The following is a 72,089-nucleotide window of genomic DNA, read 5'->3' on the forward strand; positions in this document are numbered from 1 at the left end:
CCTGTTACTTCCGATAATCTGCAAAAACAAAAACCAAACGCCCACAGCGCACCATTAATATGACTACCAGTGATGATTAGAACTATGGACTGTAAGGATGTGATTTTGCAAAGCAGAGTTTTTAAAAAAAAAATTAAAACTCATATATAATATAAAGATTTGTTATAATCTCTCAAATGATTGTTTGGCTGACAACACATGCAATAATATAATACATTACAAGCATTAATGCTGTTGACATATTGACTGTTGACAGCATCACCATCCACAAACTGAGTACTTCCCATCAATGGGCTGCCTCCTAGCCCCAGCCTCAGTGTAGGATTGCCAGATCATCCCTTTAATTCAGGACGCATGTGAATTACACAGATTCTGTGGCTGACTACAACCAGGTGAAATGGAGACATGAAGTGCAAATAATAATATAATACCAAGGTAATTTACAAGTGGCACCTTATATACTGTGTCTCTATATTGGAAATGGATTGTGTATGCGATCCCGGGCGCTGATAATGCCGGCGGTCAGAAATCCGACAGCATAATCCTGATAGTAATCCTGATGCATACAGGTACGTATTCTATCCCTAACCCTCCCCCGAACTCTAACCCACTTTTTCCACAGCCTGACCCTAACTTCCCCCCCCCTCGCATCTTAACCCCAACTGTCCCATCCCGCAGCCTAACCCCAAATGTCCCCTCCCACACCCTAACCCTCCCTTTCCGCAGTCTAACCCTAACCCTCCCCCCTTCAGCCTAGCCCCAACCATCCCCTTTCTGCAGCCTAACCCTAACCCTCTCCCCCTTCAGCCTATCCCCAACCGTCCCCTTCCACAGCCTAACCCTAACCCTCCCCCCTTCTGCCTATCCCCAACCGTCCCCTTCCACAGCCTAACCCTCCCCCCTTCAGCCTACCCCCAACCGTCACCTTCCACAGCCTAACCCTCCCCCCTCCAGCCTATCCCCAACCGTCCCCTTCCGCAGCCTAACCCTAACCCTCCCCCCTTCAGCCTATCCCCAACCGTCCCCTTCCGCAGCCTAACCCTAACCCACTTTTTCCACAGCCTGACCCTAACTTTCCCCCCCTCGCATCCTAACCCCAACTGTCCCATCCCACAGCCTAACCCCAAATATCCCCTCCCACACCCTAACCCTCCCCTTCTGCAGCCTAACCCTAACCCTCCCCCCATCAGCCTATCTCACTAGAAAATGTATATGATAAAAGTAATTTATTTCTTCATTCCATAGGCATCCTGGTACTACCATCTTTCCATGTGGATGTTTACATTCAGGTTTAACTCACTCCTCCTCCTCTCTGTTGTCGCTGGGAGTTGTAGTTCTACCATAGCTGGAGAGCCGCATGTTGCCAGATGTCCAGCGCTGAGGTTAACACGTCCTGCGCACAGTCCTCCGTGCGTTCCACGGACTGCAACATTTGCACCCATATCAGGTAAATTAGTAAATACGGTGCAAGACCCTAAAGGACCCAATGCCCAATAACCATTTATCCAAAATCCATCAGATCATTGTCAGACACGTTGATAGTGCGCTAGCGTGCGCCGGAATGTGCCAGCCCCGAGGCGCCCACTGTGAATGCACGGGTTATGGATTGAAGATGTACAGTAAAAAGGTAGACAATGTCTAGATAGACACCAGATGTTAGACAGGCAATAGTTCGACAGGGACAAAAGGTCGACAGGGACAAAAGGTCGACACACTAAAGGTCGACGTGTAAGAATGTCGACAGGTACAAATGGTCAATAGGGTGAAAATGTCAACATGCATATTGTCGACATGAAAATGGGCTACGCATTTTTTTTTTCTAACCCTAATCTTCACCCTAACCCTCCCCTTGGTGCCTAACCCTAACTGTTGGGGTAATGCCTAACTGTTGGGATAAGTGCCTAACCCTAAACAAGCCAAAAAATGTATGTGTCGACCATTTTCATGTCGACCATTTGACCCTGTCGACCATTTGTACCTGTCGACCTTCTTACATGTCAACCTTTAGTGTGTCAACCTTTTGTCCCTGTCAACCTTTTGTCCCTGTCGACCTATTGCCTGTCTAATATCTGGTGTCTATCAAGACATTGTCTACCTTGTTACTGTAGATCTATAGACCGGATACCGAATGCCGGTACACGCTACAACTGCGCAGGTGGTTCTGCACACTCCACCGTCGGCACACCATCGCATTCACCATCCTATGGCAGGTACAGTGTCTCCTCCCAAACTATCGAGTCTAAACATGGCCTCTGTGGCTGCGGCTCTGCATCAGGGAACGCAGCAGCTTTCACCGACACGCCCGCGACTCTCCCATAACACGCCCGCGCAACAGAGTAGTCCACAAACCATCGGGCTTACGTACTAATCAGGCCCATAGTGTACACAATAAAAAAGTCAAAAAGATTTTTGAGTCTCAACCCTTTGCACCATAGACCCAGAAATACATCCCTATATTTCCAGTTACCAAGTATTTTACTCCATATTATTAGTTTATTACCACCACGGGTTTCTTTTAAATAATAAAACACAATCTTTGATAACGGACATTTTCATTCAACTGTCAGTCAGACTTCTCCCTGGATTAATATCCTAGAACTTGGATCTTTTCCGCTATAAAAATAGGCATTCGGCAACTTTTCTGCCGCAAAGATCCCTTCCCAACCCATTAGATGGCTGCAACCTTACTGTAATTTTTAACAACGAGCGGCTGTCCTCCTGCTGCAGTAGTGAACAGGTTCATTGAATGTTTTTGTGATTCACAAAAAAAAACTTTATAGCCCCAAATAAATATACCAACAATTCAGGATATTGCTGTAAAAAAAAATATTTGAGAGAAGTTTTTTTTTTTTTTGCAAGTAAATTTTATTGAAAAATGTGAAATGCATAAACAAATATAAAACAACAGTACACCAAAGCAATAAAAAAAAGAATCAGATTCAAGAGTACATACAGGCACTAATGTGTACATTGAAAGACATTATAACACAAAAAAAAAATGATAGAGACCATTGCAAGTTATATTTTAACGTTTTTGTTCTATCTTTCAGTCCAACAGTGACTCAATGGCAAACTCAAATCAAGAAAACAAGTCCTCTGTGTCCGTCTTCCTGATTGCTGGATTTTCTGGATCTGAAGAACCTCAACTTCTCCTCTTCCTCATCTTCCTCTGCATCTACCTGTTCACTGTGATTGGTAACATAGTGATTCTAGCTTTGATTTCCTCGGACCAGCGTCTCCACACGCCAATGTACTTCTTCTTGGCCAATCTTTCCATCAATGACGTCGTACTTTCCTCTATAACTATTCCCAAGTTCCTCTTCATCCTCTTCACTGCCCAGAAGTCCATCCTCTACTCCGAGTGTGTCACCCAACTCTTGTTTTTCCAGTTCTTTGTGGTGGTGGAGTGCTACCTTCTGGCAGTGATGGCCTATGATAGATACGTGGCTATCTGCTTCCCGCTCAACTACACGCTTATTATGAGCAGAGCGGTCAGGTTCAGACTGATCTTAGCTTGCTTAGCGTGTGGTCTTGGGAACTCTATTGTCCAAGCTTTTTCCATCTCCCATCTTGATTTCTGTGGCCCCAACACCGTGGACCATTTCTTCTGTGACGTTACTCCGCTCTTCAACTTGTCTTGTTCTGGCAAACGGTTTGGGGAGATCATGTTTTTCTTAGTTGTAATGGTCACTGGGGTGGTGCTACTGATTTTGATAGTGGCAAGCTATGGCCGGATCATCGCTGAGATTACAAAGATTAGCTCCAGCCGAGGACGTTTTAAGACCTTCTCCACCTGCTCCTCTCATTTCACAGTGGTGACTCTGTACTTCACTAGTGGGACTATCTGCTACATCTGGCCTTTAGCCAGTAATGCCATGGACAAAGACGTCAAAGTGGTGGCTGTACTGTATGCTATTTTGACTCCCATGTTCAACCCCATTATTTACAGCCTGAGGAACAAAGAGGTAAAGCAGGTGTTAAGGAAGGCGTTGGGGTGCAAGGGAGTAAATTAAAATAATATGTTTAACGCGTTCCATGTGCTGACAGTGGATGATGTGTTAAGCATATTATTTAGCACGGATATCCTTAAAACCTGAACTGTTAGGGGGCCTTGAGGACCAAGTTTGGAAACACAGCCCAGAGGAATCGAACTTGTAAAAGCAATGTGCGTCCCCTCCCTGCCTAAGAAATAAAAAAGAAAATCCAATGACTTGGAAATCCGTCATAAATCCGGTAAATTGGCTGGAACCCTCCTGTTACTTACAACAGGGAGCAATTGTATAACAAATGTAATTTGTAGGTTGAACTTTTCAAGCTCCGCCAAGGTTATGGGAATTTCTTCATGTATAAAACAATACTGTAATGTCTCTGTTTACTGTATATTTCTAAATAATACTAGTTGCTCTTTTATATAAAAGGGGGGAGGGTTAGTGTACTTTCGGAGCCCCAGGCAGCATGCTGGTGACTGGGATGCCGTTGTCAATCTTTTGACCGGCAGCATGCCGTATCACACCCCCGGAATTGGTATGATTTACCGCCAGACGCATGTCCCAACAGCGGCTGCCCGGCATGGGTGAAAATCCAGATCGACCGTAAGGTAAGTATTGACTAACCTAATTCCCTCCCCTAACCCTAACCCTCCCTTAGGGGTGCCTAAACCTAACCTCCCCCCAGTGCCTAACCCTAATCCCCCCTCTAAGTGCCTAAACCTAAGTCCCCCGGGGGGGTGCCTAACCCTAAGTCCCCCCCGGGGGTGCCTAACCCTAACCCCCCCTTCACCCTTGCCTAACCCTAACCTCCCGGGTGGTGCCTAACCCTAAGTCCCTCCCGGGAACCCTAAACCTAACCCTCCCCCCCCCGGCGGCTAGCCGCGCTCGGCGCCCGGTATCCCTTCAATTGGGATGCCGGGCGCTGGTCTTCCGGCGTCGGTAAAATGACAGGCGTCATTTAACCCTCGCCTGTCATTTAACCCTTGCCGGGATTAAGCAGTCGGGAAGCCGGCTGTCGGGATTAGGTCCGCTGGCTTCCCGACTGCATACCCACACTCCCTACAAGTACACTGAAAAAAAGACGAGAAAAACAGAACAATAATACACACACACAGCACAATGTACTTGCCGTCTGCTCTGCGCCATTACTGCCCTATGCCGGCCTGCCATGTTCTTTTTCGTAGACCGGACCCTTTAAATCTCACCGTTAGAGGCTGGACCGCGTGCCTGCCAGGTGAAAAGATGACAAAAAACAGAAATTTAGACCTACAAACATATTCAACTCACCACAAACTCCCAGGCCCTAGCTCCATTCCATTTGGCCCCTTTCCTACATGTACACTGGAAAAAAATACAATAAAAACAGAACAATATTACACACATACAGTACACACACAAGCAATCATCACAATACACTTGCCGTCTGCTCTGCACCATTACTGCCCTATGCCGGCCTGCCATGTTCTTTCTCACAAACTGGACCCTTTAAATCCGCCGTTAGGCTGGACCGTGAGCTCAAGTGTGATCTCAAAAACTTGCAAGGGCCAACTATCCCTTTCAAAGCAAGTGATGCGGCCTCCGACACCCATGCCAATGCAACCTTCATCCTGCTCGGTCGAGAGGTGCCGCTGACCCCAATAGGGTGAAATCAGCCTAACCAATGCATTGAAAGGGTGCGCACCGCTCATACTGCCGCAAGATGGACGCTTCAATAATACCGGCCTTTCCCTGCTATGAAATAAAGCCGACACAATAGAGGAGGGAGGGTGGGAGATCAAATTCAAAGATGCCCCCTAACCTCTCATCCTATCAACACACCCTCTCACATAAAAAATGGGGTGCAAGAAAAAATGTAACAACAACATTTTATTATAAATATAGGCTTTAACCAACCGCACAGACATCAGGCACCGCAGATACTGTAGGTGAGGACCATGGATTAAAGCCTATTGTCTATAGTAACATTTTGTGGTCATATATACAGTATGTCACCCTGACAGGCAGAAAGGGAAAGATCAGCATTGAAAATCTATGGATGACATCTCGCCATCTTAAACTTAATATATCCAAAATAGAATTAATTATATTTCCACCAGCCAATAGTAGTTACCTACCTGATATCTCTATTACTGTTGACAACTCGACAATCAACCCCACCCCACAAGCTCGCTGCCTGGGTGTCATCCTTGACTCTGAACTGTCTTCTGTCTCTAAATCCTGTTACATACATCTAATAAACATAGCCAAAATTCAACTATGTCTTACACAAGACACTGCAAAAACTCTAATCCATGCACTCGTTATTTCACGCATTGACTATTGCAATAGTCTCCTTACTGGTCTTCCCAAAAACAGACTCTTGCCGCTTCAATCCATTTTGGATGCAGCTGCGAGGTTGATCTTAATCACCAAACGTTCAGTGTCTGCTGATCCACTCTGTCAGTCCCTCCATTGGCTGCCGGTCTTCTACCGTATTCAATATAAAATACTTACACTCACACATAAAGCTATTAACCAAACCATGCCAACATACATCTCTTCACTCATCTCAAAATATCTTCCAACCAGACATCTCCGCTCTACACAAGATCTGCGGCTCTCCTCCCCGCGCATTACTTGTTCCCATACAAGATTACAGGACTTTATTTGAGCTGCACCCACCCTGTGGAATGCCCTCCCACGCACAATAAGACTTTCCACTAGTCTCCAAACATTCAAGCGTTCTCTGAAACTCACCTCTTCAGACAAGCTTATCAAATTCTAGAACCACCCACAAACCCCTTATAGTTCCATATCTAATTACATATTTTCTAACAGTCCACACATACCCTTTATAGCTTTCTTATCTAACTCCCTTCTTATAGTTTATACATATCACATTTTCTTTCTCTTCAATTTCACATCCTCCTGACCCTAGGCCAACTTTCAGTGTGACTGGATCATAGAGCTCACCAAGAACCTCTGCAGTCTGGCTGGACCAATTTGCAATATGTTGCACCTATCCTTGTGTATCAACACCTATTTCCCTATAGATTGTAAAGCTTGCGAGCAGGGCCCTCTTGCCTTTATGTTTGTCTTTTACAACCCAGTCTTGTTCTATTAATGTTGATTCAAATTGTAAAGCGCAACATAATATGCTGCGCTATATAAGAAACTGTTAATAAATTATAAATTAAATAATAATAATGTGAGTAAAACTTCATTAAAGGTAATTACATAGCATAATGGTCCTGATGCGCGTTTCAGTCCAGCTAGAGGAATTTCATCAGGGGATGTACTATTTTATATATTTTTTTTATGACTTTTCCATGAGATTATTTAGATTACATTTAACTGTAAAAGCTGATTATAAAGTGTTGAAATGTCCAAAAATCAAAATAAATTTTTTGGAGAGCTATATTGGACCTAGAAATAAATTGCCAGGAGCATTATTGGTTATGATAGAACATGTGGTCAGAAGATGACCCCCATATTCCGGGTGAATGGTCATCAATTTGGTCACGCTCGTAGCGGCTGGATTCCTTACGCCTGTAGCACACAGTGGTGACCTATGAATTTACCAAATAATCCCATCGATTTAGACTGCACATGATGCAATATTTGGCCAATTGCCCAAATCCGGCTGCCATATTGCAGCATGATCATTTGCAATCCGCTCACATCTTAAGAGTTCTACAAATGCTGTTATAAAAAAAAAGACCATGGCCCTCTTTCAGAGGCGGTCGCAAGAAGCGAGCGCTCGTTCTGAATGAGGGCGGCCGCTTGTATATTTTAGCGCGGCCTCCTGGTCACTAGCTAAGCTGTGGGTTACCACCCACAGCTTTAGCGACCGACCAGCTTGATGGTCGCGATGGTCAAGACCATCGTGACCATCGGGGCTTGCGAGGAGACCCTAAGGTTGGGTCTCGGCAACCCCAAGCCCCCTGCTGATGTCAGTGTGGCCGCCCACAAAACGGCAGGCGCTCCGTCAGGAACGCCTCCGTTTGTGTAGCCACCCCCCCGCCCCGCCTACAAAATGGGGCGAGCTGTCGATCAACATCGACAGCTGCCCCTTTTGTAGTGAGCTCCTGAGCGAGAGAATTTCTCTCTCGCTCTGGGGCTTGCGCACGCGCAGTGCAGCCGCTGCGCGTGCGCAGGGCCTTAACATCGACCCAGGTGCGAGCGCTCAGCACTTGCGACCAGGTCTGAATGAGGGCCCATGTCCCCTTCTTTATCAAACTCTGCATGAATTGTTTTTGTTTTCTTTTGTTTTGCTTTTTTATTTGTAATGAGGACACAAGTACAGGTCATAGATACCATCAGAGAAATACAAGGTCCAAGGAGCTTATTCAGACCTGGTCGTTAGCTCTACGAGCTCGCAACCAGGTCGATGTTGCTCTAGTGCGCATGCGCACGACGGAGCCGGCCCCGTCGTGCGCATGCGCGAGACCTGGGTAACGACGGGTGATCCGTCGTTAGGGGTCTCGTAGCAGACGGGGCAAGGTGTCGATGTTGAGTGATAGCTCGCTCCGTTTGCTGGGCGGGCCGGGGGCGTGTCCAGCCAAACGGAGGCGTTCCTGCCGGAACGCTTGCCATTTGGGGGCAGCCCCACTGACATCATCAGTGATGTCAGTGGGGAGCCTCCTGCTCAAACAGAACAGGAAGCTCCCTGGGGCTTAAGGTTGACGAGACCCTACCTTAGGGTCTCGTCGTAAGCCCCAATGGTCGCGATGGTCTTGACCATCACGACCTTAACCCTTAGCGGTCGTTAGAGCTGTGGGTGTTTACCCACAGGCTAATGAACGACATGGAGGCGGCCGTTCAGGATGCAAGCGGCCGCCCTGTTTCAGAACGACCGCTTGCCTCCTATGACCACCTCTGAATGAGGCCCCAAGTCTTTATTTGAAAAGAGAATGAGCAGCAACATTACCTAATATAGGTCTCTGAATACATGGATTTGTGTGCTGAACCTCAGGCGATATCTGCATGGGATGGTGGGTGGTACTCGTAGCAGGGCCGTATCTAGTGTTGTGCGAACTGTGCCACCACAGAGGAGCTCATTCAGACCCGCTCGCTAAGATGCATACACTCGCTGCTGCCGATGGTATGCAGTGCGTATGCATTGCAGTGTGCGTGCGCATACCTTAGCGAAAGTTCACAATGCGTTCGCTCGCTGCGCATAGACAGCCCAGCAGAGTGAGGGACAGGAGAAGCCGTCTGTAGGTGGTAACAGGGGCTGGCCATTAAAAATGGGGGAGTGGAGGTGCAAACGCAGGCGTGCCTGAGCTTCTCAATTGCGTTTTAGAGATGTGTATAATTATAGGACAGCGTCATAGTACATGTCACCTGGCTGGTTTTTACACTGAAGTGCTCGCAGTGCTTGCGGCAGGGTATGGTCAACCTCAAGCGCTGCGATAGCATCCGATGTTACCCGATGAACCAATGGTTGCATACACTTCCTGGACATGACAGGCACAAGTGGGTGTCTTAAGACAGGCTGGTGGGTGTCTGCATACACTATGTGATCGCTCTCTAAGAAATACTGGGCGTGCTAATGCATTGCTGTGCCTACACAATTTGCAAACACATCGTGCGAGCGATCGCATCTAGCGAGCGACTCTGAATCAGCTCCAGAGCGCAAGGTTTTGTAAGTGGCACCGTCACTGCCCCACAACCATTTGCACGTGGCTTGCAGGGGGCCTGTAACAGCACGCTGTAGCGACTAGAGCACTGCAGAGACGCTTGGACACTCTGGGCAGTTATCAACTTACCAGAGGAGGTGGCCCCGCCCCCTAGGCGTGACATCATAAGTTTAGGGTGTGTTTAGGGTGCGTTACCAGCACAGGACAGGATAGTCCTGTTACGACACTGGTGGGTGGACCTGGGTGGGTGGTGGCCACTCCTGTGAGATACGGTGGTAATGGGATTTCAATCTTTCTAACTATGTGGACATTATAACTTTAAACATACTTTACCATCAGGTTTAAAATTCTAATGCCTACACGGTTTCTGTACTGTAAATGACACTGCTACTGTTCCGGCATGCCGCCTTGTTCCACACTCCGATGTCCACAAAACATCACGTGCCCCTGGAGGGGCGTATCTATAATGGATGCAGTGCACACAGGTTCCCGGGTCCAGGGGGGGTCCGCACCGCACACCCTGCACCCATATCCTGCACCCATATTATCTAAAACTTACGCCTCCGAGGTCCCGCGTTGGGTCTCTCAGCGCTGCTCAAAATACTTGAAAATGGCTGGCGCGGCCATTTTTCCGGCGTTTTGTGCATGCGCTGTAAGGCAATCGTCTGGAAAATGGCCAGCCGCGTCAGTCGGCTGCTGGCAGCCGGGGTAAGAGGAGGGGCCCTGTGATGGGGGATGCACACGAGCCCCCTCCTCTCTAAAGACACCCCTGTGCCCCTGGAATACCCCTGCCCCTTACCAACTTACAAACCTGATGCACTGGTACTGCCCTCACCTCTATGATATATAAATTTTGTCTTTCTGTCATAGTTTATTTTCCGTTGAAATGGTAAAACATGAATGTATTTGTTATTAATAATACCGTCCGGGCATGTACTGCATAGTTGCCTACCTTTGCTGTCTCTTCCCCGGGAGAAGCCCTGGGAGGAGAGGCAGGTGGGTGGCAATGGGGGTGGGGCCTGACAATTCGCGTCATTAAGCCCCACCCCCTCATGGTAAAATGCCCGCGATTGGCATAAATTTAAATAGGGGGTGGAGCCAAATGATGCGAAATGCGTAATTAAGTCCCGCCCCCTGCACCGACACCCGCGATAGCCGCGGAAATTCTCCTAATTGCGGGAGAAATGCCTACCCTTCTGGGGGTGCGGGGGGTTACCTGAAAAATCAGGAGCCTCCCACGAAAACCGGGAGGGTAGGCATGTATGATTACTGTATTGAGTATGAATTGCATATTGTAATTTTAGCATTTACTACTGTTCTCTCTGAGAGTAAAGGAGACGCATCTACTACCCTGACGTGGACGGCCGGCTCTGGAAGCTATGATACTCCTTTTTTCCGGGGCGCATTTTGATACGATACAGCTACAAACAGCGCCCAACCTAACATGAGCCCCGAAGTTTCTGAGTCTGATTGTGAGTCACAGGCAGTGCTTAACGTGGTCCTTGAGAAGTGGTGGAATTCACCGCCTACCCCCCCCCTCCCCTCGGTGCTTTTTCAATGAAGGGATAGCCAAAAATGGGCATGGTCTCAAAAGAAAGGGGCGTAATCACACAATAGTATTTCCAATTCAAATTAAGCCACACAGTAGCGCAATCTTGATTCACATTACATTATTATTATTTGCAGTTATTTATATAGCGCACACATATTCCGCAGCGCTTTACAGAGGATATCTTACCAATCATATCTGTCCCTGCCCCAGTGGAGCTTACAATCTATATTCCCTACCACATGCTCACACACATACACACTATGGTCAATTTTGTGGGGAGCCAATTACCCTACCAGTATATTTTTGGAGAGTGTGGGGGAAAACCGGAGCACCCGGAGGAAACCCACGCAAGCACAGGGAGAATATACAAACTCCACACAGTTAAAGCCGTAGTGGGAATCGAACCCATAACCTGCGGTGAGGCAGTAACGCTAACCATTACAGTAGTGGTAGTGCCCCTTATGCAGAGCCCACAGTAGTGGAAGTGCCCCTTATGCACTGCCCTCAGTAGTGGTAGTGCCGCTGATGCAGTGCCCTCAGTAGTGATAGTGCCCCTTATGCAGTGCCCTCAGTAGTGGTAGTGCCGCTTATGCAGTGCCCACAGTGGTAGTGCCCCTTATGCAGAGCCCACAGTAGTGGAAGTGCCCCTTATGCAATGCCCGCAATAGTGGTAATGCCCCTTATGCAGAGCCCACAGTAGTGATAGTGCCCCTTATGCAGTGCCCCCCAGGAGTGGTGCCACTTATGCAGTGCCCCCTATTCAATGCCCCTATTAGTAATCCCCCTGTAATAGTGCCCCAATAGTAGTGCCCCTTATGTAGTGCCCTCAGCAGTGGTGCCTCTTATGCAGTGCCCCCAGTAATGGTAGTGCCCCTGCAGTGCCCACAGTCATAGTGCCCCTTATGCAGTGCCTACAGTGGTAGTGCTTCTTATGCAGAGCTCACAGTAGTGGTGCCCCTTATGCAGAGCCCCCCTAATACAGTGCCCCCAGGAGTGGTGCCACTAATGTGACCCCAGTAGTAGTGCCCCCGAGTAATGCCCACAATAGTAAGCCCCCTGAGTAATGCCCCCAGTAGTAGTGCCCCCTGAGTAATGCCCCCAGTAGTAGTGCCCCCTGAGTGATGCCCCCAATAGTAATGCCCTCAGTAGTAGTGCCCCTGAGTAATGCCCCAATAGTAATGTCCCCTGAGTAATGCCCTCAGTAGTAGTGCCCCCTGAGTAATGCCCCCAGTAGTAGTGCCCCCTGAATAATGCCCCCAATAGTAATGTCCCCTGAGTAATTCCCCCAGTAGTAGTGCCCCCTGAGTAATGCCCCCAATAGAATGCCCCCAATAGTAGTGCCCCCTGAGTAATGCCCCCAATAGTAATGCCCCCAGTAGTAGTGCCCTCTGAGTAATGTCCCCTGAGTAATGCCCCGTTCCGGCCCACTTTAAGCCCTGGGCGCAGGTAATGTGGACGCATTTCTGAAAGAGACCGAGATGCGTACCACTCAGGATCGCATGTAAGTGCTTTATGGTGCGTCTGTAGCCTACGACACACACGCATTTTGCTAACAATTTTTCGCTCTGTCCGCATTCCGAGTTGCGGGCAAGAATCAGGGCCACTATGTGTTAAAGATTTGCTCAGTGTTAAAAAGCTGTTTTTGTACAAATCCCAAATTTATTATAAAGCCATGTGGGACCTGCTCCGGAGGGCTTTATAAATGTATATAGGAGAACAGAAGGTAGAGCGGACACCAAGAGACTGCAGAAGAGTAAGTATGGCACCGTATATACATCACACTGTCAGTAATGATAGGTATATGATATAAGAAGGAATATGTTATACTTATTCATATAATGCCTGTATTTCATTTTTGTTTCATTCAAGGGGGAATTTCATAGGTTGCAAACTTTTGGTGAGTTAAAATTTGCTGGAAATATAGGCCAGATTCCACTGACTTTCCACTCAAAGTCGCCAGATGTAATAAAAGGTGATTTTGAGGTACAGCATGAAAATTAACAATGATTTTCAGTGATGTGCGGGAGGTGAGAATGTGCAGACTCGGCAGAAACTCGCTAAAAGTTCACCAGAAAATGTCTCAGGCCAGAGAGACTTCAGGCTACATGCATTGTGAGCTATCTGTCTGGACAGAAAATAACAGCACCACACTAAACATATGTATTACTGTGTCACTAATTAATACTTAATTCAGGGCCCCCAAAAGTAATAAAAATATTGATGAGCCATTATTATTTAAATATTTTATTATTGCCAATAAAGTTTAAAAATAATAACATTTAAAATTATGCAAATAACAATATTTTCAGTTAAATGGGGACATATTAATTCATTAATTAATTAGTGGTAGAAGCACCAATTATATTACTACAATTGCCACAAGTTAAAATTTCACACGTTAATTATTAAGGCCTCAAATAACACAAAAATATTATTGTCGTCATAATTTAAAATGTTCTTATTTTTTTACATTATTCCTCAAAAATAAATTGGTTAAATAATTATGGCCCATCAAGATATTTATTATTTTTGGGGTCCCTTAATTGAGCATTAAGTAGTGACAAAGTAATGCGTACATTTAATGTTTGTTATATTCTGCCTGGACAGATACCATAAAATGCATGCGATTTTTTGCCAATTTCCCGGCAAGTTTACAAGTTGCAGGCAATTATATCTGACGACTTGTATGTTTGATATTAAAAAAAATCAGGACGGCAACTTTTATCTAGTGGAGAGTGATTCTGGTGGATTTTTGGCAAATTTGTAATCGCATTCTATGATACATTGCAACTTTTGCACCAACTTTTAAACATCGAGGGCAACTACATTCCCCCATTTGTCTCCTTCTGCTATTTTATTTACAGTACTGAATTAATAAATAAGTCTGGTGCAATATATGTGTATCTCAGGTAATAGCATATTTCACAGGTTCTTAAACTGGGTCCTTAGGACTCCAAACAGTGCATATTTTCCAGGTCTCCTCACAGAATCACAAGTAGAATAATTAGCTCCACCTATGGATCTTTTAAAATGTGTCAGTGAGTAAACGTGACCTGTGTGGGGTCCTGAGGACCGAGTTTGAAAACCACTGTCATATTTCATGTAAAAAAAATAATATAAATATATATATATATATGTCTTGATGAAAGATGTGATTAAACGTCTGAAACGTTGCAAGTAGACTGCAAGCCTACTTTTCTTATTGAATCTGTGGAGTGCTGCCTGTTGTTAATTTGGTATATATAATATATTATATATATTTTCTATATTAAAAAAATTCTGTTAGTGTTTTGCATTTAAATCTTATTGATCATAAAGGTAGACATTGCACACCCAATACAATCGGCAAATCTATAGATGTTTAAACATAATTATTTGAGGGGAAATATGTAAATTAGACAACATCCTTTCTGTTAGACTTCTCTTTCAAAAATGAACTACAAACATTATGCATGCGTAACTGAAATATAATGTCATAGATTATTAAAATACATTATCTAAGATAATTAAGAAATTAATAATAAAATTATTTTTTTTAAGCAATATGATCAATTGCTAGTTCTCAACTTTTGTTTTAGTTGCTATGTGTGTGTAATGTTTTTGACTTTCTTCTTATCAAACTGGGAAATATATAAAATGTGATCAAAATGCTATGTAGATACATACTGACTGGCTCCAATACTGTACTTATTATTAACCTTTAGGAATAATCTCAGCTGCAGCCAAAGAGAATAGAACCCACAGTGATTTCTAAGAGGAATGAGAAACAAAAAGTGTATACACTGTAGCCTGATAAGTGAATTTCAGGTTGGAAAAACAACTCTTGTAACTCATCCACAATACTTAGAGGTATACGTAGTGAAATTACATTCTCATACTCAACAGCGCCAGAAAATACACTTTGTGTTTCTCAAATAATTACACTCGGCCTGAATCAGAGTAAAAAAAAAGATCAATTTGCACCTGCACATAGCGGATAAAATCATCTGTCCATGGTTGCAACATTCACTACCAAGCTCCAAACTCCCTCAGGATGCAACATCGGCACAAGAGCTGTTTGTTGGGAGCTTCACGGATTGGGTTCCCATGACCGAGCAGACGCACACAAAGCTCAGATCGCCATGCGCAGATCACAAATAGGCTGGAGTGGTGTGACCAATAATTTGTTCTCAGTCCTTTAGTTCCGGTGACTGTAAATCTTAATGATGCAGAATACAATGACATTCTTCAGAATAGTGTGCGTCCTACTTTGTGGCAGCAGTTTGGTGAAGGCCTTTCCTGTTTTAGCATGGCAATGCCCTTGTGCACAAAAAGAGCACTATCAAGAAATGTTTCTGAGTTTGGAATAGAGGAACATGGTAGACCTGCACAGAGCCCTGATCTCATCCCTATAAAAATCTGGGGATAACACCAGAACACCGACTGGGAGCCAGGTCTTGCTGCCCAACACCAGTGCCCTGACCTTACTTGGGGCTCTATTTACTACAATCCGCATTTTGAATGCAGATTGTAGTGTGATATTACCGAGTGAATTGGCATTGCGAATTCAGCCAATATCACAGGGATTTACTAAAAATCTCTTGCAGGGACAGAGCTTGCGATAAAGATCCGTCCCTGCGAATCCCCTCCACACGCTTATCACGGTATTTTCACAAAAAATACAGTGACAAGTGCCCGCGCATGTGCCGACCCGGCCGCTGCTACCCCCCGCCACTAAGCTCTGCCCCACGCCGCTAAGCCCCCCCCCACGATCGCGCCCCCCCTCCCTTAATTATACTTATCTCCGGTGGTCGGTGCTCCGGTGATGTCCTCTGTGGCTCCGGTCAGCTGACATCCTATCCTGCACTGGGACCCGGTCAGGTGACGACCAGGCCCCAGTGCAGGATGGGAGACGAGCTGACCGGAGGCAGGAGATCACCGGAGCACCGATCTTTGGTCCCTGGACTCTGGTAAGTTGTTTTCTTTTACTAATTTTTTTTTTTTTTGCAGTGTTTAGACCACACAGCTGATCACTGGGGCCGGCTCCGGGATCTCCTCTGCCTTTTAGAGCAGAGCAGGAGTCCGGTAACTGGGGAAGACCCTGGATAACGCCACCTCCAGGTGGCATTATTATCACAGGGCTTTCCCCTGTGTCTTTTCACAATTTATTTTTATTAACTTTGACCAGATCGCATTTCCCATTACAAATATGGGAAATGCAATCTGCTTACTAAAAATAAGTGATAATTAGGGGTTGGAGTAGAATTTTATGAATTCTTCTCCAATTGCCCTTTAGTAACTTTAGGTGATACTAAATAATGTGAAAAAGGTGTGAAAACACCCCTTTTCACTTTATATGAGTAAAAATAATGTTAATAAATAGAGCCCTAATTCTCTTGTGGCTGCAAGAATTCGAATCCCCAGAGCCATGTTCCAAAATCTAGTGGAAAGTCTTCCAAGAAGAGTGGAGGTTGTTATAACAGGAAAGGGACTCCATATTAATAATACCCATTGTTTTGGAAGAGATGTTCAGTGTTCAGGAATCCAAGATTTTTTAAATTTCCTCTTTTTATCTTTATAAACTGAACTTTATTGTTTTAAGTAGACCTGTAAGAGAATGAATGGGCATAGTAAGAATGATATTGAAAAGTTTCAAAGTATCTATTACATTGTTAGGATTTCACTAATCTTTGCTGCATAATAAATATTGAATGTGGTCTATGTATTACAAATGCTTAATCTGCTGTAATTAATATGTGCTGAAATATTAATATACAGTATTCTAGGCATAGTAATGATGTACCTTTATATATTCATGAATGTATTCTCCTTTCCAGATTGATTTATAAATCACTTATACAAAAATACACTGTATATAATAAAGTTTGCATATGGTATAACTCAATATTAAGTTTTCCAAAAGACTGTTCTTCTAATCACTACAGTGTCTACTCAGTAAGCTGCGATATGTTGCACTGTATTTATATTTTAAATGTTGCTACTCTATTATAAATTCAACTTTGAGTCAGAGAGCTACATCTTTAGATTTCCTTTGTATTATAATTTAATATGATTGAGAACGACTATGAACAATGTACCTCAGAATTAATCCAGTTGGACTGGTTGGAAATACAGCCCAATTAGACCCAAGGCAATTTTACCTATGGTAAAACTATGGGCTATAAACTTATCTCTGATCAAATCTGTCAGGTCCAGTGATGAAATGCGTCAGCAATATGTTTAATGAAAGTCTACATATGGATATATATTGCTCTCTAACTGGCTGGGGGATATAGAATTGTAGAGCAGGTAATTTTTTACTGGTATTTTTTATTTTAAGATTTTAACTGTAATGAGTTTTTAGTAAATACTATATTTTTGGTAACTATCTAATAAATATATTTTATGGATTTTGTATATTTTTTTTTTATATAATTAATCGTTAAGGGGCCCATTTACCATTAACTTTTTGCAGCATATTCCCTGAAAACACCTGTTTTCAGGGAATAAACATAAATAATTAGTATCCCCCAGATGTATTATGGAAGGACCGCGGCATTTCCGACAGCAGCCAAAATCCCCATAAGTTTCTATGGGGGGATGCAATGCTGTCGGATTTACCAAGATCCAGAATGTAAAGCATTCCTTGGACCCCACAGCCAATGCTATCTAAAGATGCTGCTGTAGCCTACGGGCTACACTTTGTAAAATTTACCGGGAGATGGTTCTTCTGAAACCCTCCCCGGCAATGGCCACCGCCCATGCATAGTCTGTAGACCATGCATGCACAGGAATCCAGGCACAGGAGTGAAGAGACTGCTGAAGTTGTCACTTCACTCCAAGCACTTTTGGACCCCGTTTCCCCGTGGGTGCTTTTTCATACATTCGGCCAATATGATTACACACAGCAAAGTGGTCATGAGTGCTAATATTGTGCCCAGATCACATCTCTAAAAAATTATTATAATCTAAAATGGCTTGTTTTATTATGTTTTTGCTCCCGATTGTAAAAAAGCAATGGCATATGATGTTGCTATTTATAAATGATGTTATAATAATAATAATAATAATTATTATTATTATTATCATTATTATATAATACAATTATATTATTATTATTATTATTATTATTATTATCATTATTATATAATACAATTATATTATTATTATTATTATTATTATTAATAATAATAATAATAATAATGATAATAATAATAATAGCCATCATAAATGATAAAATTGCAGGGTGTGTGCTCCTAAGATGACCACAATACCCGATAATGATTCCTCTGAAATTGATCAGCTCATTATTGGTTCATATCTACTGTATCTACTCTCCCCAGTGGCAAACGCAGAATTTCTAGAGGGGAGTTTCCAAATGATTGATTTTAGAGCGAGTGTGGCCAGTCCAAGTAGAGGGCATAATTAGCACTTAAGCAGATTTAATATGCGTCATACAAAGTGTATTATGCGTCATAATTCCAGCATATACAAGACCAACGATCACAGTAACCCATTATCTGTGTCATACATAGTGTATTGTGTGTCATAATTCCAGCGTATACAGGACCAGCGATCACAGTATGCCATTATATGCAGAAGTAGGGCCATCCTGTCTGAGATGAATTTTTTCATTTCAGTGCAAACCCGGGAGTCTGGGGGAGCAGCAGAAGAACCTAGCACTGCCCTGGACATACAGTATATGTACATATTGATCTTGTTATGCTTGATAGTGTATTATTATATGGTAATAATAATTATCCATATTGAAGGTCTATAGCAGTGCACCCCTAACTGTGCATGTTTTCCAGATCTCCTAGTTGGAGCACAGGTGTATTTATTACTGACTGACACATGTTAAAAGATCCAGAGGAGGTGCTAATTAATTCATTTGTGATACTGAGAAGAACATGCAGCACTAGTAAAATTCTATTGTATTCCTATTTCTATTGTTGTCAGGGTGTGGGCTGGGGAGGGGGGTTTCCAGGCAACCGTACCCCCTACCCCTCGTGCTTGCCTATGCTCCCAGATTGTTCAGAAACTCCTACATTTCCAGCAGCTCTCCTAGTTCCCTGGAGAGTAGGTAAATTTCCTAAGAGCTTAATGACACAGTTCATGGTGAAATGCGTCATCGTGGTCCACTCCCTTATGAACATGGGAAGCAAATTGAGTAATTGTACAGTGGGGGTTAGAGCCATGAAGACACGAAACAATGGCACTATGCAGGGGCATTTCTAGAGAGGAGGGGGCCTGTGTGCAGTCTCTGACATGGGCCCCCTCCTCTCTGTCCAGGGGCCGGCAGCGCACTGAGCTGTGCACACCCAGTGCCGCAGTTATAGACTCTGGGCACTAGAGTGCGCCAGGAGTCTATAGACTATGCGCAGGTCACCGGGAAAATGGCTGTGGCGGCCATTTTTCCTATACTGGGCATGCGCAAACAACGGGAAAATTGCAGCGGCGGCCATTTTCCAGTCATTTTTACAGCGACGGACCCCCGTGCCAACGTGGGACACTGGAGAGGTAAGTAATAGTTGGCAAGTATCTGTTGGACATGGTGATGAATACAGTTGGAAGATGATCTTTCTCTTTGGTTCTTCTTACCCCACTCATAGATCCCGGTAACTGAGAGGGATCTCGGCAGCACTGATCCTACCGTAGCCTGAGCAGCAGAAATGTCAATGACCGTGCAGAAAATTTCTGTAATTGAAATATGTAATCACAATACATTCCAAGGATCAAACACATGTGAGTAAGCAGAATCAAACCTTCTGAAGAGCTTGCCATCTAAACCACATAAATTAACATTTATTTTATGATTCAGAAAAGTAAAAATGTTTGATACATGGGAGACTAGCTTAAGGGGGGATGTATTCGGCATCCCGGCATGCGGTATGCCGACGGTCTAAATGCCAGCACCAAAATCCCAACAGGTTGGGATCCCGGCACCAGTATCCCAACTGCTGGCATCCCAAAGGTAAGTATCAGGGTGTTAGGGGGAGGTTAACATTATGTAGCGGGGTTAGGGTTAGGCATTAGAGGGAAGGTTAGGGTTAGGCACTGGGGAGGGAGTGTTAGGATTAGGGTGCGGGGAGGGGAAGGTTAGGTTTAGGCAGTAGGGGGAGAAGGTTAGGTTTAGGCACCGGGGAGGGGGTGTTAGGTTTGGGGTGCGGAGCTGGGGAGGTTAGGTTTAGGCTCTAAGGAGGAGGGGTTAGGTTTAGGCACCAGGGAGGGAGGAATAGGGTAGGGGTACAGAAAATACTTAACAGCCGTTCTTATATATTGTGAACAGCACCATCCCGACAGCCGGGATTTCATACCCAAACCGCTTAAGTGTATGCAAAAAAAACACATTGCACTTACCAGTGACAACTGCTTCAGTAGTGTTGTGTTTCTGTGAAACCAACAGTTTAAGGGGTCTACGTACTAAGCCTTGGAGAGAGATAAAGTTGACAGAGATAAAGTACCAACCAATCAGCTCCTAACCATTACTTTACAGGCTGTGCTTTGAAAAATGACAGTTAGGAGCTGATTGATTGGTACTTTATCTCTCTCTAATGCTGCATACACACGGAACAACCTGCACAACCAAAGATACAGCTGATAGATTTCCCTCCAACTTTCTGTAGTGCCGGGCAAACGATTTTGGGTGTACACACTGATGGATATATATGATAGACATTGGGTGTACACACTGATAGATATCTGTGATAGACATTGGGTGTACACTCTGATAGATATCTATGATAGACATTGGGTGTACACTCTGATAGATATATATGTTAGACATTGGGTGTACACACTGATAGATATATATGATAGACATTGGGTGTACACACTGATATATATATGATAGACATTGGGTGTACACACTGATACATATATATGATAGACATAGGGTGTACACACTGATAGATATATATGATAGACATAGGGTGTACACACTGATAGATATATATGATAGACATTGGGTGTACACACTGATAGATATCTGTGATAGACATTGGGTGTACACTCTGATAGATATGTATGATAGACATAGGGTGTACACACTGATAGATATCTGTGATAGACATTGGGTGTACACTCTGATAGATATGTATGATAGACATTGGATGTACACACTGATAGATATATATGTTAGACATTGGGTGTACACACTGATAGATATATATGATAGACATTGGGTGTACACACTGATAGATATGTATGATAGACATTGGGTGTACACACTGATAGATATATATGATAGACATTGGGTGTACACACTGATAGATCTCTATGATAGACATTGGGTGTACACACTGATAGATATATATGAAAGACATTGGATGTACACACTGATAGATATATATGAAAGACATTGGGTGTACACACTGATAGATATATATGATAGACATTGTGTCTACACACTGATAGATATGTATGATAGACATTGGGTGTACACACTGATACATATATATGATAGACATTGGGTGTACACACTGATAGATATATATGATAGACATTGGGTGTACACACTGATAGATATCTATGATAGACATTGGGTGTACACACTGATAGATCTCTATGATAGACATTGGGTGTACACACTGATATATATCTATGATAGACATTGGGTGTACACACTGATAGATATATATGATAGACATTGCGTCTACACACTGATAGATATGTATGATAGACATTGGGTGTACACACTGATACATATATATGATAGACATTGGGTGTACACACTGATAGATATATATGATAGACATTGGGTGTACACACTGATAGATATCTATGATAGACATTGGGTGTACACACTGATAGATCTCTATGATAGACATTGGGTGTACACACTGATATATATCTATGATAGACATTGGGTGTACACACTGATAGATATCTATGATAGACATTGGGTGTACACACTGATAGTTCTCTATTATAGACATTGGGTGTACACACGGATAGATCTCTATGATAGACATTGGGTGTACACACTGATAGATATCTAGGATAGACATTGGGTGTACACACTGATAGATCTCTAGGATAGACATTGGGAGTACACACTGATAGATATATATGATAGACATTAGGTGTACACACTGATAGATATCTATGATAGACATTGGGTGTACACACTGATAGATCTCTATGATAGACATTGGGTGTACACACTGATAGATATGTATGATAGACTTTGGGTGTACACACTGATAGATATCTATGATAGACATTGGGTGTACACACTGATAGATCTCTATGATAGACATTGGGTGTACACACTGATAAATATCTATGATAGACATTGGGTGTACACACTGATAGATCTCTATGATAGACATTGGGTATACACACTGATAGATCCCTATGATAGACATTGGGTGTACACACTGATAGATATCTATGATAGACATTGGGTGTACACACTGATAGATATCTATGATAGACATTGGGTGTACACACTGATAGATATATATGACAGACATTGGGTGTACACACTGATAGATCTCTATGATAGACATTGGGTGTACACACTGATAGGTCTCTATGATAGACATTGGGTGTACACACTGATAGATATCTATGGTAGACATTGGGTGTACTGTACACAGTGATAGATATCTATGATAGATATTTCAGTGAAGTGATCTCTTTACAGGCAAATCTTGACAAAATTGTCCAAATTGGCCTGCATGTACAGTCGACGATATATATCGTTATCGTTCATGCGGGAACGCGCATCATTGGTCGATCGTTCACTGCATAAAAATTAATGATATGAACGATTTATCGTTGGACAATATCATTATCGTTCATATCATTCAGGAAAATCATCCCGTGTGTATGCAGCATAATAGTGCATACACACGGTCAGATCAGACAACGATAAAGATATCGTTGTCTGATCGTCCTGTATGTGCTGGATAATCTTCATCATACATCCAGCATAGCACCAACCCCCAAATGACTAAACAACCCGCGATCAACGATCGCGGGTCCCTATAGTAACCTGTTCGATATCGACCAGGTTGGGCTGCATGTACGGGCGATGGTTGTTATCGTTATCGACCATCCGTGCCCGCGTCCGTCATGTGCTCGCAAAATAGCGAATGCCTGCTAATTTGAGTGACAGGATGAGGCGTATGTGGGTGGTAACAGGGGAAGGTGCTTGAAAACGGGGAGTGGAGATCCGAACGCAGGCGTGCTTAAAGGTCAAAACGGGCGTTTTATGGGTGTGCATAATTAATACAGCACCGTCATTGACCACATCACTGGGGTTTTTTTTAGCCAGAACTGCTCGTAAAATTGTGGTAGCAAACACCAACCACAAGAATAGCGAGCAGTTCATACGCTGTTCGATGTACTCGATTAATCTAATAAATAGCGGACATGACGTAGGATGCGAGCGGCCAGGGGGCGTAGTTTCCCAAAAAACGACCGCAAGTTTTGTTCGCTCGTTCAGACCTAGAGGTTTGAACAGACCGCAAACAGCAAATGGTTCATTTGAATAGCCACCCCTATTTTCTGGACGAGCGAGCGCAAATAGCAACCGGCTCTGAATCAGGCCCTTAGTACATAGACCCTTAAATTACTGAGTCGTCATTGTCTCCAGATTCCACTGTGTTAATTTTTTAGATATTTCCATGATATACATAGATGATGGTGACTTTATAAAATATTAAAAGTTGTCCAACTGTCCCCATGCCGCATTGACTGAATGTTTGTGTTTTGTAGAAAAAAAATACATACATTCTAGATACACTAAAAAACAAAAATAAGGAGCCTCTCTGAGCCTAAAATGAAAATGTACAGAGAGCACAAATTCCTGTTATGATATAGGAACTTACAGGCATTAAATAATTCAACTGTTCACTTTTAATTTAGGGATAATATACTTATAACGTTTCTTTCCATCTTTCAGATCAACAGTGACCCAATGGCAATACTTGGCAGGGAAAACAAGTCTTCTGTGTCCGTATTCCTGCTTGTTGGGTTATCTGAATCCGAAGAACCTCAGCTTCTCCTCTTCCTCGTCATCCTCTTCTTTTACCTGATCACTGTGATTGGTAACATAATGATTCTAGCTCTGATTTCCTCGGACCAGCGACTGCACACCCCAATGTACTTCTTCTTGGCCAACCTTTCCATCATAGACATCATCCTTTCCTCTATAACTGTCCCCAAGCTCCTGTTCATACTGTGCACTGCCCATAAGTCCATCCTCTACTCCGAATGTGTCACCCAGCTCTTCTTTTTCCAGTTCTTTGTGGTGATCGAGTGCTACCTTTTGGCAGCGATGGCCTATGATAGATACGTGGCTATCTGCTTCCCACTCAACTACACACTTATTATGAGTAGAGCGGTCAGGTTCAGAATGGTTATGGCTTGCTGGGCGTGTGGTCTTGGGCACTCAGCAGTCCAAGCATTTTCCATCTCCCATCTTGATTTCTGTGGTCCCAACATAGTGGACCATTTCTTCTGTGACGTCACTCCTCTCTGTAAGTTGTCTTGTTCTGACAAACGGCTTGCTGAAGCAATATTTTTTACCGCTGTAATAATCACTGGGATAGGGCCACCGACTTTTATCCTGGTAAGCTATGGCCGGATCATTGAAGCGATTACAAAGATTAGCTCCAGACGAGGACGCTTTAAGACCTTCTCTACTTGCGCCTCTCATTTCACAGTGGTGGTTCTGTACTACGGTAGTGGGACTTTCAGCTACATCTGGCCGTTAACCACGTATGCCATGAACAAAGATGTCAAAGTGGTGGCTGTAGTGTACTCTATCATGACCCCCATGTTAAACCCCATTATTTACAGCCTGAGAAACAGAGATGTAGTACAGGCATTAAGGAAGGCACTGGGAATAAAGGGATGATAACAATATTTCTCCAAACATTGTATTGGGGACACGAGACGTGTGATAATCATATAACCGGTAATTACTCCATCAGCAATGATAAATATTTCTAGAGACAGTAACTCAGATATATCTCCGGCGATGCTCCCTTAGAGTAAAAAAAATTACATAACGAAAAAAAGGAGAGAAGACTCTTTTGTTTGGGGGCACCCTTGTCAGTATTTAAAACTTAACCTTAGTTAGATCACGTTCAGACACAAACTTCAACATTAATAAAAAAAATGATGTTGACATTTGGGTCTGATCATGATAGGATCTAATAAAAGTTACATTTTAAATACTGACAAGAGTGCCCCCAAACAAAAGTCTTCTTCTCCTTTTTTCTGTTTAATAATATTTCTCCATCATGTATCTTATACATTTTCCCTGCTCTCCAAGAATGCCCAGGGGCCTCCCACATTAAGGAGACACTTCCTGAATGGTAAAGAGAGCAGGCATTCCTGTAGGAAGAGAATTTACCTGTCTGCAAGGTGAGCCGGAGGGTACTGTGATTTTGCAAATCTTTACATCAATCCACGCCCAAGTCAGTGAACTTTAGTGTTGTTATTTTAAAATATTATTAATTAGTGGATATCCAAACAAAATAATGATGATGTAAAAATGATTTAGTAAAGTATATAATGTCTAAGCATGCGCATTTACAGAATTCTGCACCAAACATTAACATAATGATCACTTTGCCGATTTCAAGTAAACAAGGTACTTTCATCAGCAGCCAAACAGGGAGCTATAAATTACAATTTATGTTAAGGCCCCCATACACGGTGCGATATGCACCTAGCGATGCGACGGCTGTGACGGCTGACATATCGGTTGGTCCCCACACACGGAGCGTTCTGGTACCCGACCGCCTGATATTCCGTGCGTTCTGAACTTCAGGCAATATCTGCATGGGATGGCGGGTGGCAGGGTCGTTACTAGTGCAGGGTTGCCGATATTCTGGCTGCCTCTTCCGGGAGGGAGCAGCCAGATCAACATAGAAGTGGGCGTGGCCAGCACAAGATGGCAGGCTAGTACAGATTACCTGTATTTATTGGCTGAGCCGGGGGCGTGACCACACGACCGCATCATTTTGGCCCTGCTATACAATGCCGATATTACCGGCATTGTGAAGCAGGGGGTGGGGCCAAAATGACGTGATTCAGCATGAATCACGTCTCCACATCTCCCCCCACCCCCCGCTGCGGGTTTCTCTTGTTAATGCGGGGGGTTGGAGGGGTCAGCGGCCGTCGGGAAGCTTGCCTACCTTTTCAGGAGGTCTGGAGCGGCACACGATTTTCAGGAGGCTCCTGGCCGAATCGGGAAGGTAGGCAAGTATGAACTAGTGTTGTGCAAGCTTTGCCACAGTACAGAGCACAGGGCTCTGTGGGTGGCACCATTACTGCCACATGGTACCTGAATGTGGCTTGCAGGGTGCCTGGAACGGCACTCTGCAGCGACTAGAGCTACTGCAGAGCCGCTTGGCCACTCTGGGCAGTGCTTGACTTACTGGAGGAGGTGGCCCCGCCCCCTAGGCATAACATCATGAGTTTAGGGGGCAGCATAGAGTCCTGTTATGGCACTGGTGGGTACACCTGGGTGGATGTGGTCACTCCTGTGGGCGCAGGGCAGCATAGAGTCCTGTAATTGCACTGGTGGGTGGACCTGGGTGGATGTGGTCTCTCCTGTAGGCACAGGGCAGCATAGAGTCCTGTTATGGCACTGGTGGGTGGACCTGGGTGGATGTGGTCACTCCTGTGGGCACAGGGCAGCATAGAGTCCTGTTGTGGCACTGGTGGGTGGGCCTGGGTGGATGTGGTCACTCCTGTGGGCGCAGGGCAGCATAGAGTCCTGTAATTGCACTGGTGGGTGGACCTGGGTGGATGTGGTCTCTCCTGTAGGCACAGGGCAGCATAGAGTCCTGTTATGGCACTGGTGGGTGGACCTGGGTGGATGTGGTCCCTCCTGTGGTACCCGGTAATAATGAGATTTCAAACTTTCTAACCATACGGACATTAAAACTTTAAACATTACACTTTACCTTCATGTTTACATTTTGATACCTACATGGTTACAGTACTGTAAATCACATTACTATCGGGTCAGCATGCCATGTTCGATACTCCGATGTCCACAAAACATACCGTTCTCCTGAAATACCCCTTACAACTCAGCTTGTACACTGGTACTGCCCTCGTCTATCATGTATTTGTAATTGTAATAAAAACTTTTTGCCTTTGTGTCATAGTTTATTCTACATGGTGAATGTGACTTATTTTGTTATTAATAATACTGTCCAAGCATGTGCTGTATTGGGAATGAATTGTGTATTGTAATTTTAGGGGCGTTTCTGGAGAGGAGGGGGCCCATGTGTAGTCTCTGACACGGGACCCTCCTTTCTGTCCGGTGGCCGGCAGCGCACTGAGCTGTGCACGGCCAGCGCCGGAGTTATAGACTCTGGGCACTAGAGTGCTCCCAGAGTCTATAGAGAATGCGCAGGTCACCGGGAAAATGGCTGTGGTGGCCATTTTCCCTGTACTGCGCATGCACAAATGACGGGAAAATGGCCGTGGCAGTCATTTTCCAGTCGTCTTTACAGCGCCGGACGCCCGTGCCGACATGGGACCCCAGAGAGGTAAGTTATACTATGGGTGCAGGGTGTGCGGTGCGGGGCCCCCCTGGACCCAGGGGCCCGTGTTCCCCGCACACCCTACACCCATTATAAATACGCCCCTGACGTGGACGGCCGGCTCTGCAAACGATTATACTCCTTTTTCCAGGGAGCATTTTGATGCGGAATACATGCAAGCGCCGTCCAACTCAGCATGAGCCCAAAGAGTCTCTGGGATTAATTTAAAATCGTCTGTAATGTGGACGCAATTCTGGATGTGACCGAAATGCGTAGCACTTAGAATTGCTTGTAAGTGATTTACGGTGCACCTGTGCCCGGAACACATATGCATTTTGCTAACCGTCTGCATTCCGTGTTGCATGCAAAAATCGGGCCCACTATGTGTTAAAGATTTGCTCAGTATTAGAAAGTTGTTTTTGTACAAATCATACATTATAAAGCCATGTGGGACCTGCTCCGGAGGGCTTTAAAATTGTATATAGGAGAACAGAAGGTAGAGCGGATGCCGAGAGACTGCAGAAGGGACTGTAAGTATAGCACCAAATACATCACGCTGTCAGTAATGATAGGAATATGATATAAGAAGGAATATGTTATACTCACTCATATAATGCCTGTATTTCATTTTTGCTGCATTCAGGGTGGAATGTGATAGATCGTGAACTTTTGGCGAGTTTAAATTTTCTGGAAATTTAGGCAAGATTCTGCCCACTTTCCATTCAAAGTCGCCACAGGTAATAAAATGTGATTTTGAGGTATAGCATGAAAATCGAGAGCGAGTTTCAGCGATTTGCAGCAAGTAAGAATGGGCAAACTTGACAGAAACTCGCTGAAAACTTTCCAGAAAATGGCTGAGGCCAGAGAGATTGCTCAGACTACATGCATTGTGAGCTATCTGTCCAGACGGAACATAGCAAAGCCACACTACAAATAGGTATTACTGTGTCACTAATTTATACTTAATTAAGGGCCTCAAAACATAACACAAATATTGATGAGAGATTATTATTTGAATATTTTATTATTGGGGCAATAATATTCAAAAATAATAACATTTAAAAATTATGGCGACAACAATATTTTATGTTAATTGGGTCCATATTAATTCATTAATGAATTAGTGGTAGTAACAGTAATTATATTTCAAACTTCTGGCTACAACTGCCACAAGTTAATTAATATAGCCTCATGATAAAAATAATATATTTTTTACATTATTCCACAATAATAAATTTGTTAAATAATTAAGGCCCCTTAATTGAGTATTAAGTAGTGTCAAAGTAATACGTATGTTTTATATGGACCTTTGGACAGGCAGCATAAAATGTAAGCAATCTCACCAGCAAGAGGCACCTACTTAATTCTGCACATTTTTTGGCAATTTTATGTCAAGTTTACAAGTAGCAGGCAAATATGTCTGACGACTTGTACAGTACATCCGGAAAGTATTCACAACGCTTCACTTTATCCACATTTTGTTATGTTACAGCCTTATTCCAACATGGAATAAATTCATTTTTGTCCTCAAAATTCTACACACAATACCCCATAATGACAACGTGTAAAAAGTTTTTTTGAGATTTTTGCAAATTTAACTAAAAATAAATCACATGTACATAAGTATTCACAATACTTTGTTGATGCACCTTTGGCAGCAATTACAGCCCTTAAGTATTTTTGAATATGATGCCACAAGCTTGGCACACCTATCTTTGGGCAGTTTCGCCCATTCCTCTTTGCAGCACCTCTCAAGCTCCATCAGGTTGGATGGGAAGCGTCAGTGCACAGCTGTTTTCAAATCTCTCCAGAGATGTTCAATCGGATTCAAGTCTGGGCTCTGGCTGGGCCACTCAAGGACATTCACAGAGTTGTCCTGAAGCCACTGCTTTGATATATTGGCTGTGTGCTTAGGGTCGTTGTCCTGCTGAAAGATAAACCGTCGCCCCAGTCTGAGGTCAAGAGCGCTCTGGAGCAGGATTTTTTGCCAAGTTATGAATTGCAACTTTTGTTTTGGCTGCTATGTGTGTGTAAAGTTTATGATTTCTTCATATTACCTCTTCTTACCACACTAGGCAATATAAAAATGTGATCAAAATACTATGTAGATACATACTGATCGGCACCAATAATGTACTTATTAAAGTTATTATTAACATTTAGGAATAATCTCAGCCGCAGCCAAAGAGAATAGAACCTCCATGAGAAACAAAAAGTGTATTCTCTGGCACTATAGTCTGATAACTGAATTTTAGGGTTCAAAAGGACCTCATATAACTTAGTGGTATACTTAGTGAAATTAGGTTCTATGGGGTATATATATCAAAGGTTAATTTGAAATGATTTTGATCGATTTAGAATCAATAAACATCGATGTTGTGTTTCTGGGGCTAAATCACACATATACTAATACTATTACTAATGAAAAAATCAAAAATAGTTTGTTAGTAAATGTGTAATTTAGCACAAGAAACGCAATATTGATTTTGATCAATTAAGTTAATCTAGTTAAATTAAAATCGACCATTAGTAAATAGTGCCGGAGAATACACTTTTTGTTTCTCAAATAATTGTGCTGGGCCTGACTCAAGTTGGAGCAAGTAAAAAAAAAAATTAACAAAAAAAGGTTCAATTTGGGGCAGATTTAAAATGTGCATAGCGATTTATAAGTGGGAAGTGGCATGTTCTAGCTTAATTCTAAATATCAGTGTAAAAACTAAACTGCCCAGTATTTGTTTGGTAAATGCAATAGCAGCCAATATTTTCCCTACATGCAATAAAATAAAAAGACAAATGTATTTGCATCCCTTACATTGCAACATAGTTTGTTCCAAGAGCAAATTGCTCCTTTATTTATTTTCTTAAAGTTAATAACCTAAAAAAAAACTAAAAACCTAAGGCAGGCTGCTTTTGATTTAGTAAATGGGTATCCACCATTTTTGATGGATATCCAGATTTTTTTTTATAAATATGCCTTTAAATGAGAACATAAAAATAGATGTATGAACAATGAACTGTAATAATAAATAAATAAACAAAATAAAATTGATAAATGTATGCATTGTTAATATATACAGTGTATCTTTTATTCCAAGCAACTTATTGCATTTTCTTACACATAGTAAAGTGATTTACAATAAATATTAGGTGCTGCTTCTCGTCTGACCTGTGATAGATGCCACATTTACAACAAGCTAGTGCTGCCCTGGTCAATGTAATGCTGGGTAATATATTAATATTCTAGGTATTGTGATAATGTACCTTTTATATATTCATGAATGTGTCCTCCTTTCCTGATTGCTTTATAAATTAATTATATCAAAATACAATATATATAATAAAATAAAGTTTGTATATAGTATAAACCGATATTAGGCTTTCCAAAATAATACACAATAAGCTCTGTATTTAAATTTAAAATGTTAATACTTCCGTAACCCTCCCCGGCAATGGTCGTATGTGTAGACCATGCATGCACATGCGGAAGAGTCCTAGCACAGGAGTGAAGCACATCGTAGGGACAGACTCCTGTCGGAGCCCCTGTCCCTTCGGGTGCTTTTCATACATTTGGCCGATATGATCACATACTGCAACTATCATATTATTATCGTGCCTAGATCATATTGCAAATGAAATCATTGATAAATGGGTCCCTAAATATCTCTAAAAGAGAATTATCATCTATAAGGGCTTGTTTGTACAACCTGCACAACCAAAGATATCGCTGATAGATTTCCCTCCAATTTTCTGTAGAGCAGGGCAAACGATTTTGGGTGTACACACTGATAGATATCTATGATAGACATTGGGTGTACACACTGATAGATATCTATGATAGACATTGGGTGTAAACACTGATAGATATCTATGATAGACATTGGGTGTACACACTGATAGATATCTATGATAGACATTGGGTGTACACACACTGATAGATATCTATGATAGATATTGGGTGTACACACTGATAGATATATATGATAGACATTGGGTGTACACACTGATAGATATATATGATAGACATTGGGTGTACACACTGATACATATATATGATAGACATTGGGTGTACACACTGATAGATATCTATGATAGACATTGGGTGAAAACACTGATAGATATCTATGATAGACATTGGGTGTACACACTGATAGATATCTATGATAGACATTGGGTGTACACACTGATAGATATCTATGATAGACATTGGGTGTACACACACTGATAGATATCTATGATAGACATTGGGTGTACACACTGATAGATATATATGATAGACATTGGGTGTACACACTGATAGATATATATGATAGACATTGGGTGTACACACTGATACATATATATGATAGACATTGGGTGTACACACTGATAGATATCTATGATAGACATTGGGTGTACACACTGATAGATATCTAGGATAGACATTGGGTGTAAACACTGATAGATATCTATGATAGACATTGGGTGTACACACTGATAGATATCTATGATAGACATTGGGTGTACACACACTGATAGATATCTATGATAGACATTGGGTGTACACACTGATAGATATATATGATAGACATTGGGTGTACACACTGACAGATATATATGATAGACATTGGGTGTACACACTGATACATATATATGATAGACATTGGGTGTACACACTGATACATATATATGATAGACATTGGGTGTACACACTGATAGATATCTATGATAGACATCGGGTGTACACACTGATAGATTCTATGATAGACATTGGGTGTACACACTGATAGATATATATTATTATTATTATTATCCTTTATTTATATGGCGCCACAAGGATTCCGCAGCGCCTTACATAGTACATAAACATAGTGCACAAACATAGTACATAGACATAGTACATAGTACATAGACAGTTGAGCAGAACAAGAAAACAGTGTCATACAGTTTAAGACAATGCAATACAAGTACATGGTATATAAACACTGCTGCAACAGTAGCAGGATGGCAAAAGTCACGGGTTAGGTGCTTTTGAGTATAGAGCAGATAATATAAGTAAAGAAAGAATAAGCACAAGAGGAAAGAGGGCCCTGCTCGTGAGAGCTTACATTCTAGAGGGGATGGGCAAACAGACAGGGGTGACACGGATGGGGTAGACAGTGAGCACGGGACAGAGGGTTAGGATGACAGATGGGTGGATTCCTATTTTACAGTATGTGTGGAAGTCATTTGAATTAAGATTTATGCCACTGACATTCTACTTTAAGAGGCAGTTTTTGTAGGTGTCTGTGGAAAGCCATGGCTGTTATATCAGTGTATGTGACAGTATATGTAGGTGTCTGTGGAAAGCCATGGCTGTTATATCAGTGTATGTGACAGTATATGTAGGTGTCTGTGGAAAGCCATGGCTGTTATATCAGTGTATGTGATAGTATATGTAGGTGTCTGTGGAAAGCCATGGCTGTTATATCAGTGTATGTGACAGTATATGTAGGTGTCTGTGGAAAGCCATGGCTGTTATATCAGTGTATGTGACAGTATATGTAGGTGTCTGTGGAAAGCCATGGCTGTTATATCAGTGTATGTGACAGTATATGTGGGTGTCTGTGGAAAGCCATGGCTGTTATATCAGTTTACGTGAAGTCTGACGGGTGGCTGAAGCCACTTCATCAAGGGCTATTTAGAGAGTTTGGTTAACGTATAAACCAGCAGTCTCAGGTAAATGTAGAAATTGGTGAAAGTAGTTATTGTAAAGAGATGTTCAGATGTAAAATAATAAGTTGTGATCAAGTGTGAATTCTATAAGGCACATTTATTGATTTGGAGGGTGATGGGAGACATCTGAGGTTTGCAGGATATTTATTCCATAGTATATCCGCTGTATGTATGTGTGTGGGGCCTGGATTTGGTGATATGTCACCAGATAATAAAAGCAGAAGAATGGAGAAGTAGATATAGTTGTAGGTGTGTAAAAAAATTTTATAGTGACACAATGAGGCTGTAATAGTCAATTTTTGATGAAAAGAAATCTCATTAGTTTTTAGAGGAGGTGAGTGACTCAATAGGGCGGCAGTGTGCCCAGAGAGGGGAGATGCAGGGAGAGTTAGGGATGTTATATCCTTAGAGAAAATACAAAGGAGGGATTTGAAAAAAAGAAATGTGTAGTACATGGTGAGTTTTAGGTTTGTTTTTTTTAGACAAATTTTAAGTAATGGTATCTTAATCTGAAATAACCTTAGATGTTGGTCAATGTTTGTTCAACTGTTTGATTAACTGTTATGTAATCACACTTTGTGCCTTTAACACTTGGTGTTTTTAACCCCAGCTGCAAACAGCCCCAGCTGCCCCTAGACTGAATATAAGGAGTGGTATCCCTTGATTAAGACAGGCTACAACTGACTCAATTGGCTTGCTGATCAAAGGAGATAACTTGCTCTGAGTTGGAGCAAAAACCAGGCCAGATATATACCATAAACTATGCTTCACTGACCAATACAGACTATACAGGAAGAGAAAAAAAAAAAAAAAACTATGCAAGAGATACAGTCACATACATTTGAATCCACACACGATTGCAAGCATGAGGTTCCATGCAGAATATCGGTGCAATAAGCAAGATGAGACAGTCACATACATTTGAATCCACACACGATTGCAAGCATGAGGTTCTATGCAGAATATCGGTGCAATAAGCAAGATGAGACAGTCACATACATTTGAATCCACACACAATTGCAAGCATGAGGTTCTATGCAGAATATCGGTGCAATAAGCAAGATGAGACAGTCACATACATTTGAATCCACACACGATTGCAAGCATGAGGTTCTATGCAGAATATCGGTGCAATAAGCAAGATGAGACAGTCACATACCTGAGGGATGAAATGAAATAAACAGATGATTAGTCCATATTCATGCAGGATAAATGTTTGATTAACTGTTATGTAATCACACTTTGTGCATTTAACACTTGGTGTTTTTAACCCTAGCTGCAAACAGCCCCAGCTGCCCCTAGGGTGTACACACTGATAGATATCTATGATAGACATTGGGTGTACACACTGATAGATATCTATGATAGACATTGGGTGTACACACTGATAGATATCTATGATAGACATTGGGTGTACACACTGATAGATATCTATGATAGACATTGGGTGTACACACTGATATATATATGATAGACATTGGGTGTACACACTGATAGATATCTATGATAGACATTGGGTGTACACACTGATAGATATCTATGATAGACATTGGGTGTACACACTGATAGATATCTATGATAGACATTGGGTGTACACACTGATAGATATCTATGATAGACATTGGGTGTACACACTGATAGATATCTATGATAGACATTGGGTGTACACACTGATAGATATCTATGATAGACATTGGGTGTACACACTGATAGATATGTATGATAGACATTGGGTGTACACACTGATAGATATCTATGATAGACATTGGGTGTACACACTGATAGATATCTATGATAGACATTGGGTGTACACACTGATAGATATCTATGATAGACATTGGGTGTACACACTGATAGATATCTATGATAGACATTGGGTGTACACACTGATATATATATGATAGACATTGGGTGTACACACTGATAGATATCTATGATAGACATTGGGTGTACACACTGATAGATATCTATGATAGACATTGGGTGTACACACTGATAGATATCTATGATAGACATTGGGTGTACACACTGATAGATATCTATGATAGACATTGGGTGTACACACTGATAGATATCTACGATAGACTTTGGGTGTACATACTGATAGATATATATGATAGACATTGGGTGTACACACTGATAGATATCTATGATAGACATCGGGTGTACACAGTGATAGATATATATGATAGACATTGGGTGTACACACTGATAGATATCTATGATAGACATTGGGTGTACACACTGATAGATATCTATGATAGATATTTCAGTGAAGTGATCTCTTTACAGGCAAATCTTGACAAAATTGTCCAAGTTGGCCTGCATGTACGGTCGACCATAGATATCGTTATCGTTCATGCGGGAACGCGCATCATTGGTCAATCGTTCACTGCATAAAAATTAACAATATGAATGATTTATTGTTGGACGATATCGTTATCGTTCATCTCATTCAGGAAAATCATCCCGTGTGTATGCAGCATAATGGTGCATACACACGGTCAGATCAGACAACGATAAAGATATCGTTGTCTGATCGTCCTGCATGTGCTGGATGATCGTTATCGAGCATCCAGCACAGCACCAACCCTCAAACGACTAAACGACCCGCGATCAACGATCGTGGATCCCTATAGTAACCTAGGCGATATCGACCAGGTTGGACTGCATGCACGGGCGATGGTCTTTATCGTTATTGACCGTCCGTGCCCGCGCATCGTCCGTCGTTTGGGGGTTGGAAAGGGCTAAAAAATTAACGATATAAATGATCTAACAATAAACAATATCGTTATCGTTTATCTCGTCCTGCTAAGTCTGACCGTGTGTATGCACCATAAGACTTAGTACATAGACCCCTTAATCACTGAGTCGTCATTGTCTCCAGATTCCACTGTGTTCATTTTTAAGATATTTCCATGATATACATAGATGATGGTGACTTTATAAAATATTAAAAGTTGTCCAACTGTCCCCTTGCCGCATTGACTGAATGTTTGTGTGTTGTAGAAACAAAATACATACATTCTAGATACACTGAAAAACAAAAATAAGGAGCCTCTCTGAGCCTAAAATGAAAATGTACAGAGAGCACAAATTCCTGTTATGATATAGGAACTTACAGGCTTTAAATAATTCAACTGTTCACTTTTAATAGAGGGATAATATACTTATAACGTTTCTTTCCATCTTTCAGATCAACAGTGACCCAATGGCAATACTTGGCCGGGAAAACAAGTCCTCTGTGTCCGTATTCCTGCTTGTTGGGTTATCTGAATCCGAAGAACCTCAGCTTCTCCTCTTCCTCGTCATCCTCTTCTTTTACCTGATCACTGTGATTGGTAACATAATGATTCTAGCTCTGATTTCCTCGGACCAGCGACTGCACACCCCAATGTACTTCTTCTTGGCCAACCTTTCCATCATAGATATCATCCTTTCCTCTATAACTGTCCCCAAGCTCCTGTTCATACTGTGCACTGCCCAGAAGTCCATCCTCTACTCCGAATGTGTCACCCAGCTCTCGTTTTTCCAGTTCTTTGTGGTTGCCGAGTGCTACCTTCTGGCAGCGATGGCCTATGATAGATACGTGGCTATCTGCTTCCCACTCAACTACATGATTATTATGAGTAGAGAGGTCAGGTTCAAAATGGTCTTAGCTTGCTTAGCGTGTGGTCTTGGGAACTCAGCAGCCCAAGCTTTTTCCATCTCCCATCTTGATTTCTGTGGTCCCAACATAGTGGAACATTTCTTCTGCGACGTCACTCCTCTCTTTAAGTTGTCTTGTTCTGACAAACGGCTTGCTGAAGCAATATTTTTTATTGTTGTAATTATCACTGGGATAGGGCCACCAACTTTTATCATGGTAAGCTATGGCAGGATCATTGAAGCGATTACAAAGATTAGCTCCAGCCGAGGACGCTTTAAGACCTTCTCTACTTGCGCCTCTCATTTCACAGTGGTGGTTCTGTACTACGGTAGTGGGACTTTCAGCTACATCTGGCCGTTAACCACGTATGCCATGAACAAAGATGTCAAGGTGGTGGCTGTAGTGTACTCTATCATGACCCCCATGTTAAACCCCATTATTTACAGCCTGAGAAACAGAGATGTAGTACAGGCATTAAGGAAGGCACTGGGAATAAAGTGATGATAATAATATTTCTCCAAACATTGTATTGGGGACACGAGACATGTGTGATAATCATATAACCAGTAATTACTCCATCTGCAATGATAAATATTTCTAGAGACAGTAACTCAGATATATCTCCGGCGATGCTCCCCTAGAGTAAAAAAAATGACATAACTAAAAAAAGGAGAGAAGAAGACTCTTTTGTTTGGGGGCACCCTTGTCAGTATTTAAAACTTAACCTTAGTTAGATCACGTTCAGACACAAACTTCAACATTAATAAAAAAAATTATGCTGACATTTGGGTCTGATCATGATAGGATCTAATAAAAGTTACATTTTAAATACTGACAAGAGTGCCCCCAAACAAAAGTCTTCTTCTCCTTTTTTCTGTTTAATAATATTTCTCCATCATGTATCTTATACATTTTCCCTGCTCTCCAAGAATGCCCAGGGGCCTCCCACATTAAGGAGACACTTCCTGAATGGTAAAGAGAGCAGGCATTCCTGTGGCAAGAGAATTTACCTGTCTGCAAGGTGAGCCGGAGGGTACTGTGATTTTGCAAATCTTTACATCAATCCACGCACAAGTCAGTGAACTTTAGTGTTGTTATTTTAAAATATTCTTATTAATTAGTGGATATCCAAACAAAATAATGATGATGTAAAAATGATGTAATAAAGTATATAATGTCTAAGCATGCGCATTTACAGAATTCTGCATCAAACATTAAAATGATGATCGCTTTGCTGATTTCAAGTAAACAAGGTACTTTCATCAGCAGCCAAACGGGGAGCTATAAATTACAATTTATGTTAAGGCCCCCATACATGGTGCGATATGCACCTAGCAATGAAACGGCTTACATATCGGTTGGTCCCCACACACGGAGCGTTCTGGTGCCCAACTGCCTGATATTATGCTCCCCCCCTCGCGCGCGCATAGCACTGCATGGGATCATTCGTTGTTCCCCCAGATCAATTGAACCAGCAGAAAGATATGGAGGAGCGACAGACAACCTACGGGGTGATGGAAGAGATGTGTTACAACACCTGCGAGGGAGTGGAATGTGTTACTGCAGGGGTGAGCTGTGGTAATGTGTTACTACAGAGGTGAATGAGGGGAATACATTACTACAGGTGTGATTAAGGGTAATGTGTTACTTCAGGTGTGAGGGAGGGATTGTATTTGTACATAGGTGAGGGAGGGGAATGTTGAATGTGTTACAACACGGGCGAGGGAGGGAAAGGGGAGGGAGTGGAATGTCTTACTATAGCAGTGACGCATTACTATAGAGGTGAAGGATTAATGTGAGTAAACTTTATTAAAGGTAATCACATAGCATAATGGTCCTTGTGTGCGTTTTAGTCCATCTAAAGGAATTTCATCAGAGGATGTACTATTTTATATTTTCTTTTCGATGACCTTTCCATGAGATGATTTAGACTACATTTAAATGTGATATGTCTCCTGTTAAGGCTGATTACAAAGTGAAGAAATGTCCAAAGTAACAAACTTAAATTCTTTGGAGAGATACGTTGGACCTATAAATAAATTGGCAGGAGCATTATCTGTCAGGACAGAAAATATGGTCAGATGATGACCCCCTTATTCTGGGTGAACACTACAATCATCAATTTGGTCACGCTCGTAGCGGCTGGATCCCTTACGCCTTTAGCACACAGTGGTGACTTAATTTCCTCTCTCAATTTAGCAAATGATCTCTTCGATTTAGACTGCACTTGATGCAATATTTGGCCAATTGCCCAAATCCGGTTGCCATATTGCAGCATGTGGGCAACATAAAGATCTTTTGCAATCCGCTCACATCTTAAGAGTTCTACAGATGGTGTTATGAACAAAAGATCAAGTCCCTGTCCTAATCAAACTCCTGATTGTTTTTTTTAACTAATAATTTGTAAGGACATAGGTAGAGGTCAGATATATGGTCCAAGAAAAACAAGGTCCAAGTCTTTATTTGATAGGTCTGAATGCATGGATTTGTGTGCTGAACTTCAGGCAATACCTGCATGGGATGGTGGGTGGTAGGATTGTTACCAGTGCAGGGCAGTACAGATTACTAATATCTGTTGGTGGAGCGGGGGGCGTGACCACATGGCAATTGTGAAACAGGGGGCGGGGCCAAAATGATGCAAAATGAATCACTTCTCCACCACCCCCATCCCGCTGCAGGAGTCTCTCTTGTTAAAACGGGGGGTCGGAGGGGTCTGGAGCGGCACACGATTTTCAAGAGGCTCCCGGCCGAATCGGGAGGGTAGGCAAGTATGAACTAGTGTTGTGCGAGCTTTGCTACAGTACAGAGCACAGGGCTCTGTGGGTGGCACCATTACTGCCACATGGTACCTGAATGTGGCTTGCAGGGTGCCTGGAACGGCACTCTGCAGAGCCGGTTGGCCACTCTGGGCAGTGCTCGACTTACCGGAGGAATGGCCCCGCCCCCTAGGCATAACATCATGAGTTTAGGGGGCAGCATAGAGTCCTGTTATGGCACTGGTGGATGGACCTGGGTGGATATTGTCACTCCTGTGGGCACAGGGCAGCATAGAGTCCTGTTATGGCACTGGTGGGTGGACCTGGGTGGATGTGGTCCCTCCTGTAGTACCCAGTAATAATGAGATTTCAAGCTTTCAAACCATATGGACATTAAAACTTTAAACATTACACTTTACCTTCATGTTTACATTTTGATACCTACATGGTTACAGTACTGTAAATCACATTACTATCGGGTCGGCATGCCGTGTTCGACACTACGATGTCCGTAAAACATACCGTGCCCCTAAAATACCCCTTACAACTCAGCTTGTACACTTATACTGCCCTCGCCTATCATGTATTTGTATTTATTGCAATAAAAACTTTCATTTTACCTTTGTGTCATAGTTTATTTTACATGGTGAATGTGACTTTTTTTGTTATTAATAATACTGTCCAAGTATGTACTGTATTGGGAATGAATTGTGTATTGTAATTTTAGCATTGTCCGGCGGCCGGCAGCGCACTGAGCTGTGCGCGGCCAGTGCCGGAGTTATAGACTCTGGGCACTATAGTGCTCCCAGTCTATACAGAATGCGCAGGTCACCGGGAAAATGGCCGCGGTGGCCATTTTCCCTGTACTGCGCATGCACAAATGACGGGAAAATGGCCGTGGCAGTCATTTTCCAGTCGTCTTTACAGCGCCGGACCTCCGTGCCGACGTGGGACTCCAGAGAGGTAAGTTATACTATGGGTGCGGGGTGTGCGGTGCGGGGCCCCCCTGGACCCAGGGGCCCGTGTTCCCCGCACACCCTACACCCATTATAAATACGCCCCTCATTGATGTGGACGGCCGGCTCTGCAAATGATTATACTCCTTTTTCCAGGGAGCATTTTGATGCGGAATACATGCAAGCGCCGTCCAACTCAGCATGAGCCCAAAGAGTCTCTGGGACTAATTCAGAGTCGCCCGTAATGTGGACGCAATTCTGGATGTGACCGAAATGCGTAGCACTCAAAATTGCTTGCAAGTGATTTACGGTGCACCTGCAGCCCGGAACACATATGCATTTTGCTAACCGTGTGCATTCCGTGTTGCATGCAAAAATCAGGCCCACTATGTGTTAAAGATTTGCTCAGTATTAGAAAGTTGTTTTTGTACAAATCATACATTATAAAGCCATGTGGGACCTGCTCCGGAGGGCTTTAAAAATGTATATAGGAGAACAGAAGGTAGAGCGGATGCCGAGAGACTGCAGAAAAGACTGTAAGCATAGCACCAAATACATCACGCTGTCAGTAATGATAGGAATATGATATAAGAAGGAATATGTTATACTCACTCATATAATGCCTGTATTTCATTTTTGCTGCATTCAGGGTGGAATGTGATAGATTGTGAACTTTTGGCGAGTTTAAATTTTCTGGAAATTTAGGCAAGATTCTGCCCACTTTCCACTCAAAGTCGCCAGAGGTAATAAAATGTGATTTTGAGGTATAGCATGAAAATCGAAAGCGAGTTTCAGCAATTTGCGGCAAGTAAGAATGGGCAAACTTGACAGAAACTCGCTGAAAACTCGCCAGAAAATGGCTGAGGCCAGAGAGATTGCTCAGACTACATGCATTGTGAGCTATCTGTCCAGACGGAACATAGCAAAGCCACACTACAAATAGGTATTACTGTGTCACTAATTTATACTTAATTAAGGGCCTCAAAAGATAACACAAATATTGATGAGAGATTATTATTTAAATATTTTATTATTGGGGCAATAATATTCAAAAATAATAACATTTAAAAATTATGAAGGCAACAATATTTTATGTTAATTGGGTCCATATTAATTCATTAATGAATTAGTGGTAGTAACACCAATTATATTACAAACTTGTGGCACTACAACTGCCACAAGTTGAAGTGCCACAAGTTAATTAATATAGCCTCAAGATAAACATAATATTTTTTTTTTACATTATTCCCATATAATAAATGTGTTCAATAATTAAGGCCTATCAAAATGTTTATTATTTTTGGGGTCCCTTAATTGAGTATTAAGTAGTGACAAAGTAATACGTATGTTTTATATGGACCTTTGTTATGTACTGCTTGGATAGGCAGCATAAAATGTATGCTATTTGAGCAATCTCACCAGCAAGATGCACCTCCTTAATTCTGCACATTTTTTAGCAATTTTCTGTCAAGTTTACAAGTAGCAGGCAAATATGTCTGACGACTTGTACAGTACATCCGGAAAGTATTCACAACGCTTCACTTTATCCACATTTTGTTATGTTGCAGCCTTATTCCAAAATGGAATAAATTCATTTTTGTCCTCAAAATTCTACACACAATACCCCATAATGACAACATGTAAAATGTTTTTTGAGATTTTTGCAAATTTAATTAAAAAGAAATCACAACCTTTGCTCAATACTTTGTTGATGCACCTTTGGCAGCAATTACAGCCTTTTGAATATTATGCCACAAGCTTGGCACATCTATCTTTGGGCAGTTTTGCCCATTCCTCTTTGCAGCACCTCTCAAGCTCCATCAGGTTGGATGGGAAGCGTCGGTGCACAGCCATTTTCAAATCTCTCCAGAGATCTTCAATCAGATTTAAGTCTGGGCTCTGGCTGGGCCACTCAAGGACATTCACAGAGTTGTCCTGAAGCCACTCCTTTGATATCTTGGGTGTGTGCTTAGGGTCGTTGTCCTGTTGAAAGATGAACCGTCGCCCCAGTCTGAGGTCAAGAGCGCTCTGGAGCAGGATTTTTTGCCAAGTTATGAATTGCAACTTTTGTTTTGGCTGCTATGTGTGTGTAAAGTTTATGATTTCTTCATATTACCTCTTCTTACCACACTAGGCAATATAAAAATGTGATCAAAATACTATGTAGATACATACTGATCGGCACCAATAATGTACTTATTAAAGTTATTATTAACATTTAGGAATAATCTCAGCCGCAGCCAAAGAGAATAGAACCTCCATGAGAAACAAAAAGTGTATTCTCTGGCACTATAGTCTGATAACTGAATTTTAGGGTTCAAAAGGACCTCATATAACTTAGTGGTATACTTAGTGAAATTAGGTTCTATGGGGTATATATATCAAAGGTTAATTTTAAATGATTTTGATCGATTTAGAATCAATAAACATCGATGTTGTGTTTCTGGGGCTAAATCACACATATACTAATACTATTACTAATAAAAAAATCAAAAATACTTTGTTAGTAAATTTGTAATTTAGCACCAGAAACACAATATCGATTTTGATCAATTAAATTAATCTAATTAAATTAAAATCAACCTTTAGTAAATAGTGCCGGAGAATACACTTTTTGTTTCTCAAATAATTGTACTGGGCCTGACTCAAGTTGGAGCAAGTAAAAAAAAAAAATAAAGAACAATAAAAGGATCAATTTGGGGCAGATTTAAAATGTGCATAGCAATTTATAAGTGGGAAGTGGCATGTTCTAGCTTAATTCTAAATATCAGTGTAAAACTAAACTGCCCAGTATTTGTTTTGGTAAATGCAATAGCAGCTAGTATTTTTCCTACATGCAATAAAATAAAAAGACAAATGTATTTGCACCCCTTACATTGCAACATAGGCCCTCATTCAGACCCACTCGCGAGCGGCTGTCCGCTCGCAAGTGGGTCGATGGTCCCCACTGCGCAGGCGCACGACGGAGGGAGCTCCGTCGTGCGCATGCGCGAGACCCGACGAGCGAAGGACTTTCCTTCGCTCGGAGAGTCTCATCAAAGGGGGCGTGCTGTCGATGGTGACTGACAGCACGCCCCCTTTGGTGGGCGTGCCAGGGGCGTGCCTGCCAGACGTAGGCGTTCCCAAGGGAACGCCTACCGTCTGAAGCCGGCCCCACTGACATCACTAGTGATGTCAGTGGGAGTGATTTTGGCTCTGATAGAGCCAAAATCACTCCTGGCCTTGCGGTTGAAAAACCCAACCGCAGGCTTTTGCTTGCAGTTTCGATGGTCGCGATGGTCTGGACCATCGCGACCATCACCCTGCACGCTCGTATATGCTGTGGGTGGTGACCCACAGCTATACGAGTGTCCAGGAGGACGCTCCATATTAATGGAGGTGGGTCCTGATTCAGAGCGAGCGCTCTGGTCAGAGCGTCCGGCTCTGAATCAGGGCCATAGTTTGTTCCAAGAGCAAATTGTTCCTTTATTTATTTTCTCAAACTTAATAACTTAAGAAAAAAACTAAAAACCTAAGGCAGGCTGCTTTTGATTTAGAAAATGGGTATCCACCATTTTTGATGGATATCCAGATTTTTTTTTTTAAATATGCCTTTAAATGAGGACATAAAAAATAGATGTATGAACAATGAACTGTAATAATAAATAAATAAATAAACAAAATAAAATTTATAAATGTATGCATTGTTAATATATACAGTGTATCTTTCATTCCAAGAAGCTTATTGCATTGGTACACATAGTAAAGTGATTTACAATAAATAGGAGGTGCTGCTTCTCATCTAACCTGTGATAGATGCCATATTTACAACAAGCTAGTGCTGCCCTGGTCAATGTAATGCTGGGTAATATATTAATATTCTAGGTATTGTGATGATGTACCTTTTATATATTCTTGAATGTGTCCTCCTTTCCTGATTGCTTTATAAATCAATTATATAAATATACAATATATGAAATTTTAATACGTTCATTCCTCTATTCACAATCAGTGCTCTCATCAAGTATGTATAGAGAAATGTTCTATAATATTAACCACAATGGATATCTTTCCCCCCACCGCAGGTTCTTGATGGGATTGTCCGATACTAGTGTTTGTGCTAAATGTGGGACCTCTGATGCAACCTTCATACACTGTATTTGGGAATGTTCCCTTATACGTGGACTTTGGTCATCAGTTAATAGATTTGCATCTAGGTGTCTAGTTAGTTACTTTCCATTATCGGCGGAATGGGCAATTTTGGGTATTTTACCACAATCTGTTTTGGGTAGGAGAGATAGTAAAAAACTATTATTGATTATATCTGCAGTGGCTCGTAAGTGCATATTGCAGAAGTGGGCCCATGCAGATCCCCCATCTGTTCCTTTATTGAGGGACAAATTATTTTTTGCTTTTCAAATGGATTGGCTAGAGAACACACTACATAAGGAGACCAAGACAGCTGCTTTTTTTCAGCTGTGGGAAGGCTTTATAGACTCCTTTACATTGGAATTATGATGCCAAATCTATTTATGTTTCAGAAATACTTCTTGGTGTGAAACAAGAATTTTACTGAACGATCCACCTATTTTGCTCCCTGTTATAGGTTAAGATGGAACCTGTTTCTATTTGGATCTCTATTTCCTGGTTTACTTTTATTGGATATTTTTTTAGGGGTGTGCCAGCCGTGTCTAGATTACTTTAATTAATATATGCCTTATTTTGGTTCTGTTTTGTGAAGAAAATACTTTTATGTATTTATTCTGTACTATTTGTATATTATTGCCCTTAATGGGCCTTTGTTCTATTTATTATTTACCATTATTTTTTGTTTATGCTATATTATTGCTCTGATGAATAAAAGAAATTTAAAAAAAAAAATACAATATATATAATAAAATAAAGTTTGTATATAGTATAAACCGATATTAGGTTTTGCAAAATAATACTCAATAAGCTCTGTATTTATATTTTAAATGTTAATACTTCCGGAACCCTCCCCGGCAATGGTCATATGTGTAGACCATGCATGCACATGCGGAAGAGTCCTAGCACAGGAGTGAAGCACATCATAGGGACGGACTCCTGTCAGAGCCCCTGTCCCTGTGGGTGCTTTTCATACATTTGGCCGATATGATCACATACTGCAACTATCATAGGCGTTAATATCGTGCCTAGATCATATTGCAAATTGTAATCATTGATAAATATAAAAGAGAATTATAATCTATAAGGGCTTGTTTTTATTTTTTTTGCTTCTGATTGTAAAAACCAATGGCATATGATGGTAATATATATAAATAAATGTTATTTCTAATAATAATAATTTCAATAATAATAATAATAATAATAATAATCATGACCATCATAAATAATAAAATTGCAGGGTGTGTGCTCCTAAAATGACCACAATACCCGATAATGATTCCTCTGAAATTGATCAGCTCATTATTGGTCCACACTTACCTACTCTGGAATGTCCAGGAACTCCCTGGAGAGTAGGTTAATTTCCCAAGAGCTTAATGACACAGTTCATGGTGAATAAGTCATCCTGGTCCACCCCTAAACAATGAAGCAAATTGAGTCATTGTCCAGTGGGGGTTAGGGTCATGGAGACACCATTAATGGCACCATGCCCCCCATTTCCCTCCATGACATCAACCTCCAGGGATGTTCCAGAAGGTACATTAAAAAGTTGGCAAGTATGTGTTGGACATGGTGATATATACAGTTGGAAGATGATATTATCTGTGGCTCTTCTTACCCCACTCACAGATCCTGGTAACTGAAAGGGATCCTGGCAGCACTGATCCTACCGTAGCCTAAGTATCAGAATTGGCCATGACATTGCAGAAAAGTTCTGTAATTGAAATCTGTAATTACAATACATTTTAAGGATCAAACACACATGAGGAAGCAAAATCACCTTTCCGAAGAGCTTGCCACCTAAACCACATAATTTATCATATACTTACTTGAACAATGTAACTCCAATGCAATGATAAGATGATCAGCGATAAATTTCTGATCAGGCCGGTTCTGATGGGTTTTTTTACTGAGCAGGTACGAATTCTAATGTGTGTTATTGGATTGTAACATGATGTATATCCATGTGATTGTCCAAAAATGGAATCATTCATTCAGAAAAGTAAAACCAATTGACACGTGAGAATAGCTTAAGAATATAAAATATTAATGTTGGCCAACTGTCCTCCTGCCGCATTGATGAAAAGGTTCACTGAATTTTTGTGTGATGTTAAAAAAAAAATAATCTTACATTCTAGATATACTGAAAAACAAAAATAAGGAGCCTCTCTGAGCCTAAAATGAAAATGTACAGATATCATAACTTCCTGTTATAAAAACTTACAGGCTTTATATAATTCAACTATTCACTTTTAATCAAGAGATAATATACTTATAAAGCTTCTTTGCATCTTTCAGATCAACAGTGATCCAATGGCAATAGTTAACTTGGAAAACAAGTCCTCTGTGTCCGTATTCCTGGTTGTTGGGTTATCTGACTCTGAAGAACCTCAGCTTCACCTCTTCCTCATCTTCCTCTGCATCTACCTGATCACTGTGATTGGTAACACAATGATTCTAGCTCTGATTTCCTCAGACCAGAGACTGCACACCCCAATGTACTTCTTCTTGGCCAACCTTTCTATCATAGATATCATCCTTTCTTCTATAACTGTCCCCAAGCTTCTGTACATACTGTGCACTGCCCAGAAGTCAGTCCTCTACTCCGAATGTGTCACCCAACTCTTTTTTTTCCAGCTCATTGTGGTGATCGAGTGCTACCTCCTGGCAGTGATGGCCTATGATAGATACGTGGCTATCTGCTTCCCACTCAACTACACGCTTATTATGAGTAGAGCGGTCAGGTTCAGAATGGTCATGGCTTGCTGGGCATGTGGTCTTGGGAACTCAGCAGTCCAAGCTTTTTCCATCTCCCATCTTGATTTCTGTGGTCCCAACAAAGTGGACCATTTCTTCTGTGACGTCACTCCGCTCTTTAAATTGTCTTGTTCTGACAAACGGCTTGCTGAAGCAATATTTTTTATAATTGTACTTATCACTGGGATGGGGCCATTGACTTTTATCATGGTAAGCTATGGCCGGATCATTGAAGCGATTACAAAGATTAGCTCCAGCCGAGGGCGCTTTAAGACCTTTTCTACTTGCGCTTCTCATTTCACAGTAGTGGCTCTGTATTACGGTAGTGGGCTCTTCAGCTATATCTGGCCTTTATCCACCTATGCCATGGACAATGACGTCAAAGTGGTGGCTATACTGTACACTATCATGACCCCCATGTTGAACCCCATTATTTATAGCCTGAGAAACAGAGATGTAATACAGGCATTAAGGAAGGCACTGGGAATAAATTGATTATAATAATATTTCTCCATCGTATATCTTTTACATTTTATCTACTCTCCTAGAACTTACTGGGGTCTCCGAAATTAGGGAGACACCTCCTAAACTTCAAAGAGAGCAGGCAATCCTCTGGCATACGGAATTTACCTGTCTGCAAGGTGGGCAAATTACCTGATACAGAGGTTTAAATTTTCAAAACAGTATAGAAATTAAGATATAACCTAAAGAACATTTTGGAGCATCAGTTGCAGGATTATTCACCCACTCCACAAAGGATCCAGGGGAGGCAGTCATGTCAGGGGCACTGCATAGGATTACACTGGGCAAAAAAAAAGCAATGCCTGGAATTCATGACACATATATATAATGATAGAGAGAAAATTACTAAGGGCTCTATTTATTAACATTATTTTTACTAAAATAAAGTGAAAAAGGGTGTTTTCACACCCTTTTCACATTATTTTAGTTTCACCTGTAGTTAATATAGGGCAATTGGAGTAGAATTAGTAAAATTCTTCTCCAACCCCTAGGTATCACTTATTTTTAGTAAAGCAGATCGCATTTCCCATAATTGTAATGGGAAATGTGATCCGACCATAGTTACTAAAAATAAATTGTAAAAAAATACCGGGGGAAGCCCTGTGATAATAACGCCACCTGGAGGTGGCGTTATCCAGGGTCTCCCCCGGTTACCGGGCTCCAACTCTGCTCTAACGGGGAGAGCAGAGCCGGGAGCCGGTACCAGTAATCAGCTGTGTGGTCTAAATAGACCGCAAGCTGATTGCTGTAAAAAAAAAAAATGAAACATTTTTTTTTTACTTACCTGAATCCAGGGACGGTGATCGGGCCTCCGGTGATGGCTCCTCTCCGGTCAGCTGGTCTCCCACAGTGCTCTGCTGCCCGGTCATCAGGTGATCGGGTCCCAGTGCAGTATGGGAGATCACCTGATCGGGAAGCCCGGAGAAGATCACCGGAGGCCAGGAGGATGCAGGTAAGTGTAATGAATGGAGGGGGGGTCGCGGGGGTCCGCGATTGCGGGGGCGGGGCTTAGTGCCAGGGGCGGGGCTTAGCACCAGTGGGGGGGCAGCAGCTACGGTGGGTCGGCGCATGTGCGGGCTCTTAGTCGCGATATTTTTTCCGAAAATACCACGACTAGAGTGCGGATGGGATCCGCAGGGACAGAGCTTTATCGCAAGCTCTGTCCCTGCAAGGGATTTATAGTAAATCCCTGTGATATTCCCTGAATTCGCAATGCGAATTCACTCGGTAATATCACACTACAATCCGCATTCAATATGCGGATTGTAGTAAATAGAGCCCTAGGTGAGATCCTTGTGAGTTCATCACACCCAGGGGCAAACGTAGGATTCTCAGGGAGGGGTTTCCATTATATATGTCTACACACACACACTCATATTATAAGGGAACTTCTAAATAAACAGATGTCTCCATAGAGAATTCTGGAGGGGGGGGCAGGGTGTTCAAGGGGCTACACCTCAAAAGCTTTTAGAGATACCAAGTTGAAATTTGGTAGGGGCGGGTAGATCTGTCGCACGGTGCTGTTTGCCAAATTTCAGGGCAAAAACATAAAAAATTAGGATTTGGGAGTAATTTCTGACATTCTCAATTAGGAGAACTTTTCTGCTGAAGTCTATGGGGGATTTTTGGGAAGGCAAGACTCAGGGTAGGGGTGGAATTTAGACTTGGGGTTTGTTTTGTTAGGTAGCTATTGTGCCAGGGTACGTGCTTTTGGGGTTCACGTAAATTAGAAAGTTACAGTTTTTAAACTATTAACTCGCAAGCTCTTCCCTGCAAGGGATTTGTAGTAAATCCCTGTGATATTGCCTGAATTCGCAATGTGAATTCAGTCGGTAATATCATACTACATTGCAAATGCGGATTGTAGTAAATAGAGCCCATACTCACCTAGTATCCCGGAAGCCAATCTGTCCTATTCTCCAGTAGGCAGTGGCGGGCTGGGCCGGGGGGCAGGGTGCCATGTGCCCTCCGGGCCGCAGAGTCATGCGGGCCGCGGGCCGGTGCAGTCTGTGTCACTGTGACACAGACTGCACCGCGTGTGTAGCGCTGACCGGACGGAGTTCGGTCAGCGCTACACTGACAAACACACAGCCACCAGCTCCGGCAGCTGTGTGTGTGTTGTAAGCAGCAGCCAATGAGAGTCTGTCAGATTCTCATTAGCTGCTGCTGCGCAAACTGCAGGAGCCGCTCCATCTTCCGGCTCCCGCAGTGGGCAATGGGAGAGACGTCATGATGTCATATGACGTCTCTCCCATAATGCAGAGCGGCCCGGCCCGGGAGGACAGACGGAGGAGCAGATGGCGGCGGCGGGAGCGGCGATTCAGGTAAGTGTTTTTTTTTTATTTTGTTTTTTATATTACGTGTGTCTACTGGGGGGGGTGTCTGGCACTACTGGGGGCACTACAAAGGGGGGACTACTACTACTGGGGGCATTACAAGGGGGTCGGGGACTACAACTACTGGGGGCACTACAAGGGGAGGGACTACTACTACTGGGGGCACTACAAGTGGGGACTACTGCTGGGGGCACTAAAAGGGGGAGGGGACTACCACTACTGGGGACTACTACTACTGGGGGCACTATAAGGGGACTACTACTACTACTACTGGGGGCACTACAAGGGGGGTGGGAGACTACTACTACTGGGGACTACTACTACTGGGGACACTACAAGGGGGGGACTACTACTACTGGGGACACTAAAAGGGGGGGGACTACTACTGGGGGCACTACAGGGGGGGACTACTACTACTGGGGGCACTACAAGGTGGGGACTACTACTAATGGGGGCACTACAAAGGGGGGGACTACTACTACTGGGGGCACTGCAAATGGGGGACTACTGCTACTGGGGGCACTACAAAGGGGGGGGACTACTACTACTGGGGGCACTACAAGGGGGGGGACTACTACTGGGGGCACTACTGGAAGCCTGCATAAGGGTCTTCTCTCCTGTGGCACATGGGGGCATTGCATTTGGGCACTACGACGGGGGCTGCCCTAATCTTTATTTTTATCTGATATTAATCCCACATGGACCCGCCTCCTCCCTGGAACACTGGAGGGGGGGGGGGGCGCCGTAGCACGCATATTCTTCGGACACACACGCTACTCCTCTGCCAGGGCCGCCTGCATGCATTTGCCCCCCAGGCTAAAAGTTGCCAGCCAGCCCCTGCCAGTAGGCAATCTAATGGGGAGTACCTGTAATAAAAATTCCAAACTCACCTCCTCCTATGCGTGGTTCAGGTCCTCTTCACACACTCCAGGGTCTTGGCAAAAAAAAAAGAACTAGATACTCAGACCCCCGAATGACAGCTCCGCCCGGGATTTCAGTACAGAAGTCCTGGTGCGGAGTGCTCATTGGCTGAGAGAGGCAAGCCTTCCGCCTCTCAGCCAATGAGCTGTTCTCACCATTGACTTCAATGATGAGAACCGAACTTGCCCATTATAAAAATGGTGCCTCAGCGACATTTTTGAAATACAAAGATGACCGCCGCGACCCAATAACGGCTCGCGACGTCATCACCCCGCCCCCTCGGCTGGCTTAAATACAGCCAGCGCGAGGCCCCGTCCATTCAGTCAACAGCCGGGGAGCTGGAGAGACCATGAAGATGCCTGGAAGCCCTGGATGGGCGGCGACTGCGCAAAAGAGCTTAATGGCCGCCGCACTCCAGGTGAAGACGCCGTAGAAGTCCTGGGGGAGCGGCAGCCATTTAAAGAGCTTAAAGGCTGCCGCCCCTACATGAAGGTGTGGCATAATAAAATACTTTTAAAAACGGTGTCTGTTTTATTTTAATATTTCTTTTGCAGGGGTACTATAGGTGCCAGCAGGCCCTTAATGCCCCGCCTGCTGGTACTTGTGGTTCTCCAAGTACCATTGTGCGGGGATGCCTGCTGGGACCTGTAGTACTACTGCAAAAGACAATATTTATATTGTCATATGCACCACACAACACAATCAACCCAGCACCCACCGCCCAAGGGTGCTGTGTATAGCCCCGGGTTATCAGCCTGGGGTGCCCTGGAGAGGGGGACCCCTTTATTGGGGGGTGTCCCCAACTCCCCAGGGATCCCCGGCCTGGGCTGACTAGCGGTCAGGGGTGATGCTGCAGCTGGGGGGCCCGGTGAAAGGGCTCCCCTGGCTGTGGCATCACCCCCTGCTAGAAGGTTCTGGGAAATACAGGGGGACCCCACGCATTTTTCCCCCTGTATTTCCAGAACCAGGACCGGCTCAGAGCCCTGTGCTGGTTGCGCTAAATACGGGGGACCCCTACGTCATTTGTCCCCCATATTTTGGCAACCAGGATTGGTTCTAAAAAGCCTGGTGCTGGTTGTGCTTAATACCTCTACATTGTTTGTGCCCTGTATTTTGCACAACCAGTACTGGGGCTCCAAAGCCCGGTGCTGGTTGTTTTCAGGGGGGCGGGGCTACCTTTTTTTATACATTCAATTTTTAACATAGATACGTAGATCTCACTGCTGCATCTGTGACTTATTGATTTGATTTTCTCAGGTGTATACGCACTACCAGTGAGCCCTCTGTCGCCCACTGATGCCCCCTTTACACTGCACCACTGCCACTGCTCTGCACCACCGCTGCTGCCGCTACCCCACGCGCCTACAGCCGTCTCGCACTCTGCACCCCCCAAAATAACCTCCTGTGTGCTGTCCCCTCTTCCACCTGCATTAGTGTACAATTTTGTTGCCCTTCTCCCCTGCAGGTGGCCCGGTTTGCTCATCCAAACCCTGATAGTTAATAAATTTTAAAAAATCTATGAAATTCCATAGACAAAAAAACCTAACGGTTTCACATGTCCCATTAAGGCTGCTTAGACATGATCTGAAAATTCACAAAACCTATTGATTTTCGGCCACTCAAACTTCAAAAAGCAATGAAATTACGATCACTAAGGCTGACGCCTTAATGGACGTGTTCTTTGCGCAATAAAGATATGGTATGCCATCACATCCTGTAGTTTACTGCAGATTCAGCACTCTCACAGAATGAGATTGCTGTCACTCACAAACTGGTGGAGCTGCTAATGCACAGAATTGTGTGCTCATTGGAACACACACATGCAGTCAAAGCAGAAACTAGAGCTGTGCAGATGGGATAAAAGTGGTGTGGATGGGGGGAGGAGACACAGCAGCGTGTATAGGTGAGACATAAAGCCATGTAGAGGAGGGAAGATTAAGCAGTACAGAGGGGGGGGGAGTAGCCAAAGTAATGCAGATGGGTGGAAAATAGTGGTGCGGATGGGGGAAACAGAGTGACACGGTTTGGGGGGACAGCGACATGGATGGGGGAAGAGAGTGGCATGGACATGGGAAGACAGGGCAGTACAGATGAGTAAAGACAGATTGGCGTGGATAAGGGAATACAGACTAGCACAAATAGGAGAAAACACAATAGTAGGGATTGGGGAAGACAGATAAGTGTGGATGGCATATAGCAATACATAGTGATGGTGGGGGGAGGAGACAGAGTTGCACAGTTGGGGGGGACAGAGTGGTGTAGATGGAGGAAGAAAGAGTGCCACAGAGGAAAGGAAAACAGCGGCGTGGCTTAGGGGAAGGCAGTGGTGCAGAAGGAAACAGAGTGGCACGGATGCAGGGCGGTGTGGCATAACTAGGGTATTTGGAGCCATGGCCAAGTAAAAAAAAACAGAGCACAAGAGCTCCATGAAACCCCTGAGATCCATTTACATTGTAACATATTTTGATAGATCACAAAACCAAAATTACATATAGAAGAGTTTCAGCAATCCTGAAATACTAACACATAGAAAAAAATTATAAATGGGCACACTAGGACGATGTCGGCCCAATATGTCGTTTCCGGCCGAATCAGGACGGCATATTGGCCAGATCATCACCAGCATGATTGCTTTCATAGCCATCATCATTATCTGTGTGCGCTACCACCAGCTCTATTCTTGGCGCAAGAGATAGATCTGAACACAGGCGTATCTTCACGTATACACAGCACTGCGTAGCTCACTGCTCCAGCTACACTGACCTCGGTGAAATTGGCCTCTCTGCAAATGTGGTACCGCTGCCCAGGGTACAGGGTCTAGGAGGAAGCAAACTGCCATAGGGTCATCTGGCGTGTCCTTACTCTGAATTGCAAACACCTTTGAATTGCCTATAGTTGCATGCACTTGGCTTATATATATATATATATATATATATATATTTATATAAACAGTAAATATACATATATATATTGTGATAGGATCACTGGTAAAGTGGTCTGTGGCAGGTACATTTGTCCCAGATTCCTGTCTTATGTGTTTTAAACCCCCAGGAGAAAGTCTGCAGTGTAGCAGGCTTGAGTCTCGGCTTTTTGAAAACCCGGTCTGGGACCTGGGGGTTGTGGGTGAGAGGAGAGGGAGGGCTCCACCCATGGCCACTCCTGGTTTTGGGCCTTGCTGCCTGGTAACAGGCTTGTTAGGTTTTTCACCTGAGAGTGGCCAATATAAGCCTAGTGTGTTTAGGGCTGAGTGTCTCACCTGGGAGAGCAGACAGGGAGTTTGCTCAGAGACACTTGAAAACCTATCCGTGAGTGTTGTGCTGTGCCTTTGTTGCTGGCGAGGGCATTAGGCCCTGCCTGGTTCTTGTAGTGAGGGAAGTCACTTGTGAAGTTAGTGCCCCGACAGGGCTAGGATTTATGTTTGTTTTCTTTATGTTATTTCTGACATTGTACAATAAAGACTGGCGCCGACCAGCTTGTACTCGAATCCAGTCTGGCGTACTGTTTCCCAGCTGCTGTGTGTGAAAGGAAGGAGTCCTCTACCCAGGAGAGGGCCCCCCTAGCCTGACTGTGTCACAATATATATATATATATATATATATAAATATATATATATATATAAGAAGCAGCATCCAGCCTTAATAATACTCTTAAAGCAGCGTACATCAACATTTCATATCTTACATCAGGTTCAAAAAGCAATGAATCGCTGCGATATGACATCAACACATCCAAGCATCGGTGCCAATACACAGTATACATAGTACACAGTAAATGTAGATACTATATGACCAGGATTACACTGTAAGTGCATATAAATATAGTTTAGGGATGTGCAGGCTCGGATAGGTTCGAAAATTTTCCCGCCAAGTTCTGATTTTTGTCCATGAAAGATGACGTTCTTGCCTCTTTCTGAGACCCGATTTTGGTGGGAAAAATCTGAACTTGGCGGGAAAATTCGAACCTATCCGAGCCTGCACATCTCTATATTTCAATACATACATTTTAATGAAAGCATGATAATGTAAAGTTATGGTTAAGTCCTCTGGGGGCGATCACATCTATTCTTTGTATCCCTCTATCTTCATTTTGAAGCAGCTTGAGGGCCTGATTGCCACCTCTAACAAGAGGAGGTATGTGGTCTCTCATCCTATAATTAAAGATACTCAAAGGGTTGGTCATCTCAACAAAATGGCGAGCTACAGGCTGCTGGCTTGTACCACTAGTTATAGCTGAACGGATAGCTGATTGGTGCAATGCCATCCTTTCTTTGAAGTTTTCACCAATGTATGAAAGTCCCCAGGGACATTTAATTTGATATACTACAAAATTAAAATTACAGTTTAAATAATGTCTAATGTATATTGTTTTTCCTGTATACTGATGAGAAAACGTGTTGCCAGCAATCAAATGTTGACAAGTAACACAGGTACATCTGAAACAACCCAAACGGTTAGTCTTTAAGAAATTATAAGTCTCCATATTGGACACATAAGATTTAGCCAAAATTTCCCTTAAGTTACGGCCACGGAAATAACATGGCATCAATCTAGTGCAGAGGTTCTCAAACTCGGTCCTCAGGACCCCACACAGGTCACACTTTCCAGGTCACCCAGCAGGTGCACAGGTGTATTCATTACTCACTGACACATTTTAAAAGATCCACAGGTGGAGCTAATTATCTCACCTGTGATTCTGTGAGGAGACCTGGAAAACATTCACTTATTGGGGTCCTGAGGTCCAAGTTTGAGAACCTGTGATCTTAGTGTTGATCTACATTATTTTGAGAGTGTTACTGAGGCCGCACCCTCTATGGCTAGAAATTCTTCTTTTGTGAGGGCACTAACTGCAGCAGATTAGCAGTAGCTGGACTACGATAATCTCACAAACCACCCAACCAAAAGACTGGCTGGAACAATTATCCCTCAGTGTATGCTAACAAGCTAAAACCGGACAAACGCTAAAAAGGGCAAAAAACAGCATCATCAACTGGTTTGGTTTTCCAACAAGTTTGGTCTGATAGACCTCCAACCAGCACATTCAAATCATGCAAGAGTATGGGAAAGTTGCATGGTTTTCTATCCAGCTAAACCATTTTCACGTTTCACCCTTTGTAGGTGAGCACCCTCTGCCTAATTTTATTTTAAAAAAAAAAAAAGCTTGGGTGAGCCTCCCCCCCCCCTCTCCATCACCACCACTGCCAACCAGCACTAGTTCCGATTACCCCAACCAACGTGGGGTCCTCCCTGGACTACCTGGACTGGTGGAACCAGAGAGTAGAGACTTGCAGTGTGGGGGTCCCCTCGCCATGATTCCAACCAGTTGGCACCAGGATCAGATTTCCCAAGAGGGGTTGGCTAAGCAAAAATATATGTGTTTCCCAGTTCCTGGGTATAACCAACCCTTAGGCTCATCCATCACCCATATAGTTGGGTGCTGGAAAATAGTCTAAAAACAGAAAAGTTTTGTTTTTTTGGAATAGGATGGACCAGCACTGTATTTGTGGTCAGATCATTGCATGTTATGCTGGCCATACACGGTAAGATTTTCTGTCCAACCATCCAACTAGTTGGTTGGTTGGAATAAAAATCTGGTAAGGTATGAAAGCAAATGACAATCAGCAATTTGCTCCCAAACGCCGGAAAATGGACAAAAACTGTTGTTTGAACAAATTGTTTAGAGCAAACATTTAACAAACTTGTCTGAACGACCATTTTCATCTATTTTATGGAATTTAGGAGCAAATTGCTGATCTTCATTTACTCCCATACGTTACCAGATTTTCATTCCAACCAACCAACTAGTTGGATGGTTGGACAGAAAATCTTACCGTGTATGGCCAGCATAAGTTTTGAAGTCATATGCCACTAGCGTAATGCTAATGTCGCGCAAATTTCATATTTTTCATGAACGCAATGGACGCCTACGTTTTTAAAAGACAATGGTGGCCGGCACCCTATGACAAAGAGTCTCTGGGTATAAAAGTTTTGCAGAGTGTTAGAAGATTGTATTGTGCCTTATGTGCAGCAGAGGCAATGATGCCACCTGGGACCTGCTCCATAGAGCTTTGTGAATGTACATAGGAGAGCCGAGGACAGAGCTGGCATCGGAAGCCAGCAGAAGAGACTGTGAGTATGGGCACCAGATACATCACAGCTAAGTGAGGGGGGTGGCCGGAATCTGCACAGATCTTTCTGCCATTTCATTTACAGCAATGATCTGTTGAAAAAAGAAAATCTGCTCCAATCTCTTTCAGTTGAACAGTTCGCTTTTTGCAGAATAGAATTTTTTTATTTTTTTTTTCAAAAATAAAATAAAAAAATTCCTGTCAGTGGTTTGTACATAAATCTTATTGATCATAAAATAAAATGTTATATTGTACAGGCAACAGATATTTACCTATAAATATTTTAGTCAAAATTATTAGAGGGGGGAAAAAAAATGAACTTAGACAACAGCCTTTTCTTTCAAAGGGAAAAGAAAAAAATAATATCAAAATGTTAAGGAATAAAAGTAAGACAATAAAAAAAAAATCATCTGTTATTTATTTTTATTTCAAACTGATCAATGGTTGATTGTAAAGAATGTTTCATTTTCGTTTTGGTTGGTAGATAGGTGTAATGGTTGCGCCTTCTTTCTGATCGTACTGTGCAATAATACCAATGAACAAGTGATGCTTAAACACCCATACATTATATCAGCATATATAATGAGGTCTTGGGATATATTTACTAAAGTGCGGGTTTTTATAAGTGGAGACGTTGTCCATAGCAACTAATCAGATTCTAGCTATTATCTTCTAGAAGGTGCTAGATAAATGTGAAGTAGAATCTGATTGGTTGCTATGGGCAACATCTCCACTTCTAAAAACCCGCACTTTAGTAAATATAGCCCCTTATGTCACTACTGCAGTAACCAGGGGTAAAACCTTTGTCTTCATAAAGGATAATGCAATATGCTGCCATAAATTATTATGGATAATAGAAATCATAACTTGTCTGATATAGAATGTCTTTAGAATTTACATTAGGATGTAAGGATAAGAAAATATTACTAAAATGATCAAATAAAAATGTTTTAAGTGATCTCTATACTTTTCTGAAGACATGTGACTAAATTTCAGCCTGGGGGTTCGTGTCATCACAGCCAGATTGAGACCTAATGGTGCTCTCAGTAAGCTGCTGGTTTGGGCCCCTGGCCTTCCATCAATAAAGTAAAAAAATAAAACAACTTAAAGGGCAGGATCCATAGGTGGCTGCAGTGACGATGTCAGGCGCAGTTGGCCAATGTTTTACGTTGTATGTCTGCGCACTGAGCATGCGTTCCGATCCTGTACTCACCCAGTCGCACTACATATTCAGGCGCACACACAAAAAACTGTATAGGCAGTGTACGGGGCAATCCTGGGCGGCGACTAGGCGGCGATAGGAGGCGACTAATCAGACGCACGCAGAAGTAGCATCTTATATGAGTGTCGCAGTTGTGTCACCAGCGTGTGACTCACAGCAGTTGCATACAGAGACGCTGAACCGCTCACATTGGAGGCCAGAGAAATTACACCTACCATGGCTCTGGTACACGGTTTGGTGCGACCAATGGCGGTGTCTATAGACGGGCCAGCCAGTAATGCTGGCGCGTTTCAGTCTTTGCACATACAGACGCACAGCCTGTACACTAGGGAAGGGCTTTGTAGCAATATTAGCGTAAATTCTAGGACGCAATTGCGGCAAAAATCGCACAGTGCGTCCACCTCTTAATCAGACCCGTTGTGTGTCATAGGGGTCTATTTACTAAGCAGTGTTAGGAGACAGAGTGAAAAGTGATAAGGTGCCAGCCAATCAGCTCCCAACTGTCATCTCACAGGCTTGGGTAACTTTACTAAGATGGGAGTTCTATTAAGAAGTGATGTTGCCCATAGCAACCAATCAAATTCCAAGTAGTATCTTCTAGAAGGTGCTAGATAAATGAGAAGTAGAATCTGATTGGTTGCTATGGGCAACATCACTTTTTAAATAGAACTCCCATCTTAGTAAATTTACCCTGCTGTGTTTGAAAAATGACAGTTGGGAGCTGATTGGCTGGCACCTTATCACTTTTCACTCTGTCTCCTAACACTGCTTAGTAAATAGACCCCATAGTCTCTTAAGTAGTTACATAAATTATCTAATAGGGGCTTGAATTTAACTGAGCAACAATTCCCACTGTAAAACCTGCAACACCAGCATTCACAAAGCTGCATGTAATCAATCACAGATTGTATTGTATCAACATATTATATTTTCTATAATCATTGGATAGTTTGTATTCATTTTATATTACCCTGTGTTCTGTAAGGGGATGCATGAAAATTACTCCTCAGGTGTTTTGCCCCGAGATGATTTGCAATTGTCACAAACCTGTTTCTCTGCTGTTTTATGGGTGGGTAAAAAAAAGCATTTAAAGTAATATGTTAGGAATGGATGGAATGTTCCACAGAGAGCTGCAATATTGTCTCCACAAAGTTAAGCACTAAGGTGGGGGCTGCACGTACGATTCTATGTTTTGAACAATCTGTGTGAGCAAATGAAATATTAGGAGGACATCGAAGATTAGGACGTCATGTACTAAGCACACCGGCTGTATGGCCACATAGCGCCTTCCTTCTGCGCAAATTGAAGTCCGTCATCTCTCACTCTTGCTAGAAACTGTACCTGTAGCTATTATTATTAGAGGACAATATGGGATTAATCATACTCGCTTACTTTTGAAAAAGCATTTCAGGGAGATTGTGAAAGCAAAACCTAAAGTGTATGTGTACTGCTACATATGAGGTGTGGTCTCTCTGACAATCAGGGACGCAGGGAGGGTTGGCATGTACAATATGGGTTATTTCATCCAGAGAATATATTTGATTTTTGATGTCAGGATAGAATTTAGCTTTTTTTTTGAGAATGAACTGGAAACTGTCATATTGGAGATTTTGGGGTCTATTTACTAAGCAGTGCTAGGAGAGAGTGAATAACAGTTGGGAGCTGATTGGCTGGCACCTTATCACTTTTAATTCGTCTCCTAACACTGCTTAGTAAATAGACCCCTATGTTTAGTGTCCTCTCAATCAACACATTACAATTTAATTATTTTTATTATTTACATAATATTGAACTTGGCAAACCTTTGGATTTGTTTTCACTATGTAACTGTGTAATACAAAAATATATATTCCGTTCTCCCTCTCTCTTTCTCTTTTCCCCTCCCTCTCGCTCTCTCTCTTTTCTCCTTCCTCTCTATTTATCTCTCCCTCTCTCTCTTTTCCCCTTCCTCTAATTTATCTCTCCCTCCCTCTCCCTCTCTTTTCCCCTTCCTCTCTATTTATCTCTCCCTCCCTCTCCTTCTCTCTCTCTCCATCTCTCTTTTCCCCTTCCTCTCTATTTATCTCACCCTCCCTTTCCCTCTCTCTCTTTCCACCTCTCTCTCCCTATCTCTCTTTACCTCTTCCTATTTATCTCTCCCTAGCTCTCTCCCTTTCCCTCCCTCCCTCTCTCTCTCCCTCTCTCTCTTTTCCCCTTATTTCTCTCTCCCTCGCTCTCTCCCTCTCTCCCTCCCTCTCTCCATCTCTCTCTCTCTCTTTTCCCCTTCCTCTCTATTTATCTCTCCCTCACTCTCCTTCTCTCTCTCTCTCCCTCTCTTTTCCCCTTCCTCTCTATTTCTCTCCCTCCCTCTCCCTCTTTCCATCTCTCTCCCTCTGTCTATTTTCCCCTTCCTATTTATCTCTCCCTAGCTCTCTCCCTTTCCCTCCCTGCCTCCCTCCCTCTCTCTCTCTCCCTCTTTTCCCCTTCTTATTTCTCTCTCCCTCGCTCTATCCCTCTCTCCCTTTCCCTCCTCCCTCTCTCTTTTCCCTTCCTATTTCTCTCTCCATCTCTCTCTCCCTCTCTTTTCCCCTTCCTCTCTATTTCTCTCTCCCTCGCTCTCTCCCTTTCCCTCCCTCTCTTTTCCCTTCCTATTTCTCTCTCCCTCTCTCTCCCTCCCTCTCTCCATCTCTCTCTCCCTCTTTTCCCCTTCCTATTTCTCTCTCCCTCGCTCTCTCCCTCCCTCTCCATCTCTCTCTCTCTTCCCCTTCCTATTTCTCTCTCCCTCGCTCTCTCCCTCCCTCTCTCCATCTCTCTCCCTCACTTTCTCTCCTCTCTCCCTTTCCCTCCCTCTCTCTCTCCCTCTCTCTCTTTTCCCCTTCTTATTTCTCTCTCCCTCGCTCTCTCCCTCTCTCCCTTTCCCTCCCTCCCTCTCTCTCCTTCTCTCTTTTCCCTTCCTATTTCTCTCTCCCTCGCTCTCTCCCTCCCTCTCTCCATCTCTCTCTCCCTCTCTTTCCCCTTCCTATCTATTTCTCTCTCCCTCGCTCTCTCCCTCTCTCCCTTTCCCTCCCTCTCTTTTCCCCTTCCTCTCTATTTCTCTCTCCCTCGCTCTCTCCCTTTCCCTCCCTCTCTTTTCCCTTCCTATTTCTCTCTCCCTCTCTCTCCCTCCCTCTCTCCATCTCTCTCTCCCTCTTTTCCCCTTCCTATTTCTCTCTCCCTCGCTCTCTCCCTCCCTCTCCATCTCTTTCTCTCTCCCTCTCTCTCTCTTCCCCTTCCTATTTCTCTCTCCCTCTCTCTCTTTTCCCCTTCTTATTTCTCTCTCCCTCGCTCTCTCCCTCCCTCCCTCTCTCTCCTTCTCTCTTTTCCCTTCCTATTTCTCTCACCCTCGCTCTCTCCCTCCCTCTCTCCATCTCTCTCTCCCTCTCTTTCCCCTTCCTATCTATTTCTCTCTCCCTCGCTCTCTCCCTCTCTCCCTTTCCCTCCCTCTCTTTTCCCTTCCTATTTCTCTCTCTCTCCCTCCCTCTCTCCATCTCTCTCACCCTCTTTTTTCCCCTTCCTATTTCTCTCTCCCTCGCTCTCTCCCTCTCTCCCTTTCCCTCCCTCCCTCTCTCTCTCCCTCTTTTCCCCTTCCTATTTCTCTCTCCCTTGCTCTCTCCCTCTTTTCCCCTTCCTATTTCTCTCTCCCTCGCTCTCTCCCTCTCTCTCCCTCCCTCTCTCTTCCCCTTCCTATTTCTCTCTCCCTCGCTCTCTCCATTTCCCTCCCTCCCTGCCTCTCTCTCTCCATCTCTCTTTTCCCTTTCCTCTCTATTTATCTCACCCTCCCTTTCCCTCTCTCTCTTTCCACCTCTCTCTCCCTATCTCTATTTTCCCTTCCTATTTATCTCTCCCTAGCTCTCTCCCTTTCCCTCCCTCCCTGCCTCCCTCCCTCTCTCTCTCCCTCTCTCTCTTTTCCCTTATTTCTCTCTCCTCGCTCTCTCCCTCTCTCCCTCCCTCTCTCCATCTCTCTCTCTCTCTTTTCCCCTTCCTCTCTATTTATCTCTCCCTCACTCTCCTTCTCTCTCTCTCCCTCTCTTTTCCCTTCCTCTCTATTTATCTCTCCCTCCCTCTCCCTCTTTCCATCTCTCTCCCTCTGTCTATTTTCCCTTCCTATTTATCTCTCCCTAGCTCTCTCCCTTTCCCTCCCTGCCTCCCTCCATCTCTCTCCATCTCTCTCTCCCTCTCTTTTCCCCTTCCTCTCTATTTCTCTCTCCCTCGCTCTCTCCCTTTCCCTCCCTCTCTCTCTTTTCCCTTCCTATTTCTCTCTCCCTCTCTCTCCCTCCCTCTCTCCATCTCTCTCTCCCTCTTTTCCCCTTCCTATTTCTCTCTCCCTCGCTCTCTCCCTCCCTCTCCATCTCTCTCTTTATCTCTCTCACCCTCTTTTTTCCCCTTCCTATTTCTCTCTCCCTCGCTCTCTCCCTCTCTCCCTTTCCCTCCCTCCTCTCTCTCTCCCTCTTTTCCCCTTCCTATTTCTCTCTCCCTTGCTCTCTCCCTCTTTTCCCCTTCCTATTTCTCTCTCCCTCACTCTCCCTCCCTCTCTCCATCTCTCTCTCCCTCTTTTCCCCTTCCTATTTCTCTCTCCCTCGCTCTCTCCCTCCCTCTCCATCTCTCTCTTTTCACCTTCCTATTTCTCTCTCCCTCGCTCTCTCCCTTTCCCTCCCTCCCTCTCTCTCTCCCTCTCTCTCTTTTCCCTTCCTATTTCTCTCTCCCTCCCTCTCTCCCTCCCTCTCTCCATCTCTCTCCCTCTCTCCCTTTCCCTCCCTCCCTCTCTCTCCCTCTCTCTCTTTTCCCCTTCTTATTTCTCTCTCCCTCGCTCTCTCCCTCTCTCCCTTTCCCTCCCTCCCTCTCTCTCTCCCTCTCTCTCTTTTCCCTTCCTATTTCTCTCTCCCTCGCTCTCTCCCTCCCTCTCTCCATCTCTCTCTCCCTCTCTTTCCCCTTCCTATCTATTTCTGTCTCCCTCGCTCTCTCCCTCTCTCCCTTTCCCTCCCTCTCTTTTCCCTTCCTATTTCTCTCTCCCTCTCTCTCCCTCCCTCTCCCTCCCTCTCTCCATCTCTCTCACCCTCTTTTTTCCCCTTCCTATTTCTCTCTCCCTTGCTCTCTCTCTCTCCCTTTCCCTCCCTCCCTCTCTCTCTCTCTCTCCCTCGCTCTCTCTCTCTCCCTTTCCCTCCCTCCCTCTCTCTCTCTCTCTCTCTCTCCCTCGCTCTCTCTCTCTCCCTTTCCCTCTCTCTCTCTCTCTCCCTCCCTCCCTCTCTCTCTCTCTCTCCCTTTCCCTCCCTCCCTCCCTCCCTCTCTCTCTCTCTCTCCCTCGCTCTCTCTCTCTCTCCCTTTCCCTCCCTCCCTCTCTCTCTCTCTCTCTCCCTCGCTCTCTCTCTCTCCCTTTCCCTCCCTCCCTCTCTCTCTCTCTCTCTCTTTTCCCCTTCCTATTTCTCTCTCCCTCGCTCTCTCTCTCTCCCTTTCCCTCCCTCCCTCTCTCTCTCTCTCTCTCTCTCCCTCGCTCTCTCCCTCTCTCTCTCCCTCCCTCCCTCTCTCTCTCTCTCTCCCTCCCTCTCTCTCTCTCTCTCCCTCGCTCTCTCTCTCTCCCTTTCCCTCCCTCCCTCTCTCTCTCTCTCTCTCTCTCTCCCTCGCTCTCTCTCTCTCCCTTTCCCTCCCTCCCTCTCTCTCTCCCTCGCTCTCTCCCTCTCTCTCTCCCTCCCTCCCTCTCTCTCTCTCTCTCCCTCCCTCTCTCTCTCTCTCTCCCTCGCTCTCTCTCTCTCCCTTTCCCTCCCTCCCTCTCTCTCTCTCTCTCTCTCTCCCTCTCTCTCTCTCTCCCTCTCTCTCTCTCTCTCCCTCCCTCTCTCTCCCTCCCTCTCTCTTCCGCTCTTTTGAAAGCTCAAGCTAATGTCTGTATTACTATTATTATAATGTGCGGCTCGGTGGAGACTGAAAGCTCACGTTTAGGGGTCACATGTAGGTTTGGGGTATCATGCACTGACCCTGCACCCAGACAGCCTCTTTTTCCCTGAGTAAATGTAAGCTCTTCTGGCTCTAGAAACAATCTCCTACCATTTTCCCCTTTCTCCAACATAGAAGCTAATTATATATCTGGATGAAATCTGTCCTTATATACGTATACGCCAGTTATTGTTTATTTTCACTATTATTAAAATAAAAGCACACACAAAGTTAGTATATTTAATCTTCATTTTGAAAACAATTTACAATACGGTAATTCCAGTCTTATTTATTATGCATAATAAAAAGTAATGTATTTCTCTATACCAACAGCAACCTGGTGAATGCTTTAAATAAAGTTTTTAAATATTATAGTATGTTGTCTTTAGAAGTTGGCAGGAAATGCTGTGATTTTTAGTTCTTCCATCGGTATAGAGCCACTAGTTGCCTCAGCCTGTTCTGGGGTGGAGAAAACACACCCTGACCTCAGTAAACACAATGAATAAAATGGCCAATTACAATATGTCTCACTGACCAAACACACATATGGAGGGTTAATAACGCCTTGCTGAAGAGCTTGCAATCTAACCACATAATGTAACATACACAGATGTGAACGGGAACAAAAGGACCCGACTGAAGCTGATTGCTTATGATGCCTGCGGCAGATCAGATTGTAATGTGTGTCATCCGCTGGTAATGTGTTTGTACACTGATGTGATTGTACAGAAATGAAATTATTTATTCAAAGAAAGAAACAAAAAACAAAACAAGTTTGCGTAGTTTACGGAGAAGCAAAAATTATTAAAAAAATATATTTTTTTCAGAATTTGTTTGAATTACGGTGCTTTTTGAATTAGTGCGTGGAGTAATTTGTGGCTCTTTGCCACTTGTGAGGTAGCACGGTTGACACGGTGGTCAGTAATGCTATTGCTGCTTTACAGTGCTGTGGTCACGAGTTTCCTCCAGGTGCTGTGGTTTCCTCCTACAGCCCAAAAACATGCTGGTAGGTTAAAGATGAACCTTAGCGTGTCTACATGTGGTAGGGAATATAGGGCCTGATTCAGCTATGTACATAAACTCGATGGATTTGTGGGTCTGTGCAGAACGAGCCCTGCATGTTATCACGCAGTGCCGCCATACTGCCTGCAACAGGATTGACATGCCTGTGGGGGGAGCGATCAAGCTGATCGTGCCCAACACTGGTTATGTGCCGGGCTGAGGGGGCTCACAGCACCTCCCTCGCCAGCACGCAGCGCCGCAAACGTTTCTTTTTTTTTCTCTTTACCTAAGGGGACGTGGCCATGCCTCCCACGATTAGGCCACGCTCCCTTTTACACGGGCCCAGCGCGGTTTTTGGCGGGCCTGGCCATGTCGCCCCAGTTTCCTTGGAATACCAAGGCCAGGGTCTGCATCGCTGATCGCGTTGGTGATCCAACGCGACGTCTACGAATGCAGGAGACACCTGCAGACACCTCCGGCTGCATTTGCATTTTAGCTGGACAGTATTGCGCAGCGAGGCGCGGCACTCTGGGTGACATAATAGGCAGACACAGCAGGAATGGGTTCCAACGTTTCAATGCACGTTTAATGAATTGTCAAGCAGAGTGTACGCAATTCCGATGTTCATGTAATTGAGCAATTAGCGGTGGTCTGCGTATGCATCCCAGCCACAATACGCATGTGCGGCGATAGAATTGCAATTATGACAGAGGGCCTGATTCAGCAGGGATCGACAACTGCTAATACGCGCGCAATCGGCCAACTGTTGCGCACTGCGCATGCGCAGACCCATCGCAGAGTGATTGACAGGAAGTGCCATTTGTGGGTGGTGACGGGGGTTGGTCGGGGAAACGCAGACGTGCCAGTGCGTTTGAACGCCGTTGCAGGGGCGTGCATGAATTATCCACTGCGATGCTGTACGCAGCCTGAGGCCTGATAGCGTGCGATGAAGTTAGCAATTCCTGAGTAAGGTCAGAGCTTGTGCAAGTGTGCGTGAGGCTGCGATGGTTCTCCATGTTACCGATGTTTCGCAGTCTTGCTACACATTACGGATGTGTGTAAGGTAAGGTGGGCGTCCTTGTGTAATGCTGCGTACTGGCATAGCGATGACAGAGGATTAGTTGAACCGCGTGTGTAATCGCAGCTGCGATCGCAATAGCGATCCTTGCTGAATCAGGCCCAGAAAGCGAACGTTTTGTGAGAGGTAACGGGGAGCGATGACTAAAACGTGTTCCGTCCATTTTCGGGGCGTATTACCGGCAGTGTCTTTGATCCTGTATGCAGAGAACTAGGCTCCTGCGTCTCAGGTACGGTGGCGACGCGGCACGACCATAGACTCACTGAAGGAGTTTGTGGAAAGCTACGAAGGCTCTGGTGAGCGTCTTATTACAAGTTTCTGCGGCCGTTGCATTAGCATATAATCGCACATCCACAGCTATATAATATAATAATGCATTTGTGTTTAGGGAATCAGTATGAATGACCGCCAGCCAAATGCCGATGCCGGAAGACCGGCAGGTGTGAAGATCCAGCCAGGGGATTAAGGTAAGTAAAACTAAGCCTACTCCCCCCCATAACCTTCCCTTAGGGGTGCCTATCCCTAACCCCCCCCCCTAAGTGCCTGAACCTAACCCCCCATCCCCGCAGCCTAAACCTAAGTCTCCCGGGGGGTGCCTAACCCTAACCTCCCCCCGGGGGTGCCTAACCTTAACCCCCCCTTCCCCTAGCCTAATCCTAACCCTCCCGGGGGGTGCCTAACCCTAAATCCCCCCCGAAAGCCCCTAACCTAACCCTCCCCGCCTGCCTTTGTTCGGTATACCGGGCGTCGGGCTCCCGGCATAGGGATAATGATAGGCTTCGGGATTTCAACGCCTATCATTAGACCCCTGCCAGGATTTGACAGTCGGGAAGCCAGTGGTCGGCATTTCGACCGTCGGCTTCCTGACTGCATCCCGTATTTAGCCCACACCGGACTTACAGAAGTTATGGTTGTGACGCCAACATTCTAGAATAAACCATTTATTTGTACACTCTGCTTTTGTAACACCACCACCAGGCATCACATTGGTCATTAATAGCTTAAATAAACCCCATTTTTATTACTCTTCATTGGACTTCTTAGAGCTTTGATCTTTTCTGCTATAAATTCAGTTATGTGACAACAAAGCTGCGAGTAACCCAGCATAACCCTTTAGATATCAGAGACTTGTGACTTTATTGTACGTTTAAAGGGTAAGAACATACGGTCTTCCTGCCGCTTTGGTAAAAAGGCTCACTGATTGGTTTTGTGTTGCATAAAAAAAAACCGTACAATCTAGATACATTGAAGAAACAAAAATAAGGAGCCTTTCTCAGGCTACAATAAAAATGAACAGAGAACACTGTTACATTATGGGAACTACAGTAATGGGGACAATTTTTCAACTTATTACTTGCTGTGTAATTCATTTTTTTTGTTCAGAGATAATATTCTTATAACGCTTCTTTTCAACTTTCAGACCAACAGTGACCCAATGGCTACAGTTGGCCGGGAAAACAAGTCCTCTGTGTCCGTATTCCTGGTTGTTGGGTTATCTGAATCTGAAGAACCTCAGCTTCTCCTCTTCCTCGTCTTCCTCTGCATCTACCTGACCACTGTGGTTGGTAACATAGTGATTCTAACTGTGATTTCCTTGGACCAGCGACTACACACGCCAATGTACTTCTTCTTGGCCAACCTTTCCATCATAGACATCATCTTTTCTTCAGTAACTGTCCCCAAGCTACTCTTCATCCTCTTCACTGCCCTGAAGTCCATCCTCTACTCCGAATGTGTCACCCAGCTCTCGTTTTTCCAGTTCTTTGTGGTGGCCGAGTGCTACCTTCTGGCAGTGATGGCCTATGATAGATACGTGGCTATCTGCTTCCCGCTCAACTACACGCTCATTATGAGTAGAGCGGTCAGGTTCAGGATGGTCATGGCTTGCTGGGCATGTGGTCTGGTGAACTCAGTCGTCCAAGCTTTTTCCATCTCCCATCTTGATTTCTGTGGCCCCAACATAGTGGACCATTTCTTCTGTGACGTCACTCCTCTCTTCAAGCTGTCTTGTTCGGACACGCGGGTCGAGGAGGCCGTGTTTTTGATAGTGGTAATATTCGCTGGGATGGGGCCACTGACTTTTATTTTGGTAACCTACGGTCGGATAATCGCTGCGGTTACAAAGATTAGCTCCAGCCGAGGGCGCTTTAAGACCTTCTCTACATGCGCCTCTCATTTCACAGTGGTGGCCCTGTATTACGGCAGTGGGATCTTCAGCTACATCTGGCCGTCCTCCACCTACGCCATGGACAAAGACGTGAAAGTGGTGGCCGTACTGTACACTATCATGACCCCCATGTTGAACCCCATCATTTACAGCCTGAGAAACAGAGACGTAAAACAGGCATTAAGGAAGGCGTTGGGGAGCAAGGGAGTAAATTAATGTCTCTCCATCAGTTGCCGCTATGAACGTACCCCCTACTGTTTCGCAGCACAAGTATATTATTGTGAATTAATTATTTGTTTTGGACAGCAGTACATCTGCATATCTATTGGTGTACACTCAATTAATTAATTAATTGTGATTTCAATAATTTATAGCACAAGTGTAAGAGTCAGATCTCTAAGCATTCACTATTAGGACATATGAACCAGCCCATTGTCATGTTAACATTGAAGCTGCCAGTAGCTCACCTGTAAATATTTGACTTTCCTTTATGCATTGGTTTACGTGCATTAATCATGTGCATTGTGTCTGTTTTCAGCACATTTATAGAGGGAACAAGGGTTTTGGATTTGCATCAGCTCAGATATAGCGCAAAATCAATTGTAACGCAGCTATAAAACAATGCGGCACCTGCGAATGGCAGGAGCATATTTGGAGATGAGAAGCCTCGTCCTAGTCATTAACATGTCGTATTGTACAAGGCGACATTTTGACTTTTGGAGCTCTGGTGCACAGTCTAAAACGTGATTGCGGCTGTCTCACAGCAGCAGGTAATGACCCCCATGCACAGAGCCGTAACTAGACTTTTTGGTGCCCTGCGCCAGAAAGAGCATTGGCGCCCCCCTCATTTTTCAAAGGGACATAATGCACCCAAAAAAGGTCCATGGCCTCATGGGGAAGGGCCAGGGAAGAGATGAAGAAGGCAGGAGATGCTGGGGATGAAATAAGAGGAAGCTACAAGCAAGAATGATAATAAACAGAAATTTGACAGGCATTAACAGCGCCCCCTGACCTGTGGTGCCCTGTGCGATGGCACCGGCCGCACTACCCTAGCTACGGCCCTGCCCATCCACCCAGGTCCATCCATCACCCCGTGCAGATCAATTTCTGCATTTCAACAAAAGAATCCATGAAAAGCTTGATAAGCAAAAAATAGTCATAGGGCCAAGTGTAACAGCCTGTCAGATGCGGCAAGTAGAATCGGTATGTAACGCCGCCGAATGTAATGCCGGTGGACTAAATACTGACACTGGAAGCCCGAACCATCAGGATCCCGACAGGGGCATGTAAGTACCCTAACCCTCCCCTCTCCCCCTTTAACCCTCCTTTAGTGATGCCTAAACCTAACCTCCCCTCCCAGCACCCTAACCTTCCCGGGGTGATGCCTAACCCTAACCTCCCCCCAGTGGTGCCTATCCCTAACCCAGTCTCCTCGCATCCTAAACCTTACTCTCCCAGGGTGGTGCCTAACCCTAACCCCCCCCTCCCCGCACCCTAATCCTACCCCTCCCGGGTGGTGGCTAACCCTAAGTCCCCCCATAGGTTTCTTAACCTAACGCTACCCCCCACCCTGCCCGGCTTACCTTTGTACGGGAAGCCATCTGTCTAGATTCCGGCGCCGGGATCTAGACAGGCGTTGGGATTTCAACGCCTGTCTTTAGTCCCGCGTCAGGATTTAGACGCCAGGAATTAGTCAGATGGCTTCCTGGCCGTCTGCATGCATTTTGACCGCATCTTGCGGCAAGTGCCAAGATGTCAGAATCTTAGCCGCCAGAGTTTAAGCAGAAAATTGTGTTAAAGTAACAACCAGGTTGGTTTTGCCTTTAAATAAACTTGTCACTTTAAATCTCACGGCTATAGCACCAAAATTCTGACACTTGACACAACTCGCAGGCTGTTAAGCTTGGCCTATGTTCCTCTTTTACATAACGCCATTTGTCTTGATTCTTGAGCTGCATTTAGCTTGTAATTGATCCTTAATTAGTCCGCATATTGCAATATGACCCCTAACATTGGGCCATTGGAGAGATATTGCATCTGTAGCCTGAAACCAACCACAATGCCCAATAGTAATCTTAGGCCCGTATTCAATTTGAGCTGAGCTGCGATACTTTTTCGCCTCCCGGACTTTTCGCCTACTTCGCCTGTTTTGCAGGCGGAAAAGTATTGCGCGCGTGCCCGCGTATCGCCGTATTCAATTTGAAAGTAGGCGAAAACGGGACCCAGCGAAACTTAAACAAGCTGAAAGTACTGTCAGATTTGGGGAAATCAGCCTGACACCCCCCACCAAAGGATGCTCTGACATGGGGGTTAGCCATGGTACCCCCCGATTTGGCTTGCTAAAGGTATTTGGTGTTTTTAAACGGCTCAATAGCTGCTAAATGGCGTTTTTGTATAAGTGGTGAAGAATAATATTCAGGAGGTTTTTTTGCAGAAAATAACTTATCCCAGCAAATTTGGGGTACTTGAAAATGGGGGTCAGCATATTTTTAAGTTGCTAAAGTTAAGTTTAATAAATCGTGAAAAAACCACCTACCGCAATTACCTGCAATAAAAAAAACACTTGGGGCATACTTGGGGACCCCCCCAGAGTCAAGTTCGCTCATTTTTAACTTTGTCCCCCATTTTTTTTTTTGCCCCCAAATTTTGGGGTGTCCTTATCTATTTTTTATTTTTTGACACAGATTACCTTTGGGGGACTGTCTGAAGGCTGCACGGGGGTTCCTGCAATGTTGCACCCCAAAACCCCAATTCTGCACTTTTTTCCTCCTGCTATTCATAGGCAAAACTTTTTCGCCTAGTACATTGCATTGAGGCGGAAAGTCTTTCAAATTGAGGACCTGATTCAGACCCGCTCGCGAGCGCTATTCGCTTGCAAGTGGGTCGATGGTGGCCCAGAGCGCATGCGCACGACGGAGCCGGCTCCATCGTGCGCATGCGCGAGCCCCGGATAGCGACGGGTCAACCCGTCGCTCAGGGTCTCTTACCAAAGGGGGCGTGCTGTCGATGTTGAGTGACAGCACGCCCCCTTTGGTGGGTGGGACAGGGGCCTGGCTGCCCAGACGGAGGCGTTCCCATGGGAACAAGTGATGTCAGTGGGAGTGCTCTTGGCTCTGTTAGAGCCGAAAGCACTCTGGGGCTTGCGGCAACGAGACCCTACCACAAGGGTCTCGTCGCAA

The 72,089-nt window shown here is 43.8% G+C and overlaps 5 protein-coding genes across 5 annotated transcripts; all 5 read left to right on the forward strand.

Moving 5' to 3' along the window:
• Nucleotides 1-1,404: 1,404 nt before the first annotated feature.
• Nucleotides 1,405-4,013, forward strand: LOC148542313 (olfactory receptor 5A2-like). The gene is made up of 2 exons (XM_088469070.1): nt 1,405-1,447; nt 3,051-4,013. Exon 2 carries the CDS (start codon nt 3,066-3,068, stop codon nt 4,011-4,013), a length of 948 nt encoding a protein of 315 aa, XP_088325196.1. The 5' UTR covers nt 1,405-1,447; nt 3,051-3,065.
• Nucleotides 4,014-24,069: 20,056 nt separating this feature from the next.
• On the forward strand, nt 24,070-25,011 carry LOC148542314 (olfactory receptor 5A2-like). The gene has a single exon (XM_088469071.1). It carries the CDS (start codon nt 24,070-24,072, stop codon nt 25,009-25,011), a length of 942 nt encoding a protein of 313 aa, XP_088325197.1.
• Nucleotides 25,012-36,563: 11,552 nt separating this feature from the next.
• LOC148542315 (olfactory receptor 5A2-like) lies at nt 36,564-37,502 on the forward strand. Its single transcript, XM_088469502.1, has one exon. It carries the CDS (start codon nt 36,564-36,566, stop codon nt 37,500-37,502), a length of 939 nt encoding a protein of 312 aa, XP_088325628.1.
• A 9,649-nt stretch (nt 37,503-47,151) lies between these two features.
• Nucleotides 47,152-48,090, forward strand: LOC148542316 (olfactory receptor 5A2-like). The gene has a single exon (XM_088469503.1). It carries the CDS (start codon nt 47,152-47,154, stop codon nt 48,088-48,090), a length of 939 nt encoding a protein of 312 aa, XP_088325629.1.
• Nucleotides 48,091-68,178: 20,088 nt separating this feature from the next.
• On the forward strand, nt 68,179-69,126 carry LOC148542317 (olfactory receptor 5V1-like). Its single transcript, XM_088469072.1, has one exon. The coding sequence runs from the start codon at nt 68,179-68,181 to the stop codon at nt 69,124-69,126; it is 948 nt and encodes a 315-aa protein (XP_088325198.1).
• Nucleotides 69,127-72,089: the final 2,963 nt, after the last annotated feature.

Source organism: Taudactylus pleione, unplaced genomic scaffold, assembly GCF_031769625.1.
Source record: "Taudactylus pleione unplaced genomic scaffold, aTauple2 ptg000013l, whole genome shotgun sequence".
NCBI lineage: Eukaryota > Metazoa > Chordata > Amphibia > Anura > Myobatrachidae > Taudactylus > Taudactylus pleione.

Excerpts from the sequence above, each read along its gene's own strand:
- LOC148542313 (XM_088469070.1), top strand. The coding sequence starts at position 3,066 with ATGGCAAACTCAAATCAAGAAAACAAGTCCTCTGTGTCCGTCTTCCTG.
- LOC148542314 (XM_088469071.1), top strand. The coding sequence starts at position 24,070 with ATGGCAATACTTGGCAGGGAAAACAAGTCTTCTGTGTCCGTATTCCTG.
- LOC148542315 (XM_088469502.1), top strand. The coding sequence starts at position 36,564 with ATGGCAATACTTGGCCGGGAAAACAAGTCCTCTGTGTCCGTATTCCTG.
- LOC148542316 (XM_088469503.1), top strand. The coding sequence starts at position 47,152 with ATGGCAATAGTTAACTTGGAAAACAAGTCCTCTGTGTCCGTATTCCTG.
- LOC148542317 (XM_088469072.1), top strand. The coding sequence starts at position 68,179 with ATGGCTACAGTTGGCCGGGAAAACAAGTCCTCTGTGTCCGTATTCCTG.